Source organism: Chamaea fasciata, unplaced genomic scaffold (genome assembly GCF_029207755.1).
Source record: "Chamaea fasciata isolate MVZ Bird 193981 ecotype frontalis unplaced genomic scaffold, bChaFas1.0.hap1 SCAF_6, whole genome shotgun sequence".
Taxonomy (NCBI): domain Eukaryota; kingdom Metazoa; phylum Chordata; class Aves; order Passeriformes; family Sylviidae; genus Chamaea; species Chamaea fasciata.
The window spans coordinates 47,995,127-48,067,215 of NW_027094091.1; the positions used below are offsets into that span (position 1 = coordinate 47,995,127).

Here is a 72,089-nt window from a genome sequence, read left to right on the forward strand (position 1 = left end):
AGGCACCTGTGCTGCCTTTCTGGGGATGGGCAGCTTAGGGACATGAAGAGGGTTTCCCTGCCAGGGAAATCAGCCAGGGCAGGTTCAGCCGCAGGATGTTTTCTCTTTCCCAAGGTTAGTAAGACTTTTTGATGAGGCAGGACTAATATGCTTAATGTCTGAGATGGATTTTTTTTTAAATTACTCAGTTTAATTGACAGCTGGCTGGGATTTTTATTGTTTGTAGGACATGCTTTGCCCCCACTAAACCTCAAATCTTATCGGTTTAGTTTACAGTCTGAGCAAGAGTCACCCTCGATGATGCTAGCATAAGATTGTCAAGTAAAAGAGAGCTCAGGCCTTTTTCAGATGCTCTCCTTGTTATTTTGTGGAATCCAAAACAGGGGAATGGATGCTTCAATGCAAACTTGCTGCTGCTGCAAACACTGGTGTGAGCAGGGGCAGTGAGGATCACCAGGAGCTGTTGCAAGACATGCCATGCAGTAAAGTGTCACCGACATCACCATTAATGAGCTGCTGCAGGAAACTGTAATTGGACTAAAATTAACCTAGAGTGTTATTTAAACATTTTATCAGACTGATCTGATCTGCTTTTGCTGGTGTTTATAACATAACCATAGGTGGGTTATTTTTACATGCTACAACACTCTTTTAAACTCTGTGAACATGTTACATTAGAGATTGAGTTTTCTCTGTGTAAGCATCCCCCTGGAGCAGAGAGGGCTTACCTTGTCTTTCCTGTACAGAAGAGTGGAGGGGTTTTTTTTCTGATGAGGCCACTATAATACGTTCCAAGCTCATTGTGATTTTATGGTTCTCTGCAGCAGAGAACCTCATCCCTTAGCCCCACACTTTCAGGAGTGGCCTCTAACACGTGGTGCTGTGTGCATCAGGCAGGTTACTCTGGCGCTGGCTCACAGAGGTGTGGAGCTCTGGTTTCCCACAGGCCCTGGTGGGATCCTCTGCAGTTCTGAAACAAGCCCGTGGGCTGAGCACACCACAACCGATGTGTGAGAAAAATAGCAGCTGCTTTTGTAGATGTTTCAAACAAAAGGGAAGGAAAAGAGCCACATTCTCTGACACCTTTGCTGCAACGTGCTCACCATATTATTTCTCCTGGCCCACTGGAGGTCATGTTTTCTAAAGTGCACAAATAGCTCTCCCAGTAGCCAGGGCTATTTTGAAGATACTTTTCTGTTACATTTTTCTCTGCCATGGAGTGTTTTGAAAAGATTTAACTTTCTGCTAAATAGAAAGTAAATTTTCTTAAAGAAATTCGTGTTGTAGGAGTAGCACAGAAGGAAACCCTGCCATGCATTAAGAATATCTAACTGAACCATTTCAATTTGTATTAAAGTGTGTCATCAGTCCCATGAGCTGATTGGGCTGCATCTGGGCAAGGTCAGACATGCTGTCTTTTAACCAAACTTCAAGTCATGTGGTGGCAAAGTCCATCCAAGCAGAGAAACAGACCGTCAGAGGGACTCTTGTTGGCAGCCCTGGTGCCTCGTCCTGCTCTTCCTTCCCTTGCAGCCCCCAAAATCTTCCTCTACAGAGGGGGTGAGAGTGTCCTGCCAGAAATGCTGCATGGCAGGGTGGAGTAGAGTTATCATTTGCCCTGCCCTCCCAGGGCTAATTCCCACCATGTGTCCCTGGAGTGACGGTGGTGCATTCTAAAAAAACCTAAGGAGGCCAAAGGATGCCTATAGGATGGGTTGGGGGAGCTTGTCCAGCTGCATTTGTTGCTGCTTTGCCTCCCAAGGCAGTGGTGGATGAGAGGTGCAGGCCCTAACTTTTGTCCAGCTCTAAAGCCTTGTAAAACATGATAGACTAGATCAAAGACCTCTGCAGCTTAATAACCACTTCCCTCCTTCCTCCCTAGCTTTTTTGCTAAGGCAGTGCTGGGAGTACAAACCTGAACCAACAGGTTGAGGGGAAAAACCACCTGTTTTCACAGAGAATGACGTTTGTGCTTCAACAAGCAGGAATAAAAAGCCTGAGACCAACAATTTGCTGAGTGCCACAACCCACTAGTCATTAGGCATGTACAAACCTGAGGGAACCTGCTCCCACAGCCTCGTGCTCAGCTGGAAGTGGGCAGGGGGAGGTGGTGATGCTTTTGCTGCCCTTTGCATCGCTCATCAGCCTCAACCCTCCTTCCTCCAGCAGTGAAAACTGGTGGTACCCACTCCATTGGGATCCAGGAGCTGCCATTCCTGACAGCAAAGCACCACGGGTGCTGGTGGTGATGCGCTGAGGGAAAAGAGATGAAACTGCCCATTCTTGTCACTTGGATTATCTAGAAGAGTCTGTGCTGCTGGGAGGGAGGCAGGGGATCCCTAACAGGCATAGTTTTGGATAAAGTGCCATCTTTACCCCACGGCATGGCTCCTGGGAGGGAAATCTATTTCATGCCTTACTGTTTTCCCTGCTCCCATGCCCCAAAATGTTGTTTCTGAACAACTCAGCCTGTTTATTGGGGAAGTTGATCATACCAGCTGGTGCAGATGGTATTGGAAATTAGAAGGTGTAAACTTTGGAATGTCACCAGTATTTTCAGTTTTCTTGTCAGGCTGGGCTGCATTGAAAACAGTAAGTTTTCTTGAAAACAATAAGAAATTTCTAATAATTACCTGATTTTTCCTGAAAAAAAGGCTCAGGGCAACTTAGTCCTTGTCACCTGCAGTGGAAGGTGACAGATCATAATCAGAGGAATGAGATCAGGATTTATGGAATGGCTTGCTCTTTAGCAAGTGGGTGAATGTAGTGTGATGCTTCCCATGAATATTCATTCCCATTTTAAAAGTGACTTTACATCAGCCATTCTGGGGTAGTTGGTGTCTCTGGAGACAATTACGCACTTAGGGGTGCTGGCTAATTTGTTTGCCTTGAATTTTTTAAAAGCAAAGGTCCCGTGCAGAATGTTTTCTGAGTGAGATGTTGTTTTTTACAGAGATGGGAATAGTGAAGACTGCCCCGTGGGGTCCTCTCTCCCAGCCTGCTGCAAGAACAAATCTTCCAGATGCTGGGGGGGGGGGGGGGGGGAAGGTTTTTTACCATGGTAGTGAAGAGAACCGAAGGGGAGCCAAATTATGGCTGCCACTGTCTTTCTGAATTTGGAAGGAGATTATATTGACATCAGGTATTTCATAGCATGCCTCAAACGTCCTCTGATTTTTTTTCAAATTTTATGCAGCAAAGTCTTATTCCAAATACAGACATGAGAGTTTTGATTGGTAACAGTGCTGGGTTAGGGCTGTGTCCAAATGTTGTGCTGAAGCTGAGTAACAGCACTTTGCTAGGCAGCAGTTTTGCTCTTGATATCCAGGAGTGTGGCAGAAATGGCAACGCACAACACAGATGGAACGTCTGTCTCTGGAGGGGGCTGGTTGCCAGCTTGCAGCATGCAGGCTGACCAAGTCCAGCCCTCACGGGTTACAGGAAAAGCAACTCCATCACTCCAGAAAAGCTGCAGATCTTTAAAAGCTAGAGGTGCTGACCATCCTCGGGAGCCCCACCTGACTCCTTTCCCTGCTCCCCACAGCTGCCTGGCAGACAGCGACAGCTCTGCCAGCTGCTGGGAATGCATTTGCTCTAAACATTTCCGAGCTGCTGTTTATATCGTTAAGAGCCTGTTTGCATTAGAAGCGGGGAAAAGGGGCCATGCAACGAACAAAAGAGCTCCTGCAAATCTTCAAGTGTTCTCCAGCTTGGCTGCAGGTGAACTGGTTACAGAAAACACCTTTGTTGGACTTTGTGTGACTAAAATCGCGGGGCAGCCCCTGCTGTGGTGCCTTGGACGTGAAAGGGATCTGTAGGAGCTGCCAGCCCTGCCAGCGTCTCTCCATGAACTGCTCCTGCCCCAGGCTACGGCGAGGCCAAGTGCGGGACCCAGAGGGAAGGATGCATGGAGAGGCAGCCCAGCAACCCCCACCAGTGCATTTTTCTTGGGTATCACTGTAGGTTGGTTACTTGGGTTGCAAATCTTTTTTCTGTAAAACATTTACTGTGTTAATAAAGAATGTTTCACAGGGCTTTGCTTTTAAAAGAAAAGCTAAACTAAGTTTGCAGGGTGTTGCCAGCCCTACCCACTCAACTACTTTTAGCTTTAAAAGACCTTATCAAGTTGAACACAACTGACAGGTCATATTTCGAGGAAGCGAGCCAAAAATGTTTTCACTATTTATTTGGGTAAATTCAAGTGCTGAGCAATTTAACCCCAATGCACCCTTCTCATCTGCTCCCTACACACATTTTAAAATTGGTTTTTTAAAGGAAAAATGTAGCTTGGCTATTTACACACTGAAACATAAGTGTGTGTTTTCCACAGTGTTATAAATATGTGGATGATCATTTAGTAAAAGGTGACCAGCGGGGGAGAAGGGGAAGAAAACCCCCAAAGGTGATTTCCATCAGTGCTTCCAGGCTTCACTTCCACAGTTATGCAATTAAATCCAATTCAGTTGATGCATTAGTTATCCAAAATGGAAAGACAGAAGGTTTATATCTCTTTCCATTATTATGAGTATGATGAAAGTACCACAGGACCCCATCCCTGGTAGGGACCGCTATTGTCTGAGACACAAAGCTGAGTAAAAAACACAGTCCCCAGGGGAGATTCTCAGCTGGTATAAATTATCACAGCAATTAATGTGCTATTTTGAAGTATGACAATTTACAACAGATGATAATCTTCCTCCTGGCCAGGAAGAATTACTGATTTTAGCACACGATTCTATAAAACCAGCTACAGCTGGAAACGGCCCTGATTTACATGCTTGGCTAAAAACCACCTTTCCTGTCACGTTCCTCTGAATTAAGGGTATTAAGTGCAACATTTAGGTTCTCGCTCTTCTTTACAACAGACACCTGTTGAGCATCCACCTTCCAGGTGCAGACAGTCGTTTTTAGGCATTGCTCTTCTGGTGGAGAGCTGTCTCAGCCTCCTGAAGACAGCCTGGACTTGCCCTGTTAACCTCACCTTGCCTGTACTGTCTTCCTGCCTGGTGTTATCGAGGTTTGTTGCTCTAAAGGTGCGTGGTTTTGTAGTTGTTGCCTTAAGGAGTCTCTGAAATGATCTTTGGAAATGATATGGGAATGCAGGCTTTGAAAAGCAAAACAGCAGGCAAAGGTGGTATACTTCTGCAGCTGTGTTATGGCCTGAAGGATAAGGAATGATGAGATTAGTGAGAAACCCTTGCTAAGCCCCTTCCTTGCCACAGTAGCTACCAGCACTGGCTTCTATCTGCTTTACAGGCTATACTCACCTGGCAGCTTTGGGCACATGAGTATTTATCTACTATTGCTTTTGTTACCCTGTTTGGGCTTTGGTGTGTGTAGGACACCAACATCATGGAATAAGCTGAAGTGACCCACAGGGATCATTGATTCCAGCTCCTGGATCTGCACAGGAACATCCCCAAGAGTCACACTGTGGGCCTGAGTGTGTTGTCCAAACACTTCTTAAACTCAAACAGGCTCCATGCTGTAACCACCTTGGGGAGCCTGTTTTGGTGTCCAACCACCCTCTGAGTGAAGAACCTTTTTCTAATATCTAGCCATGATCTCTACTATGGCTGAAATATTTCTGTCTCTCCAGAAGATGCCTGAGGAGTACTGTATTTTTTAAAGAGATGCATACAGACTTCCACAACATCTAAAGCAGAAATTTCAGAGTCTGGTTGTGGGTTTAGGCACCTAAATTATCTAAACCCATCTTAAGCAAGGCTATTTTTAAATTTCCTTTTACTTTGTGGAGGTTGTATTGCTATTGTTTCTTTTGTACACAATTATTTTTAAACCTATGAATTACACTGAAAACTCACAAGAGTGAGGACCCCTCAGAAGTACTTTACACCTAGCACAAATACACACCAGATTGAATCCTGGCTTGATTTTTTTTTTTTTTTTTTTTTTTTTTTTAGCCTGGAAATGTTCCAGATGCCAGTGCTGTTACATGTGTGCAGTGAAAACAGGATTTCTTTATCTGGTTAAGCACTTTTGGATTCTGCCGGATGTAGACATTACTATTATAATAATGGTTATGGTAATTTCCAAGGTAGGAGATAAATCTATTGCTTAATCCATCTCTTCTAATTAGACAGCAAGCATAACATCACTCTCTGGGATAGAAGGAGTCTCAAGTGAGATCAGTGTTTAAAATCTAAAATTCAAATTATCCTTTCCTTTCTGAAGATGGGGTGGGGGGCACTGTTTAAAAATAACAAACTCCAGTGATTTATATGGTATCCTCTTGTCTTATCAAAAAAACGCAGATTCAAATTGAAAAAGCTTTAGTGGTCCTAATGGAGAAAAGTCTTGAGTTTAATCCTACCAGGCATTTTAAAACCATGAGATGATACAGAGCACAGATTTTAAGAGGCAAAATGAAATACTTAATCTTCATCAGTTAAAAAAAGGCCACTCCAATAACACAGAAGATTATGTAACTTTGAGGACAGGGTTTATTTAAGTGGTTACTATAGCCTAAGTAAACTGGGAGCTGGGAACAGGAGATGTGAGTGCAGGGGTTTGGGTTTGACTTAGTGTTGGGAGGTCAGTGCATGTGAATTCTAGACCTGTCTGTGTAAGTTGAGATCCTGGCTCACCCACGGCTCACCTTACACCAGAAAAGTCCAAAATGTTTGAATACCTCAAAGGAGCAGGACCAGCTGTGCATGTCCCTGTGATGCTGAAGCAAGGGCCAGAGTGGTGGCTTGCCTGGTACAGCTGGTATGGGAATGGATTGCTCGTCACAGTCTCTATTGCATTTTACTGCACTCAATTTAATCTGCTAAAAATAGTTCTTTTGGAAAGGTTTTGCAGCCAATTTTACTGGTTCAAGAAGCACTTCAGGTGCTGGCTTAGAAGTCTCCTGCCCATGAACTGGAGCTCTTGTAAATAGCTCTGCACCCCTGCCTATGGCTTCTGGATTGGGGCTGTTATTATTACAGTGCACTTGGCATCAAACATGCATGAGCTGCTTTCTCCAAAAAGCTTAGAAGTGAGAATAAATTTCAGCTTTTGCAGGAAGAAAAAGAAAAAAGGCAAGTCAATCAGGTGAAAATTTCACCCAGTGTGAGCTTGCAGGTGATCTGCTAGTGCTATGTAACTTTATTCCATGAACTTTTAATGGGATGCATTTGAAGCTCAGATGTGGCCGCAGTTCATCCTTTTCCCTCTTATTTTTTACTGTTCTAAACTTTTTCTTTCATTAGAAAAAAACAAGGTGCTTCCTACACACAAATCAGAGTGTTCTGAATGCTTCAGATGTAACAGGTGGTTTTGAGAAGAAAAATGTTTGCATTTAGGGTATTTTTAGCTGATTTGCAGCATAACAAGCGGCTTATGTCTGTGGCCCTAAACATGAGTGGCAGGGGCTTGTCTCTCTATAAAGCCTTATCTAATGCAGAAGTTTTCCTCCATCTGGAGCTTCTCTGTTCTGCCAACTTTTATCCTACTGTGGAGAAGCTATAAGGATTGGATCATTAATTAATAGTGGTATCCTAAGGATATTGTCTTAATCCAATGCAGTAAAATAGAGTACTGATTTATTGAGTTGTTTCTTTCCGCTGCCTTAAAAGACTGAAAAAACTTCCCCTCCCAAAAAAACATCCCTCAAAAAAACCATACCCCAGAAGTGGAGTTTTTTCTAGAGGCAAAATCTAGACATAGTGAAACTGTTGCATGGGCTGGAGGATGGGGGAAGAGAGAGGAAAACCCCATTTTGCTTCTGCCTCTGTCAGAAACACAGTGTCTATAAAACAGCTAAAGGAGCTTACAAAGCAAAGCTCTGCAAACAAGGCTGAAAGCAGCATTCCCCCTGCCTCAACAACAGCACCTGGGGATGTCCTGCGTGGTCTCACTGGTTGGGATGGACATGTCCACTCAAGGTCAGTCTCTGCAGAAGCACTGCTTTTGGAGGAGGTGTGCAGATTAATAGCAGCCATGGATCTTCCCTGAACAGCCATCCATTTCTTTTTTTTTTTTAAATTTTAATTTTTATCGGCTTAGCTCAGATCAAAATTGGGACCACTGTGCCAATAAACCCACGACCACTGTCCTGATGGGATATGAATTGGTGGCCTTTTCCTTAGACCTGCTTGCATTGGCTTCATATACCAACATAATCATCTGGCATTAGCATCCAGATGAGGGCCTTAAAAAAGGAAAATTAACATGATATATTGGAGGTGACATTCAAATACAAAGTCCCCATCATTTTCTTGACTAGAATTCTGCAATTATGAAAAAATGAGCCCATTACATGCTGGAGGTTGTTTCAGACTGCAGGACAGCCTTGCAGGCAGGGAGTGCAGCAATAACACAAACCACACTTTGTGTTCAAAGAGTATTTGACAGCATTAAATATAACACAGGCTCATCTAACCTTCACTTCTCCATTCAGATGCCTGACAATAGCAGCAGTGTTGTTTTATTATGGATTGAAGTGCATCTCGACTGGCTTTTCTTTGCCCTTCAGAGTATGCTGGAGAGATCTAGATATCCTCTTTTTTTTGGTGTATTGAGGGAGCTGAGGCTATTCTCTTAACTCACACATCTTTCCCATGGCATGGACAGCCAGCTGTGAGGGCTCAGCATGTTTATAGCCCTGTCAGGGGCCAAGCCTCGGGCTCCCAGTTCCAGGGCAGGACTGAATATTTGGTGAGTGGCAAGGAGCTGTGAGGAAGGGATGGGAAATGAAGGAGCAACAGATCGGCCACGCTGGTACTGTTTGACTTTTCACACAATCAGCAGCAGCATGGAGGGGATGTAGGGGTCTGTGGCTGTGGGTTAATCTATCCTGACAGCAGAGCTCTCAAGGTATCTTTGCATAATGGGACCTCGAGATAATTAGATTTAGCACTCAGGGCCAAGCCGTGAACTTCTGAAGTGAAGGGGCTGGTAATTGGGATTTTTCCCCGTGGTGGGGTCAGGGTGTCTTCCTGGCCAGGTGGCTGGGGTGAAATCTTTGCTAAAGCCCCCCTTGCTTTCTGCTGAGCTTGGGGCATCAAGCCAGAACCCACAGCTCCTTCTTCAGGGTAAAGTTTATTTTGCTCCCCCTCATCTCAGATGACTTTCCTTCCCCTCCAATAGTTCATCTCAAAGGAGTATTTTGAGGAAAAAAGATAAAAAATCGTTTCTTTCTTTTCTTTTTTTTTTTTTTGACTGTAGTCTTATACAGCATTTCAAACCATCCTTAGGAAATAATAAAAGTTACAGAAGTCAGAGTAAAAAGAAAAATGAAACACAATTTTGCCAAAACGTAATTTAAAATGCAAATTAGCCAGAGAAACTACAAACCCCTAATTGCGGTGCTTTCTCTTATCGTTGCTTCAAAAGCTCTGTTCTCCCTTCCTCCCTCCGGGAAGGGCCTCAGCCGCGGCTGTGCTGCCACACTCTGACCTCTCCAGCGAAATACGGGTGACCCAAAATAAAACCAAGAGGGGAAGAGGGTGGCTGGGAGCCTGCCCCACCCGGGACTCAGGGGTCTGCGGTGGGTGCCCTGGGAGAGGAGCCTGCACCAGGGATGGAGTGGGAGCGATGATTTACAGGGAATAGTCCATGAACATGTAGGTCTGGAGAACACCAACCTGCTGCCTGCACCTTCCAGTCTGTAATGCCAAAAAAACCCCATAACTGCTTAGCTGAGAAATTTGAAAATACTGCAGCTATTGAAATGCCTTTTCACAGAGCCTGGTAAGCGAAATCTAAAAAAAAAAAATATACTTAGTTGTTGAGCAAAATGTTTGTAGCTCTTCAGAGTTATCATTGGTGGGCGAAATCCCTGGTTGGACTATGTAGCAGACAGCCCGATGTGCTCCACACACTGCCATGGCCCCCAGGAGGGCACCTTTTGCCTCTGGTCGGGTGGCTGGAGGCAGAGGGGCCTCTCCAGTGTCCTCTCCCCTGCCCTCATGGGCTGCCACTGCCCCGTGTTATGGTAGAGGTCCCAGTGTTTGCACATGGACCTGTGGCCATGCTCTGGTCATCAAAGATGTCCTCAAGGACAACACAGAAGCAATTACACCCCATGGTCTTGGGCAGGCTGGCCTCCTGTGAATATCTCCAATCACTTTCTGAAGCTGTTTGTGTTTTAATCTTTGTGTTAAGTAGGCCCCGTGGTTTTACCCCATGGTTTTACCCTGGTTCCTTGTGTGGCATTGGAGGATCTTTGCCAGCATTTGTGCTCAGCCTCTCACAGTGAATTCAGAAGAACTGGGTATTCATAACCTGTTCAGCCTTCCTGTGGCTTTTTCTGCTTATAGTCTGTCTCACTTTCTCTTCAGTTATGCTTTATGTGAACTTGGGACCCTGAGACTGATCACTGAAAGGCAGTGGAGTAATTTTGGAAGCTCTGATCACTGTGGGAGTGGCTGATGCCTCCTTCTCCCTTGCACAGGCTGCCCAGAGTGGTGACAGGCACCGGGGTATCACACTGCCTGCCACAGGACTGCGAGGTTTATCTCAGCCCAAGGGGAAGCAGCAGTCAGAACTCCACTGAAAGGCACCAAGCAGTCGGGGCCTCACAGAGTCATAGATGGGATTTGCTGGCCGTGTACTCACCATGGTTGCAGGACATGTTCCCCTTTCCAGTCCCCGCTGTGCTCTAGAGCGCTGTCCTTTGCCTAATTTTTGGCAGTGTACTGAGCTGAAGCAGTTACTTTGTCTTTTCACTGGCAAGGTTTCTCAGTCTTACACACATCTGGGTTGCAGGTAGGATGTCTCTCTGGTGTTTGCCAGAGCCTGAAACTGTGGTAGGTCTGAAGGTGCTGGAGTGGGAGGATTTTCTTCTGCCTCTGACCCAGCAGGATACTAATGTGAGCAGAGGAAAATCCATTACCTTTTTAACAGTCCATGTTAACAGATGGCATTTGGGAAGGAATAGGTCAAAAGAGGATGAAGGCAGGCATATGACACTGTTTCTACTTGCACAGGGGGCTCAGGAAATAGTCAAATGGGTTGTGCTGCTTCAGTCAGAGTGCTGCTTTCAGTTTTCCCTTTTTCCCATTGCAGCATGAGGTAGGATCAGCTAATTTGGTGGCTCGTGTTTTAGATTAAATCCACTTCCATTGGCAATGTGGACTCAGATCCTTGCACTGAAGTGTCTGAGCTGCATCCTGCTGGGCTAGCATCCAGGGTAGGAGCTATGGGATGACAAGGGCTGGTGGGCCCAGCTTCTGGGTAGCCACATGTAGGACCTGCTGTGCAGTGGCTCTTCATTGCTGCTTAATTTTGCTTATCACTGCTCTGCCTTTTGCAGACTCTGGCCTGCTTTTTAGGATTGCATCCTGCACAGCTGCTCTTCAGCCATGAGGGCTGAGTTCCCTCTGTGATTCCCCATCAAAGGTGTATCTGAGCATGAGGATTTCACAGCCTCTATGCTGGCTCTTATGGGATAGAATGGTCATGGTAAGGCATTTGGGATGCTCCAAAACAGTGAGAAAGGGGTTTCTTGGCATGGCTGGCCTCTCCTCTGGGCTTGCACAGGGGGACACCTGTGCCACAGCCAGTCACACACTACTTTTGTCTGCCATGGAGAGGGGACAGGGCTTCGCAGGCAGGCTGGCGTGTGTTGCTATCCAAGCTGGTTTGTGTAAAATGACTATTTCTTGGCACATCCAGCACCATTTAACTGCATGAACAGCTTGCTGGCAGGTACAGCACCAGCCGGAAACACAGCTACAAATAAATGTAAGCACGAAGAAGAGGCATTCGTATCATCTGAGAATTAAACCCTGACTCTTTAAAGGCCAGTGTGTTGTTTTTCCTGAGCTGGGATCTTGAATTATTAATTCAGCTTTATGCTGAAGATACGTATTAGATGTGGAAAGTTTTGGCGTTACCACTTGTTGGTGACATTCCTGAGTCTGGTTTTGCCAATGTCTTTGGCTCAGTCGGAACTTTATTGAACAGTGTCCTGCATGTTCTCTGGAAATACTTGTACAGCGCTACTTACCTTGTGGCCTAATGACATGGTTTAATTTGGCACATCATTAATGCTGCTACTATTAGTGTGTCCTCAAAGCACCACAGTAATGTCTCAAGCCCTCAGCATGTCGTGGCTGGGCAGGAGGGTGGCAGCAGCAGTAGCTACCTTAAGGAGCCCAAAGCAGCAAATTAAGTTTCAAAATGAGCTTCCAAATGTTATTCCTGCCCCAAACCTGGATTGGATGCTGTGCCCATTCAAACATAGGCATCACCCCACTCCTGAAAGCTCCTAATGGCTCTCATTCCAGGAGTCTCAGAAATCTAACCACAGTGCATAAACACAAGTTGAAAAGATGTTTCTAAAGCCAAAATGTGGGTCATGCTTAGTTGGTGCAGATGGGTGAAGGCAACAGGCTCTTGCTCTCATGCTAACTGCAATATGACTTTCAAATTTTGGAGCTGGAGGTTGGTTGCTTACACACAGTCCAGGGAGCTGCAGCCAATAGTTGTGGCTTGGGAGCAGCAGGGGTGAGCAAAGATTATTTATTTCCACCTAGCAGAGCCATAATAAAAGACTTCTTGCCTCAGACAGGCGCGGTGCTCACCTGGCTCCTTCTGTGCTGATGGATGGGAAAGCAAATGAGGTTTTACTTGCCTGTGGAAAAAATATTCTCAAAGAAAGCCAGCCTGAGCTGAGCTTGTTGGAAGAGCTGCCAGGGACTTTTAAAGCCATTTTTGGGGGTAGGGGAGTAGTGAAGTAATTATTATCTGAACGGAGTAAAATGGGTATGTTTTCTAAATGGTCTCTTAAAGCAAAACTGAGTAGTAAGTAGGAATGCTTCCCTGCAGGCTGGCAGAAGGACACAGTTGGTATCACACATTTTAGCAGCTGGCATGTTAATGAGGCCATTTTTATTGAAATGAGATAAATACTATTAACATTTGTGGACTCCCAACTGATTTCTGAAGCATTTATTGAACTTCAAAAACTGCCTCAAGAATCAATTAAAAATAATTTTTTAGATTTGATAGGAAGAAGATGAAAGAAAATTGTGCTATCATGTTTGTGTTTATCGGAACAGATCTTACCTTTCTCTTGCTGACTTTAAAGAGTTTCCTCTCTTTTTTCCTTTTTGGTCCTTAAAATACCACTGAAAAATATCTCTTTGGAGAAAGTGGTAAGGTAGTTTGTAGTCAAGATGATTTTTGTTGGTGTGGGTTCTCTTCTGCACGGGAAGATGGTTGGTGTGTGGTTGAAAATGAACATGAGGCTCTGTTATACAGTGATTGCACTTGGTCACTTTTACCAATGAACTAAAAGTGTCTTTAAATTATTAATTAAAATACTAAGAAGTTTTAGAAAGGAAGAAAGCAATGAAGAGCTGCCTGGCCTAGCATTGTGGGGGACTGGATGACAAGCAGTGCTTCCCATTTATCCTTTCACCAACCAGATCTAGGGGAAACCCTTGAGCTTTGATATGTTTTGGGAAGCCTGAGCAGTCAAGTCTGGGAGCAGTGGTGAGGAGCTGCTGGTCCTCACCAGGGCATCTTGTTGTCCAGCACACCCAAATCCACCATGGCACAGGCAAGTGACGCCTTGTTGTCTCCTTTGCTGCTTTCCTTTGCTTTGGGAGAGCTGCAGCCCAATATTTAAAGCATTGTGACAAGCTCTAGTATCTTCAAGGCAGAGTCAATTATTTGGTGCTAAGGTGAGGGGCTTGTTGGTAAAGACAAATGTTAAAAAGAAAAATCAAGCCACATTCTTGAAAGCGACATTAATCTAAGCAGTGTGTCAGCCTGCAGATGCTGCTAGAGTCATTATCCCGAGCTGAAACAACAACCTATGCAATTTTATTTCCCTTGTTTTGTATTTTTTGTCACAGCAGGGATTCATTGCTTGAAAATACATGTGATGTTCAAAGACAGTCAAAGGTTGCCCTAGGCCTTGACAGTGCATTTAAGGTGGCAGGAACCAGGCACAGTGTGGTGGCTGAGGGCACCCCCCGAGCCATGGGCTTGGCATGTCCTGTGCAGCTGCTTCAGGTGGGGAAAAATCCACAAAAAGGGATGACTGTCTGATTTGTTGAAATAATCTGAGTAAGGGTGGCTGGGCCATCATTTGGCCTCCTCCCAGGGACTGCAGGGGTGTAGGTCATTCCTTGCTGTCAGATGTGCATTATGGCTGGGGCAGAAAACCTGCTCATCAACAAGGCTCCCAGAAAAGCAGTTTGTGCATTGAAGGCTGCAGGAAGGACTGACGTGAAAAACTGGAGTGGGAATTTGAGTCTTTATCCCAAGTGCATCTTGCCCATTTACTGATTAATCCAGCCAGTGGCAGAAAAATCCTCTGGACTCCATTTAACAGCCCTGGAGAGGAAGGCAGAGCACTAGAGTATCATTTACAGTTACGTACCAAAAAATAGAGGCTGTTAGGTCTGTGTGCAGTCTGAGAGACCACAGCCTGCCACAAATGCACAACTGTGCAGCAGCTGAAAGAAGTACTTCTGTCTCTGTACGCCCTCCAAAAAGTTGTATCATTGCTTCTAATTTTACCTCATATCTAACCTGAAAATTACTAGCCACTAGGATGATGATTTTTTCATTGGTTTCCTTTTAAAGAAAAAAAAAAAAAGACAACAAAACAAGCCCTCAAAACAAGAAAAAGATCCCATTATGGAAGCACAGCAAAAACAAACCAGTAGGCAAAAACCAAAAACAAACAACAACAAAAAAACAACAACAAAACAACCTACTTGTTTTATAAATATGCCTAGAAGTGGTTGGGGGTTTTTTTCTCATCTGACTTGAATCCTTTTCCAAACTTTAAAAATAACCTCATCTGAAGGAAGGATAATGAAACAAGAAGAAATAGCCTTTCATCCCAGTGCCTTTAATAGTAAACCTGTGCTTCCCCAAGCTGCCAGGCCATTGCCCAGCCCACACTTAGGTGGTGGGAGCATGACAGACACAAGTGAAGGAGACCAGAGGTCACCCTGAGGTGAAGGAAGGAGCTTCTCCCACCCTTTAGTGCTGGAGATGAGATGTAAGCCTGGTAGACCAGGATAGGGTGGAAGAGAGGAAGCGAGCATCTGTGGTGAAGGCTGGAACTGTGGCAGCAGCATGGGGACCTGCAGGCTCAACCCACCAGCGGAGTAGCATCCCTCACCTGCCTCCTTCACCCTTCCTTGCCAGTGGCACCCCTTGTGTGCTCATACTTCTGGCTGTCAGGGCAACAAGTTTGAAGCACTCTTCATGGAGGTTTCAGGGACTTAGATCATGGCTGACAAAGTCAGCACACTACAGTTGGAGAAATTACTCAGTGTAGATTTCTTCACTCTTCTGAGTTCAATTCTATCATGTGAAAAAAACAAAGGATGATTCTGATGCTTGCTAAGTTATTTACTAAACACTGATCTTCATTATTTAGCCCTGTGGCAAAATCTGCTTTAACTGCTAGTTGTCTCTGAGACTGCACAGTCACTTCAAGCCTCATCCAGGAAGGACTTTGTCCTTTTACCATTATGGAAATCGTGGACTGTTTCTCAGCATGTGAGACAGCCCCCTCAATGCTGTGGGGTGACTTTCCTTCTGTTGGGCACAAACACATGTGAGCATCCAAGATGATCTTCAACTTCTCACTCTGTAACTCCCTCTGTGATTGATTTCCATATTTTTATATTGTATTTATTTAGAATCCAGGGTTAGTGATCTGTTTGGCATAACCTTTTTAAAGACCATTTTCATTCTGCTGGTGTAGTACAGGTGTGAATCTTGTTCATTCTCTTAAAAATGCAGATTCAAAATACTCTTAAAATGCTTTCTGGTCACTTTTTGAGTGATCAGAAAGCCTCTTTCAACTCCTTTTTGCTGAAGTTCACATTACCCACTCTATTTCCAGGAGAGGGGCAGCATGCAGGTAAGCCTGCTAAATAGAGGCTGTGAGCATCAGTGTGGCAGAAATCCAAGATGAGCTTGTAGCTGTGCTGCAGTTACAACCTACAAGTAATTAACACATTTAAATAAAACCCCTGGCCAAGGTGTTTGATGATAAAGGCCAAGTTTAAAAGCTCCATCAATTAAAACATGGGAAGGGCTGGTATTCCCCAAGCCCAAGGGCTGCAATGGGGCTGGAGGTTGGGCAGGGGTAAGGGCTCCAGCCCTGCCATTTTCCAACCAGGCACAAATCCAGTGGGTTATTGTTGGTTGGCTTTAACATTGCTTAAACAATTTGCATAGGTCTCTTTAGATGCTGAACAGCTTTATGGCAGCTGCTGCCTGGAAAGCTTCATGTGCCAGGGCCCTAGTCCTGAAATAGTAATTTAGGTGCTAACTCTTACTAAGATTAGTAGCTCTGTTTTACTGGGATGGGATTGTTCCCAGTAGTTAACCATGTGAGAGTTTGGTGGAAGATGAGCAGCTGAAGATCAGAAGTCAGCAAGAGGATGTGATGACTGACAGGTGTTGAAGGAACTAGAAAGGTTAACTAAGATGATTGCATTAGTGAGACAGAATTTCAGTATAATTCTTCTCATTGCATACAGCTTCCGTTATATACTTTATCCTTGATCCTTGTTTTTGTTTGGGGTATTTGCTGATTGGTTGGGGGGCTGTTTGTTCGTTTGTTTTTTTCTTTTTGACAAGTCTCCATTTTCACCTGTTATTGTTCAGGGAAATCCACCTCATCCAGCTCCTGCCTGTCTCAGTGCCTTTGCTGTGGCAGGGATGTTCCTGCTCCCCTGCCCAATTTGGCCAATGAGGAGCACTGGCAATATGCCTCCTTGGGAAGCTTTGCAGTTTGGATGCTGTTGCACTTATATTTTCATATAAAAAAATCAAAAATGTACCAGCAGTGGGAATGTTGCCCACAAGACTCCAGTATGCCAAAATGAGTGGAGCCAAATGGCACTGGTTGCAGCTTCCTGTTCACAGTGTGCCGCTGGATCCAAACATCATTTGCTGAAGCTAGACAGGTTCTGGGTGAGATTGTTGGTTCTTCCATGACACAAGAAGAAGTGTTATAAAGCAGGGCTGGCTCTTGCCTACCTGAAAGTAGGTGGCTGCTGTACAGCAGCAAGAAAACCCCCCAAAACATAATGGCCGTTTATTGTCTGAGGGCAAATGGCAAATTTCCTTGCAAATGAGAGTTTAGAGTTGGCATGGGGGAAGTCTGTCATTCCCTCCTGCCTCCTGTGCATGAGTCTGTGCCTGAGTGAAAGTCTGGGAGGGAAGGGTTTGCTGAACAGGGAGTGACCTATACAGGCACTTGAGATGGGAAATCCCAAAACAAACACCATGGCTAAACCTCTGTCCTCTGGGCTTGGCTTTGCTTCCCTATTTGGTGGGGAGGTGTCTGCCTTTCTGGGACAGGCAGCCCTTACCCAGCATGTGTGACAAGCAAGAGCTGCAAAGAGTTACCGAGATGAGTAAGTTTCCTGAGTACCAGAATAAAAAATGAGTTCAGACAGGAGCTGGCATCTCCTTTATTACTCACTGAGTGACAGCACCAGCCTCAGCTGCTGTACACAACCCAGAGGCTTTAATTCGAGGTGACTCATTCAGGAAATAACATTTTCCCTCCCTCCCCATTCAACCATTCCAGTATTCCAAAGCAGTGATGCCCTCTTCGTCTGCTTGGCTGTTCCCCATCCCAGCACAAGGGGATACTGGCAGCCTGGAGCTCACCTCCCTGCCCATGCCTGCTGGTGGCTTGCCCAGGGCAGCAGCAAGGAGCTGGGGGCTCCCCTGCAGACATGCAAGGGACACGACAGTCATTTAGCAGACACTTGTCCAAAGCCAAGCAGAGTTCTCTGTATGATGCTGCCGGAATCAGCGTCACCCCACACCGGGACATGTGCACAGTGCTGAACTGAACCCCTGCTTTTTCCAACTGCACTTGGTCGTGTTCAGGAGGCATTTCTCTGCCTCCTTAAAAACAAACAAAAATCCAACAGAAAAAAACCCCCCAAAACAACCCCACTTTCCCCCCTTCCCACCCCCCTAACCCTGGCTCTGTGAGATAAAGGGTGTTACAATGAAATGAGACAGATGAAAATGTTTTCTTCTGAGCTCTGTTCTCTAACGTTGCCATGTGGTCAAAGCAAAGAAATGAAAGGTCAGATGTTTTTAAGGCTTAAATAATTATTTTTTTAGTGCAAACAAGGCATAAGGGCTGACATGGGACTAGACTTAATGATTCCTGAGTTGCAGTGGGTGCTGTTAGATGTGTAAAACCAGGGAAAATTGGACTATTTGAGGAGCTGGTACAGTCTGTTGATGGTAAAATTGGACACAAAATTGGCATTCAGACCAAAATCAGTGCAATTAGTAAAAACAACTCCTCTTGCAAGCTCAACATTTTTGCAAATACTCACTGCATCGTTGCCACCCACTCATCGTGACGAGTACAAGAGGCTGCCTTCTGAATTGTCTATTTCATTTATATATAATCACCTTGAAATCATGTGATGGTGCTGTAGTCTTCTCCAGAAAAATGCTGCTTTAAACAGAAATTTCTCTGCCTGTAGAACTATAAAAAATGTATGACTCTGTAAACACAAACTAAGAGGGCTGAATTTATCTTTCCTGTAACTTTGCTAAAGCTGATGCTATGATCTGTATCTGTATGAATGAAATCAGCCTGAACAGCAAGGGAACCAACTTTATACCAGATTATTGCAAATGTTTGCAGATATTCCACTTTGCTGCCAGAAGTTCGTCACTGTCACACAGATTTTAAGTACAATGTATCACATAAAACCGGAAATGGGAAGCTCTGTTTTGTTAAATGCCTGAATATCAAGTATTTGTTTTAAACATCCCACTTTGTGAGGCATTGGAAAACTGCTGTCACTTATGTTTTAAGAGCCCACTTGCAAAGCAGCAGTCACTAGGAAAACACAGAGTTTGAAGCTTGGTTTTGTAGTGGGGTGACTTAAATGGTTAGATTTGGTGAATTTTTGCTGTTCCAGATTGTAAGCAAAGTTATTGTTCTGCTGCTGTCTCTTCAGCAATCATGCTGGTTTTTTTTTCACTTCCCTGTGAATGGAAAAAACATCAAGCAAGCTGGCATCAAGGACTGTGCTTTATAAGAAAGGAACGAGGAAAGATAAAATGGCTACATATGGCAATATGGACAGTTTCCAACTTAATGGAAATAAAAGAGTCAGATTTTTGCAGCATGTAGTGAGAATTGAACTGTATTTTTATGCAAATGCCATAGAAAATGCAGCTCAGCAAAGGCTGTTTTCCGACTGTTGGCTGGAAAGCATTTTGAGTGCCTAAAGACTTATATTTTCCACAAGAACTTGGTGACAAAGAATATAAAGGGGTAATAGAGCACTTAAAGCCATTATACCTACCAGAAGTTTCTTTCTTTAAAAAATGTAAGAATCAGCTAAGAGGAGGAAATACTGCTGAACCTTTAAAAAGCCCAAACAGTGATTCTTCCTTGCTATTTTGGTTGTTTGTTTGTTGTTTTTAAATGCAGGTCAAACCCAAATTTGTTTATGGAGTTAAACACCAGGAAAAATGGTGTATATTCGCACAGCACAATCCAGCCCTGAGGGCTGCCGCAGGAGATACTTTAGGTGCAATGTAAGTTTGATAGGGTGGAGCTTTATGTGTCCTAGAGGAAAGCCAAAGTACAGCAGCACAGCAGCGCTGTGCAATGTGGACCCAGCCTCATCCAGCCCCTTCTGCACTGAATGATGCTGTGCACAGTGACTCAGAACTCATTGCATGTGATGAATAAGACGGTACACTATCAGAGGGAGCTCCACCATCTAGAAAACCTCTGGGAGAGGGTGGGTGGTACATGCCTTGGATGCGCATGGCTCAGAATGAGGATGTCCCTTAGAGTAAAAGCTGAAGGGCCTGAGCCCCTTTACTGGCATGAATGGGATGGGCTGACTTCCTATATATCCTGTTACTGTGAAAACAAACCATGTGGCATTAAGTCTGGGAGACTAGCAGGGAAAAATTTCTTGAGCGTGAAGGAAATTAACTCGTTGTTAAGGTGTCCCAGAAATGGGAGAGAAGGAGTTTTAAGCTGTGTGGGTGTCACAGTAACTTCTCTGTGTACCCTTACCTGGGGCTCAAGGAGATGGCCTCCTGCCGACAGGCAGAAAATGACAATGTATTTAAGTGTAAACCAGACCGAAGAGCAGCACTCTGGAGGCTCGCCTGGGAGGAGGAGCCAAGAGTTAAAATGTAGAGCCCTATGTGAGGCAGACATTTGTTTCGTAAGTGGCACAATAGGAAGGCTGGAGGAGCAGGCGGTGCCATTTCTCGGTTGCTGTGGGTGAGACTGGTGCCATTTGTGTAGGGCAGGGTGGCTGCGGAGAGGCGGTTGGATAGATCCGAGGAGCAGTGGGATGGATTGCAGAGGCTGGGCGTAGTTTCACCTGCAGATTCCAGGGCAGCAGCTACAGCAGCCATACGTGCTCCCAAGGCTGTGTAAGGATTTGTGGGAACTATAAAGTCACTGTAAATCCTCATTTACAAAGGGGTCAATACCCAATTCCTACACCGTAAGATTCATTCACAGCAGTTTTGAGAAGGGGGGAATTCACACCTCCCAGCTGGTCCTGGGTCTTCCAAAATGATTTGATGGTGAAGATACCCCAGGGGCCATTTACAAACATGTCAGGAACCCTCAGAGCGGCCAATCTGTATGCCACAGGATGAGGTGTGGGAGTTACCTGGGCTTTTTGGAAAGTGTTTTAATGAATGGGATAAGTTCAGAGGAACAGTCCTAAAAGCTGTAAGGAACAGTAAAGAGACTGCAAATATATGGCTGTGCTATTAAGAGAAGTAGGCTCATTTCATTTCACCAGAGTTATTTGCACTCTATAAGGGCAGGAGCAATCTGCCTATTAAAAGGGAAAACAAAAATAATTAAGAATGTACTGGTACTACAGAATACTGTTTCTGGTCACATTAAGCTGTTATAATTTAAAAGTTTTATTCAAATATATTAACCTTGATCAGCTTAATGTCTGGCTTGTTAAAAAAACTGAAAGAAAAGCTTCATTCAGAAGAGGAAAATTAGATTTTTTGGCAATCAAATAGCTTAAGCCTTTTGATGCATTTTGTTCTTTGGCATTAATATTAGTACCTGTACTGGAAGGACTGGTTCCTGAAATTTCAAATATCTATTAAGAGATGAGTAAAAAAACCCTGTATCATTTTCTTACTGGACATCTCAAAACTGGCCATCATTCATCTTAAATAATGCTGCTTTGCTGTGCTTCTTTCACTACAAAACTGTTTTGTCCATCATTTGCAGATAAATTGCTAGGATGACTTGTTGGGGTGAAGATACTGTCCTCATCACCAATCCAAAGCTACTGCTGGAAGCATTGAGGCTGAGAATATGCATTTTTCCACTGGTAGAGGCTGGATAGCAGACACTGAGTTTTGCTGGGTAAGCATTTTACCAAAATACCTTTTAAAATAGACCCTCAAAAATGTTTTCTTGTACTCATGGAGAAAAAAAAAAAATAAAGGCGGTTTAGTGTACGTTTTCTATTCTACAGACCTTTCTTAGCAGTGCTAAAGAAATTGTTCTGGAAACAAGAAATTACTTCATTTTTGTTATAGTTGTACACTCTGGACTTCAGGGATGGCCACATTACATCACTAGTGGCCAGCTTAAGCTAGAGTGCTTTTAGAAAATGGATGTTTTCCGTAGTTCTTTGCCAGGGGGAATACTAGGGACAATAAAAAAAGCTTACAAAGAGACACACTGGTATAATTACCTGAGTAGTACCAAGAGACTGTTAAATTGAAAAGGAGGAAAAACCTCATTTTGTGTGCCTGCTGCTTTGCTGCAGGGCAGACACAGGCAGCAGTTTGTGCCCTCACAGCAGACTATGGCACTTGCAGAGGCCAGGAGTGCTGTTACCTGGGAATGTGTGCTGTGCCACCATGTGTTAATTTTGCAGGAGGGAGAAAACCTGCTGCTTTCAGTGCTGGTTGGGGCACATTACTGGTGCCAGGACAGGATATGAGGGATGGGAACATGTGCTGTCAAACAGCCCAGGTACTTAATGAAACAAAATTTGCTGAAACCAGAGCCAGACAATCCCTGTGCTGCCCCCAGTCCTGGGATGCCCACCCTGCCAACCAGAACAAGTGCTTCATGAGGGAGTGGGAAAGACCTGCTTTGGTGCACTGCTACAGCCTCCTTTGGCTTGCACAGGTTGGCTGCACAGAAAGTGTCACCAGGTACCCCTGACATAAAGCATTCTCTCTGCTGAAGTCAAACAGACTTAAAACACCTGGCAATGGAAAATTCTCTGTTCCCTCTTCCCCCCATGTAATACCCTAAGTGTCTGCTCAGGGCAAATGGTGCCAGTATGCAATTGGATGGGACTGGGAAGTTTGGGAGAAGGCATGGTAAAACGGATTTTGTTGCAGTGACTTACAAAGTAGAGTTAAAGAGGGTTTGATGAAGAGATGTGCTGATTAATTGAAAAGCTTGCAGCAGTTGTAATATGTGGCTCCAGAAGTCAATAAAAATGGCATCAGTTTTACAGATTTTTTGTTGTTCCAGAAAATAATACCCAAGAAAAGGAAAGAATGAAAAGATGTGTGGGCTTGCAGAAGGAAAGGGCAAGAGAATAATTAGTCATTATGTTCCCTCCATGATGCCCTGCACTGACCATTGAATTCAGGCTGTTCCCCCAAGGTTAGGCTTGTGATTTATTTTTCTATTGGGAGTGTCATTGGGGTAATGTATGAAGGAGAAACGTGCTGTTTTGACAAGCTGTGCTTTAAAGCTTATGGGGCTGCTGATTTCTAGTTCACTGGGTAAAAAGCATCTAAGATTTTGTTCTGATTTATTCATGATTATTGCACAGTGGGATTTGATAGACCTTCTGTGTCCACTTCCTCTCAAGTTACTGGTTTTTAACTTCTTCAAGTATATCTGCCATCTGACTGGAAACAGCTTACAGAAATGAATATGAAAGATAACAGCAGCAATCTAAAAAAAAACTGTGGAGAAATTAATTGAAAAAGCAAATTGTAATAACCTCATTTAGATTTTTGCAGTGGGCAGCATAAATTACTTACAGCTGATAATGTTCTTCATCAGATAGACTGCACCTCACTCCCTTGGAAGACAAACACCCACAAGGTTTTGAGAGTCAGGTCCCTGAGAGACTGGGAAGACCCATCCTTCCCTGTGGTGTGACTGCTCGTTAGGGCATGAGCCAAGATTTGGCCCTGGTAAAGGGGTACTACCCAGGTGATGGCCCGGAAGGAACTTGGCCAGATACTGACATTGTTGGTTTGTTGACCCCCAGCAAAGGCAGGAGAGGAACTCCTCCTCTGCGCACCAGGTTTGGTGCATGAGCAGAAGGCTGAGTGTGGCCCTTCCCCAAAGACAGAAGGATGACCCTGGACAGCCCCTTGCCTCTTTCTTTAAGGGCTAAGCCTTACAAGATGTGTATACTCCACCTGCCTGCTTCTACAGTCTACCTCATTTTTCTACTACATGATTTGGAAAAAAAAAAAAAAAAGTTAGATTGTATTTCTCAGCTTGCTCTTCTTAGAGGGATGAAAATTTGCTTCTATGGAGCCCATTAGTGTTGCCAAAGGTTGCTTATTAAATGTTTACCTCTTATGGACTGTCCCTGTAAGTCTCAGAACTGTCTGGCTATAGCTTTAGCACTGCCGTAGCACAAACTGAAGGGGAAAGAACTTTCCTTGAAGCTTTAGCTATGACATTTGTGTGATTAAACTGGATTCTCATTTTCCATTGTAAAAAACCTAAATTTCCAGCTGTGATTGCAAAGAAAAGGTTGAAAGTCTAAGCCCAAAGTATGCAAAGCAAGAGAAGCAAATAAAAAGAATTTGAGGAGGTTTTTTCATTTAGTCCTATGTTTTGAACTACTCCTTTCTCCTGGAGGTTGGTTCATTCTTTTGAATGAATTGTGCTGGTTGTATGGTATTTTTTTGTTCCCATAAAGGATAACTTCCAAGCTTTTCTTCCAAAACTTCTCTGCCCAGTTTAGAGATCTCTTAGAAAAACTAAATGAGAAGGAATTTTAAAAAAAAAATTAATTATCTACTACATAAATTTTTCACAACTTTGCACATGGATGGAGTGGGTTTGTAGAGTTACAGAATTGCAGTGACTAATAATAGTAATAAAGTATCTGATTGTACTATGCAGTTAAAGATAGTCATAATAGTCTCATTGTCTTGTCTTCCCACTCTGTGCTGTGACATCAGCCCATCCCAGACCATCACATCCTGCTCATGGCTGTGTCTTTGTTGATAAATAGTGAGTCATTATATGCTCTGCTCTATGACTCGTACAGCTGTATTGCCCAATTTTCCTCTCTCCAGAATGAAATCCTCCTTTGCTAGGATTTAGTATGCCTTTAAAACAGCCAAGTTTGTCTTGTGACAAATGTGCACTTCAGCAGAAGTAGGAATGAATGAAATAAGGGCTTTTTTTGTGTGTGTGTGTCTGATACCTGAAGAAGGTTCACCTACTGTAAATGATGATACATCTTTATTAATGACAGAACTCCACCACCACTATGTACTGATGGCACAATCTACCACATGCTGAACACATCATTTCCATGCCTTGTCCCTGCAGGACACATTTGACCTGTAGAGCCCTGCTGCCACACGGGCATTAAACTCTGCTCAGAATATTTGGATGCTTACATGTAAACAGACACGTGGAAGTTACATGTTTTTACCACAAATACCAAACTGATGTAGTAATACTGAAATCAAAATTTCTTGCTCTCCAGCATGCTGCTACCTACACAACACAGTCAGGAAGTTCTTCTGAAATGGAAAGGATAACAAAAATCTTTCTTTTTAAAGTACAAGAAATAATCTGAATGCTTTCCAAAAAGAAAAAAAAATACTCTCTGACACTGAGAACATTGAGAAATACCATGATCATTCTGGCACTCTAAATAGCTGATTTGCATAGTTGGGAGATAGTTATTTTCTTTGAATTTGAATTGAAAAGTATGATCAAGCATGTGGCATAGCAAACTTCAAATTCTGCAGACCTACTGAATTAATATGTATTGCTTATCAAGAACCAATGAGCAGTTCAGTATGCCTACCTCCTACTGATGAGTTGAGGGGAAAGATCTAAAGGTGTAACAGATCCTCAGTGAGGCAAGATACATCATGTGCTTAACTTTGTGCATTTGTGCATTTTACTTGGTTATTTTGTAACTCACCTTTGCAAAGTCTGAGAGACCTAATGGCCCAAAGTGTTGCCATGAGAGTATTTATGGATAAAGGAGGGATAGTGAAAATCAGGACAAAACATGTGGTTTCTGGGGCGGACAGATGGATGGACGGATGGATGGATGGATGGATTGTCTTTAAGTCCTACTCTCATCGCTGTTGCCTTGCCCTCCCTTTGCTTTCCCTAAGCTGAAGTTCCCAAGCCCCAGCCTATCAGGGGCCAAAAAAAGTGCACATAGTCAGTGATTTGGGGTAGACTAAAGCTTTGGCCAAAACCTTGGCTGTAAATCTTGCTGTGCTGGTGGCCTCCCATGGGGCTGCACCTGTGTGCCTCAACAACCTTCCACCACCCTTTCCCTGTGTGGAAGGACAGAGCTGTAATGCCTGTGCCAGGAGCAGGGTGCGGTGGTCAGGTATTGCGTGGGTGTGCTGCTATGAAGCAGCATCTACACTGGGGGAGTGTTGCAAGCAAGTGTGTGTTCAGAGGTTGCTGTATGGAAAACCATCACCTCTCTGGCGGAGCCTGTGTGTTGCTCTGAGCCTGTGGAGCCTTCTTTAAGAGTATCTCTTTTCCACTAGACCTAAAGTGATCCAGGAAAGTCCTGTCCTGACTCTCTCCTAGAGGGATCCTGAGTGAAACTTTCTCGCCCCTGCCCATTTGCCATGAGCTGGCCTGGGGCAGGTGCCAGAATGCTGCTCTTACCTTGCCAACAACCCTCCTGCAGAAATGAAGATGTTTTCACTGCACAAAGCAGTGTATTTCATTGCAAAACAACTCTGTTGACTGCTTGCACATCTGTTCCTCTCTTCCCTGTATCACAGTCTCTTCCTTTGGGTTTCTGAGTGCTGGGGGCACCATAAAGTACTGCTTGTGATGCACCAGACCTGCACAAGGCATCCCCTGCTCCCTAGCCTCAATTAAAGAGCCATTCTTGTGCACAGGAGGGACTGACTCTGGATAAACAGAGAAGAACCCCTGTAGTCCTGCACGGGAGATTATTCAACTGCCCAGTTGCTGCCTCTTTCTTTCTTTTTCTGTTCCTTCTGATGTATTTTTGGGTGGAGGGATTGAAAATTTGATTTGTTAAATAGGTTTAAGAAAATGTAAATGATAATTATAAAATTCCCTGAGTATTTTTTTTACATGATAGATTTTATGTAGCTGGCAGTTAAAATAAGTGATTACCTCATAAATATAATTTTAATAGCCTAGTCAATGGTGTAGCCTCTGCTGTTCCGAGATTTTTATCTCGGATAAGGGAGGGAAAAAATCCTTTCCCATGGATTTATATTGCTGTAGCGGCTGCTGCTGCCTCTCATTACTTGCTGAGTAATTTGAGGGGAACATATTCATCTCATGCAGGTAGACACAGAGTGAGTGAGCCATGGATGCTGCTGGGGGCTGGCCAGCCTGTGCCCACACAGCCAGATGTGCCCTGGCCAAGGGTGGCCCTGGGCAGTGTGTCAAGTGCTCCAGCTCAAGCTTTTGGGTTAACAACCTCATATTTTCTAAGGCCAGTCATTCCTGCACACAAACACCATCCTCCTCCATCAGCAACAGGCAAGCAGGCCAGGACCTTGCCCACATCCTTGTTGTTAAATTGGAAAGAGGTTAATTTGGTGAGTGCACTATTAGTTGCACAAGGAATTGGCTGGATGGCTGCATCCCAGTAATTTTGCAGTCAATGGCTCAATGTCCAAATGGAGATTGGTTACAAGGATCTCAGGGGTCCGTATTGGAACTGTAATTGTCCAATATCTTTATTTATTATTGCTACAGACAGTGGTGGCCAGTGCTGCCTTGGCAGGTTTGCGGATGACAGCAAGCAGAGGGTGCACTGGATTTGTCTGGGGGAAGGGAAGGACCTGGATAGGCTGGAGGGGTGGCCCCGTGTGAACCTCATGGTGTTCAACAAGGCCACGGGACAGCTTTTCAGCTCTTTTCAATATATATGAAAGGACTTGGAAGAAGGATGGAGGAAGACTTAGTACCAAGACCAGCAGTGCCAGGGCAAAGGGCAACAGTTTTACACTGAAAGAGGATGGGTTTAGGTTAGACGTAAGTAAGAAATGCTTTGCTCCGCGGGTGCTGAGGCACTGGAACAGGTTGCCCAGAGAGGCTGCGGGTGCCCCATTGCAGAAACGTTCGAGGCCAGGCTGTATGTGCCTTTGACCAGCTTGATCTAGTGAAAGGTGCACTTTGCCCATAGCGGGAGCACAGATGGTCGTTAAGCTGCGTTCCCACCCAAGCCATTCCGTGAGGGGGGGCCATGGGTACCCTGAGATTCCAGTTTGAAAATCGCTAATCCCGAACCGAGTCCGCCCCCTCCCCTCCCCTCCCTCCCCGCGATTGTCCCCGCGGGAGCGCCGGGCGGCGGCAGGGGGCGCTGCGGCCCCGCCGTTGCGGCGGCGGCGCGGGGGCGGCGGGCGCGTTGATCCTAATTGGAGCCGACGCGCGGCTCCTCCATAATCCCCCGACATCCCCCCGCCGGCTCGTAATTCCTGGGCGGGCGCTGCCGCCGGCTCTGCGGGGGAGCCGCCGCCGCAGCCGGGCAGGTGTTGCCGCCGGGCGGGCCGTGCCGCGCCGCCCCCTGCCCGCCTCCCGCCGCGGGGGGCGCGGCGGCCATGTTGTCCCCCGGCGTGAGGGAGCGGGAGCGGCGCCCGCCGCCCCTGGGTTAATAATAGAGCGGTAAAAGCTCCTTTGTGGCGGTAATTGGCGCACGTAGCCCTGGCGCTGCCGCGTGCGAGCGCTGGCGTCATTCCCGCAGAGGCGAGGGATGCCTCGGCTCGCCGCGGTTCTCCGGGAGGGCAGGATGGGGATCCCTGGGATGCGGTCCCTCCGCCCGCGGTGGGCCAGCGGCCGGGCTCGGTGCACCGCCGGAGCCTGCCTTAAGTAAAGGCGAGGTCGGGCGTGTCTCGCCCGCCACCTCGCAGGGCATGTGTGTTGCTGTGCCGTGCTCAAGGCGGTGTTTTACTGCGGATGCTGCTTGCGGCCGGGTGATATTTGAGGGAAGAATTGGAGCAACTGTATCCAGCTCCAAGCCCGTGTATGCGTGGGTAATAGTGGTTCCAGTAACAATACCAGTGACTTTCCGGGTTGTATTAGCACTTTTGGCGTGGCTCAGGAGAAGAGTTGAGGTGTTCAGCATGCCTGCTGGTCAGCAGGAGAAGCTGCCGAGTGCTGTCTCCTCCCTCCCATAGCATCTACCCAGGTTCTGTCCGAGAGGCAGAGTTCCTTTGCTCTGTGCACTCTCTGAACAATGGGTACGCATTGATTTTGCTCCTGTGCAGGGTCCCTGGACCTCAAGTGCTAGAGTCATTGCAACGTGTGTATGTGTTTGAGACAACGGGACAGAGGTACCAGGGTTTGCCTGCTGGCTCCAAGCCCTGCTCTCAGTCTGGCTTTATCAGATCACCGCTATCTGTCTCTGTGTTCACGTAGGCACTCATTTTTTCCTCTCCCTGTGAGCACACAAATTCATCTTGTTAGGGATGGTGTGCTTCTGCAGGTTTGCCAGAAGTAGAAATATGAATTGTTCATCCTCAGCCTTAAAGGTTTGGACTCTATGGTTGTTTCCACATTCATTTTAAACAGATGTAAATCTAGAGTTAACTCTGCTGAAAGAAGAGTTGTGTGGCAGAAAACCATTGTGCATTTCTGTGAACAGATACATCTGACTGTCAGAGAAATGAAAATAATGAAGTGGTGGTGAATAAGCCAGGCACCTTGCTTTCAGCTGTAATACACAGAGTTTCTGAGGAGCAGCTGCTCTTCCCCTTCCAACTGCTGGTTTCTAGATGAACACAGCTGAGGAGGCAGCGAGTTCCCCCGAGCTTGTGTGAGGCGTGAATGTATGCACAGGTTTTAATGATGTCTTAGAGGCAGAGTCCCCGCAATCTGATCCTTGGATGTAGAATTACAATATTAGATGCACTGCCAGACATGCTATAGACACGGATTGGCTTTGCAGGGACCTACCTTTGCATGTCTCTTGATGTGTGCAATAAGCTATTGAAGCAAGATTAATGGATGTACTCTTTGGCAGTTCTGTGCTTTTGGGGCAGATTTATATCTCTAGTTGGGTCCTGTAAACACTGGTGCCATACATTACACCTTCTGCTGATTGCTTGTACCATAGTGTAATGTAAGGACTCTTTCAGGCCGTTACAACAGGTAGTAGTGCCATTTCTGACGGGACTGGGCAGCTCTTCCACTGTCTGGGCTCTTGTTGTGTGTTACTGGGATTGATAAAGGTTTCTTCCATCCATTCCTTTTAACGTGCTCCCTGATCCCAGCAAATAGCTGTGTACTGAACTGGGACAATGAATCTTTGACCTTTACGTGAGCCTAGAGCAGACATGAGGAGAAACTACACTAGTCTGCTCCTCTGTTTCTGCATTTAGACTTGAGGTTAACTTGTCATCCAAGAGTATTCCATTCTCAAATGCTTCTGTTTTTCTTCTAGTGGCCACCTCGAAAGGATTATTTATCATACACCTTAAGGAGGTTTGCTTTACAGAATTTTTCTGACTATTTTCTGTATTTAAATGGCTTTTCTCTTTCTGCGCATTGACCCTGCTATATTCAACAGCAGCTTAATAAAGTCTGGGGGACTGGACTGTATTGATTTGGGATTGACCTGGACACTTCTGAATCTTTCCTACTCCTGTCATTCTGAGCAAGTTTTGCCTCAGTTTTGGTGCATATCTACTTACATTTCTGTTTCCTCTAGTGACTGATATTGCTTCTTTTTACTGATGGCAGTTCTAGTACATATGTGCTGAATGCCAAAGTCTAAGGACTTAGGAACTTTTTTTTCTCTTTTGTCCTTCTGAACAAATTTAATTCTAATTTTGGTGTTTGTAGTAGAGGGTATCACTTGGTATTTATTGAAAACAGTTTGGCTGCAGAAGCACTGGAATCCAGTTTAGCTGATTCTGTGGAAGTGAAGGAGCCAGCTACCAACCCCACTAGTCCTCATAGAGCTGTAGGATAACTGAGACCCACAGAGGTTTCCAAGTGTGCTCTCTGCCAGCCGCACATGCAACAAGCTACTGAAACTTGTAAAAATGTGCCTGTGGTATCTGATGGACTTTACTGCCACCAGTGGAATCCGTCTGTACCTTTCATTTCACATAGGTACTGCAGCAGGAACTTACAGGAGAACTAAACAAAGGAGTAAACTTACAGTAAGTGAGGGTGCTTGTCTGTCCTTCAAAGGACGGTACTTGGTCCTCTATGGGAAAAAGATTCCATCCATCACATTTTTGATTCATACTGATGTAACTGATGAGTCTTCTTACTTGAAAACTTGATTCTTAGACAAAACTGTGGTCACTAGATCTCTGTAGTTCAGCCTCTACAATTCTTGTAGCTAGAACTCAGCAAAATGTTTTAAGCAGTAGATTTTCTCTCAGGGAGGAGAGATCTCCTTTGGGATGATATGAAATTTGGTGCTGTTTCTTACAAAAAATTCTCCCCCAATTCGAAGCAAATGATAAAAGGAAATATATATATATATATGAACAAAATTAGTTTTGTGGGCATTTTTTTTTCCTTTTCAGGTAAGGAATAAGGAGCAGAGTAAAGAATAGGGATCAGTAAATATTTACTGTTTTAAAGGTAAACATTTCCTCCTCTGTTGTATTTTTTTGTTTGGTGTGCTTTTTCTTTCCCTTAGCCAAACCACCTCCTTAGCTTTTATTTCAGGGAGATTCAACTGAAATTTTTTCTGCCCATGATTGTTTTTTGTTTGGCCATTGAACCAGATAATCCAATATTTGCACAGCACTCCCTGGAGCTGCATGAAGAGGTAATGTTGTCATTATGACAGGTAGACCTCAGGAGATTACGTGAAAGCACAGGGTCTCCTAGCAGAAGCTCCTTGGCCTTTAAATGTTCACTCTCAGATCCTTAGGATTTCCCTGCAGATCTCTGGACTGTGTTATTTTAGAGGAGGTCGAAGTGTTGAGGGGGTCCATGGTTTCCCAAAGGAAGAGCAATAATGGTATTCAGCAACAGGGCATGAAGTTTCTGGACTGTTCGTGAGTATTTTTCTCTTAAGGGAAAGAGAAGGCTTCTGGTGCTAAACGTTGGGATTTACTCCTATGTACGTTTGAAATTTATTTTCTTTTTAGTTCGTGGCTTTTTATACTTCTGAAAATATGGTTATATGTATCTTTTCTGCTATGGGTTCTTGCTTAGGTCAGTGTACCTTGTTCTGTTTGTACAAAAATATTTGTTCCTAATTAAACTCACCTTCTTCTGTTTGTACCAAAACGTCCTGGGCTCATGAAAACTGCCTGACCTGTGAAGCTGTCTGCTTGGACAAGGATTTTGCAGATCACTTTGCACACTGAAATTCGAAATTTCTCCTGCCTGGCTTAAATGGTTAGTAGTATAAATTTTTAAAGAAAATGCCCAGTGTTACAAGCAGCTTCAGGTTTTGTGACTGTGAAACCTATTTGCACAAATATTAAAAGCCACCCAAGTCTCCACCCAAATCTGCCACAGTTGCTCAGATCTCCAAACAATTACAATCTAATTAGAGCCGGCATTCAGAGTTCCCTCCAGCATCTGAAACAAAAGTAATTTAGCGGTAATAAAAGTGTAGATTGGCAGCTCTGGAGGGTGAACTCTGCTTATCCGAAAAATGTACCCGGGGTGGGAAAGAGCTACAAGAATCGCCACAATGACTGAAGGGCCTGACCCCCTGCCTTGAGATGACAACCCCCAAGGGATGAACAAATGGGCAATTTTCTACAGGTCTCTTTACTGCCACTGCCAAGAGTGCTGCAAATTACTGACAATAATTAGTATGTTGTCTGTGGCATGAACACTTTTCTGCTAGGAAAAACACCTGATTCATTGTATAACAATCAAATGCCCATCATGTAGTGATGGTGTTTATGAAGTTAAGGATTATTCTAAATTTGAACCACAGCCTTTGAGGTGAAAGGCTTTATCCTGTTACCAGTCTGCTGTGTGTGAGGCACAGGGCTGTGATTACCAATTCATTTCATAAAGGCCAACCGTTTAAAATTCTCTCAAACTAGCAGCTGCTGGAGGAATGAAAAGCAACTGCGTCTGGACAAATATCTTTTTTTCTCTCTGTGTTAATTTAAAAAGAAACCCTGCAATTCTTCCCCTTGATGAATGAGACTTTCAATCAGTGTTGAGCTATCACTGCTGAATGATAGCTTGTCTGTGCTTGCTTGACATAAGGAATTCTTCCAGTTCCAGAGGTGGAAGTTGTGTTAAAGCTGAAGAGCACCTGAGAAAATAAGCTGCTTCATGTTACCAGTCAGTAGGAGGAATCACTTGGATTTGATGTGGAGGTGGGCTCTAGATGCACCTGTTTCAGCAGGGGTGTTGTATTTGATGATCTTCAGAGGTGCTTTCCAACCACAACCATTCTGTGAAAAGAACTGGCTTGCCTCAGTTTCTTGTGGTGCTACTGGATTCTTTTAAGGCTGTCATTTATAACCAAAGGCAGAGGAAAGAAACCCCTTCCCATTCCCCTTCCCTAAATTTTGTACTCTAGAATACTGAATTATAAGATAGAAAGGATCAACCAGTGACTTCTGAAAACTGACAAGTCTTCGCTTTCCTCCAGCCAAGTTAGCATATGCCTTACTGCAGCAGGCAAACCTTAATTCAGTTGGCAGTAGGATTACAGCAGGTATATTTACCCTCGAGAACACTCACTTTCCATTTATAATTATCTTCTCTGCTGAGTCAGGAGGGAAATCAAAATTATCCTCTGTTTTAGATTACGTTTTCCTTGGACTGACGTGAAAGTTCTGGGTGACATTGTCAAAAGCATCCAATTTATGTAGGATCAAAAGACTGTGGCTTTCAAGATCATCTGCTCCTCAGATGTATAAGGGACATTAGAAAAACAGTACCTTTGGTTTCTAATGTTGAAGATGGAGACATAGATGGAAGGTTGCTGCTTCTATTGCTGTTAGTATTGGATAAGATCATAATTTATGTTTTCAGATGAAGCTTTGAATGCAATAATCTTATGTGATCTAACTAGAAACCAAGTTGCCCTTTGGGGCAGGTTTCAGAAGTGTATGAGTGTGCACTAATAGTTCCACTGTAATTTTTTTCTTTGTCCCTCTGCAATATGTATTTCTGGCAGCCACAATCCACTCCAGAGGATGAAGAAGAAGGTAGGAGGCTTTGTGGATGCATGTGAGAAAAAGATTTTTTTCTGGGAGAAGTTGTAGTTTGGGTTTTTTTTGTTGTTGTGTTGCAAGAGGACATGAAAGAACCACACTCACCTCTCAGGTTGAGAGATGAAAAGGAAAAGCAAAGTTAATTTGGGGGATCTCAACTTATATAGTTCTTGGGATTTGGTCAGGGATCGGGGGGACGAGAGGAACACCCCTCTGACCCCAGTGGTCAACTCAGAAATCCATCAATTTGTTCTTCCCCCTAGAAAGAATGCATGTTTACAAAACATCAGTCTTTGTTTATCTTACAATTCCTGAGAAAACTTCAGTAGAAATGAAAACAATCAGAAGGCTAAAAAACCAGGGCAACATTGTTGTTGTTGTGGTGGTGGTTTTTATTTTTTATTTTTTCTCTGTAACATTCTTCTCATCTGCAAATTACTCCTTCCTGTTTGAAAACTGTGTAAGCAAGATGCTTTTATGCCTCCTTCATCACTTCCACTTCCCCTCCAAGCAGATTCAGACAGAGGATGTCCCTCTGAGGATGTCATTCCAAGGAGTATGTATGCCAACAATATCCATGCCTCAGTGATCTAGAAATATTATGCTAACCCACTCAAAAGCCAAAGCTGTTTAGAGCAGTTGTACCTAGAGACTTGCAGTAGAGGTCCTTTTCTTTTCAAGTTCTGTTCCCTCATCCCTATTTAAGAAAAAGCAGAATTCTGTGAACAGCTATGACAGACAGCAACCTGTCTCCTCATCTGACTGCATGGAGCTATATCCGCAATTTGGCCCAGCATCTAACCCAACACCTCATGAATCTCACCAAAATACAAGATAACAATACAGATGGAGTAAGATAACAATACAGATGGAAGCATTTAAGTTAGTATATGTATGTAGAGTAATTTGGGTTGATAAATGCTGCAGAAGTTTAAAGCACTATTTTGTCTCACGCTCACATGAACTTACATTCCTTGGTTTTCTATTTTGTTGTGTGAATTAAGTTATAGCAGATCTGTCTGGAGCACCCATTGAGGCTAAACAGTGGTGCTTCATTGTTTAATATCATCTGCTTTACTATGGGAATTCAAATAAAATTTGACCTAAACAAGGCAGGCCTTCCTGCTATTTTTAGAATGTTATGCCATATCCTGTGTCCACGTTTCACAGGCTGGTGTGTAATTAATGATGTGTGTCCTTCCTTCTCTTGTTAATTGATGCACAAGCTTTTGGGAGGTTTAAAATCATGCAGAAATGTGAAAAGTGGAAAAGAGAAGAAAAGGAAAAAAAGAATCTGCATGCCTTGATACCACAGTTGAAGTGGGAGCAGGTGTGGGCTGCTCTAGGCAAGTTCAGAACTGCACTGCCTCACAGCATTGCTGGGATCCATGAGCTTTGAACATTGTCTGGCTCCAATGCCTCCATGATCCCGTTCAGAGAAGTTTTTTCAAATGTGTCTTTTCCTTCTGTTGCCCCTTGCCCTGGCATCTGGCAAGAGGGCAGAGGAGCCTCTCCTTCAATTTTCTCCTGAGTGATCTCCATCTCACCGTTGTTCGCTTTCAGGTTGGAGGCAGGTGTGCAGGAGACCATAGGTTCCTTTAATCCCTATTAAGAACAGCAGATCACAGTTGCCCCTCTGGCCTTGTTCCCTATGACTATGAAACTAGCTTTAGCAGCAGAGAGATTTAATCTTTCTAGTGGAAATGTAGTGCTGGTCAAAGGTCTGCACTGCATCTTTTAGGACAGTTTCTTAGCTGTGTGAAGTTAATTGTGAGGCAGTGTCCGTTCCAAGTCACAGATTTTGGCAGAAGGCTTGTGCTACACTCTTGCCTTTCTGCAGCTCCACTCCCTTCCCTGGGAGAGATCTCAAAGAGGAAAGCCACAAACTATGCCAGACGTGCAAAGAGGCCTCCAGCCCTTCTTAGAGGCTCCTGTATTTGCCTGTCTCCTCTTCCCATTACCTATCTGGTGACCAGAGGGAGGGAACAAGCAGTTCTGGGATGCACTGCAAGCTGCATGGAGATGATAAGCAGCTCTGTTTTCCTTTGTTACCTGTAAAACCTACCTGGTGCAGTCTGTCAGCTGTTTCAGGTGCTCTCTGAGAGCCCAGACGAGGATGAGCTAAGGTGTCTATACTACATAGTACTCTGGCTGTACCCTTGCCAGTGCCTGCAACAGATAGGACAGGCTGATAGGAAGCAGCCAGTCACTCCTTCGGCAGTTGCTGCCCAGTTTTATTCCTCCATCTTCAGTTAATTTAGATCATACCTTAAGTGCGTCCACAACTACGTTTAAGCAAAAGCTGTTACCATAGTAACACTGGAGATTTTCTAAATGCAGTCTATGATGTAAACAACTAAAATGACTGTCACCCCAAATAGTTTATTTCCTCTGTGTAGTTTATTGAGTATTTAAATATGTTTTGGCACACACAGGTTTATCACTTCTGAGTATAACTTGGAGGATAACACATCTTTTCTTACTGCTTCCATTTCAGCGGATCTGTTTCCATGTCAACAGCTCACATTGATAAAGAATTGACATTCTGACTGCATTTGGCAGTGTAGGATACAAGGTGACAATTAAAATAAATCAATGTTTCTAATGATGCTGATGTTAAAACCATGCCAAAATACTGGGATTCCTGTGAACAGAAGGCAGAGATTGCTTCTTCTAATCTGCAGACAGTGAGGCAGGAATTCTCATGGGAACAGACTTTCTTTGCAAGGTTTTTAAGCCTTCCTGCTTACAGATGCAGAAAGACTGGGAAAGCAAACTCGCTCACAGAAAAATGCACCTAGCACTCTATGTGTATGTGCACATGTGTGTTTGCTTTGGCTCATTCACTTCTAATCTAGGTGAGGTCTAGGAATGCATAAAGCATGTAATAAAAAATAGAATGCACTTCTTGGATTAGAAACTTGTTCTGAGCCAAGTTTCTCACAAAAACTGTGGAGCAGGTGCCCCCTCTTTCCACTCCTGATTTCCTTGTAGTGAATATATGTATTGAAATTACTGAGGCACAAGAAGCATCGAGAGCCAGGGGAGCGTTTTTTAAGCTTGCAAGCCTGTTCAACGGACTGGCCTTTCAAATTGTGTATTTTGGGGAGGCTTTTCTCTGTCTCTGTGGGCAGCATGTAGATACATAGTTGTCACTGTTGAGGTGTCATCACTGTGCTTGGTCTCCTTTAGTTCATAAGGGCTGAGATTAGTGTCCCAATGTATTAAGCACCCCAATTATACATGGTATGAGAGACAGAAACATGACCCCCATTTTACAGGGGCAGAGAGGGATTGAAAGAAGTTTTTCAAAGCTGCAGGTTGGATTGGGTGCTTCCAGGCGGTGCAAGCTCCCTACCTATGGCTGGGATACCAGAAAATCCTTTATCTGGTATTGGCTCAGAGTCATACTGAAGTCTCATGGCAGACGTGGAAATCCAGCTTAGCTCTCCCGACTTATAATGTACTCACCTTCAAGGGCGAGCAAAAATTTGGGAAAATATTTCCATGGAGGCATTCAACTTGTCTGAAGGTACTCTGTCAAGTTTGAAGTAGGTTTAAAATCTATAATTTCTGTTGTATCTGGGGACTATAAATGCCTTCTAATGTTAGGCATGTAGATGATGTGCCCAGTGATCTTAGTTACTGTGGATTCTCCTGCAATCCAGTGAAAAGAAGTAAGTTGTGTCCAAGCAACAGTTCATATCACCTTCAGCATATATCTAGCAGTGCCTGATACTGCTTTGTGAATGTGTAAATTCACTTGTTACATCTTTCATATTATGGACATACATAATTTTTGTGGGTTTGACAAGTGCACAAATTTACTTTGCCTAGTGCAGCTTCTATTTTTGAATGAAATTCTTAGGTGTTGTTTTAGAGAAATGAATATAAAAGCAGAAATACCAGTAAGAGTAATGTGGTTCCTGGTGCCACTGAGTATACCAAAATCTAGTGAGATTTGCTCTTGTACCCAGAATGAGTCATTTGTGTAATGGACAGTGGAGATGTATATAATAAATCCCTCACATGTACTGATGACAATTTTATTTTCAGATTGCATTCTTTGGAGCATCTCTGGGCACTTCAGAAGAATTAGTGGATTATGCTTCACAGGAGCCCATAAGATGCTAAGTATTATTATTATATTTTGTAAATGTGAAGGAATTGTGTTTTATTAATAAACAGAGAACTTGCAAAATTAGTCAAGTCCATGGCAAATAGCTTTTCCCTATAGAAAAATCCCACTTTTTCAAATACAAGACATGTGCAATGTTTATATTTCAGTAAATGAGCCATTGCTGAGTGACTTTAATTTGATTGCTCAGGAGTGAGACACTTTTAGGACATACCCTGCGAATGTCACTGAAGTGCTGTAGCATAAAAAATAGATTGCAGCTGAGACAGGATGTGCAATCTCTGTTCTTTGGTCTTGACTATTGGCTGTAGCTGACAGCAGAAGAGCAGCTGGTTAGATGGGGCTGCACAATAATTAGGTCTAAGAAGATTCAGCCCTCTCTGTTGAACTGCTGTTGGCCTTCCTTACTGTATTACCTCATCTCCTGGCTGCAGGGATTGGCAATCCTTCAAGGAGGCATGCACAATATTGTTTTCCCCCACCTTGAGTTAGAGGTATAAGAGTAGCAGGAACTGTCTGTGCTGCTTCTCAGAGATTGGGCTGAGTGAGGGGTCCTTTGAGGGGGTAACCTCTAGCACCTGTGGGTTTGGTTTTGAAGGGCACCAGGGTCAGGCAGGTGTCCCTTCTGGTGCCACAGCTTTCAGTACCTGGCTCTGCCTGAGTTCTGGTATCTCTACACACTAGAAGATTTTACCACACACTTGTGGATGTTCATTTTCAGGCTAAGTTTCAGTACCTATAGCCATTGTTGCACGGAGACATGACTAGCCATATGGTAGTGCTGCTTCTACCCATTTTATTACCTAAATTTAATTAACAGGCAATTATAATATCTAGACAGACAAATACAATAATGTACTGTTGTGCTTCATTGTAAATAATGTCTGTAGTAGCCAAAGCAATGTTATTTGACTTACACTTAGATGTGCTTGACATATGCCATCTAGAGTGAGATGAACATGATGCCTAAGTCAAACTCTGTAGTAACATGTGGTCCCTGTTGCTCAAAAGCTCTGGAAACCCGTCCATAATCAATAACAGTAAAGTTCTAAAGAATGAAAGGGTGGTCTTAATCATTTATATATGAGTTAATGCAATCCAGAAGAAATGCATAACCAAACACAGAAAGAAGCTGAAGAACAGCTATAACTTAGTCCAAGAAATTCTGTGCTAAAGACCCTGACTTTAGTAAGACCATAATGCCTAAGACACAGCTGAGAAACCTTTGTGCAAAACAGAAGGAATATATGAATTAAGGATGTTAAATGGTGTTTGTCTGTAATTGGATACAGCAGAAATGCCCTGAAAATGTTAACCTAAGTATGTCCAAATCTGAAAATAAAGTTTCTTCTTTCTGCCCAAAATTTCTTCTAATTTTGCGGAGGTGCACTTGTGGACCACTAATCGGAAAAAACCCTACAATTCTAATAGCTGAGCAAACCCTGTTCCAGTTCATCTCTAGAAAGTGGGGGAGGAAAGAAATTAGTTACAACCCCTGATGTAAGGGGAAAAAAAAAAGGATGGGAAATAATAAGTAAAATTAGTTTTCCTAATAAATCAAATATATTACACTTCTGACATCTGCCCTTCTGAAATAAAAGAAAGCAAGATGTTGTCAGGGGCAAAATACTACATTGTTGAATTTTAATAGAATTGTAAACCCCATTCCTCAGCCTTTGTGAGGATGTAGTGAAAATGCAAGATGCTACTCACAGTTCTGCTCGGTTTCATTCAGTGTCAGAGTTGCCTTTTGTTGTCAGTGGGGTGCAGTTCCTATGGAGTGAAACAGTGCATACAGCATGGACTAAAGTGCCTCAAAACAGCTGTGTGCTGCCTTAGGCAGTACCTCAGTGGTTAACAGGGATAATGAATGTGCACACTAACAACAGTGAACAGAGACAGTTTAAGGATCAAGACCAAAGGTTACTTTTGGGTAAAAGAGAGAAGAAGGTGAAAATATCAGGTGTGCAGGAATACAGTATTGTAAGCAGATTTAGGACCTTGGCAAAAAAGAAAGACTCTTCTTCCTCTGCTGTTACTTTGCAACAAAGGTTTTAACCTGAAACATAGGTAGCTAAAATACTGCTTCAAGCTGCCTTAAACTTCACAGAGACTCTCTTCTGCTGAGGGCTGGGCAGAGCAGAAGGGAAGAGTAGTAACTCGGGCTTACTGAGAACTAGTGGGGCTTTCTGCTGAGGCACACATTCCTGAGCAGTCACTTTGCTACCTTTTAAAAAGGATAGGGATGCTCCTCAACTCTTCGTGCTGCTGCGGGTAGTTGTGCAGGCACAGAAACCTCATACCAGAGAGAATGCTGCAGTTTCAGTAGTAATAGGGTTTTGGCCAAAAGGAGAGTGAAAGAGCATGCAATACCCCATCTTCTTCTGCTGTCCTGGGTGCGCCAGGTCTTCCTGCTCTTTTTCTAGTCCACAGCAGAGGAGCAATACAACAAATTGACTGCTTGCTCCATTCTCTCTCCTGTAGCTGTAAGATGATGAGCTGTTGCTACCACTGGAAGAGTGGCACTGAGTCTCTGGTGACAAAGTGAGCAGGTTCCAGTGACTGGCAAGTGCATACTGCAGCAAAAAGAATATTCCAGGGTGTCAGAAATATCTCACCTTGGTTCTGTGTCTGGATGTTTAAACGCTGAGTCAGCATCTCAATGCACTGTGTTATTCTGGAAGAAAGTTACTCCATTTACTCCTCAGGTTCCTAATTGCTGGGGTCAGAGACTGGCCTATAATTGCAGCTGTCAGCTCACTGTTAAATAGAGAGATGTAAAATACCTCCTTGCACATAATTTATTAACGTTTAAAACCCATCAGGGGACATATAAAACATTCCTTTTTTTGTAACATTTATAAACTACTGAGAAGCACAGAAATATTCCCCTATATTAATTACCGTAATTTAAGTGATGTCCATGGAGGGCTGGTGAGCACAGCAGCTATGATTCTGCCTCACAATTCTTTTATTTCCAGGCACTGAGGTTCCCCTGAGCCCCTTCCAGCTGCAAATTCTCCTGGCATGAAGCAGGGTAATGCTGGAGGGTGAATGTATTTTCAGACCATGTATACATGAGGGAATAGCACAAAGATTACTGGTAAGCCTGCTTAGTTAAACCACTGGAAAATGTGGCACAGACAGTCTTATTTCATCTGGTCACTTCTTTTAGATTTGGATTAGGTTTGAAATCAAGTAAACTCCCATTTAACATCTTTAAATAAAGATGTATGAAGGCATTCACATCAGTTTAACTTGAATTGTTTCAGTCAGATTTAAATGAAACTGGTGAAGCTTTCTTGTACTAAGGTGACCTCAGTAAATACAAATTTCTGTCTCTATTCTACAGACCAAAGGGGCTGCAGCTCTTCTGGGTTTTCTCAAGACATAATTTTAGTCACCTATGCCAAAAGCCAGTGGGAATTATAAACTTTGCTGGATGAGGGTAAATCAAGTGAGGGACCTATAGTAGTCAGGAAAGGAACATGAAAGAAGGCAGCTTTACTTGTCACTTGATGAAAATGAGCACAACAGCTTATTTCAACTGCTCCAGGCCTAGTGCTGTGAATGGTTGGGCCTGCCATAGGCCCTCAGTGTCTTGTTATTGTCAGAGTATCCAGTGGGGCTAGCACAAGCACACATGAGGTAGTCCAAATGATGCATCTGACAGGGGAAGGGTTAGCCTGCAACATGTATAGACAGCAAATTCCCTTTAGAGCATTCACTCCTCTGCTCGAACAATACAGAGCTCTTGGTACTTGTGTGTGAGAGCAGGAGAACGGGCAGGTACCTATTCCCATTGGGTTATTTCAGTCAGCTGATGCAAAGTAAGAAATGCAGCTACTTTCAGTCCATGAAACCTTGGTGGTGGGCATGTTCTCCTGCACCAGTGTGACATTTGGAGAATGGAGTATGTTACGCTGAATGTCGTCTTGAGTTTCCCCCATGAAATAATTTGAAGAATCTTCCCCAGCTGCACATGCTGAGCTGTGAGAATTGTTGCTGAAAGCACATAATGTGGCGTATTCTTAATTTTAAATTATTCAGTCATGGAGAAGTGCTATAGAATTGCTGTAGTTTTGAAGGGTGAAGATATGTGATTTTCTTCGTCAGAGGTGAAGCCATATAAACACTGCTTGTCACTTTCTTGTTATGCACTTGCTGTGTTACCTGTGTTTCAGTGGGTGTCCCAAAACAGTGATGGAAAAGCACTGGATTTAAGGTAGTAGGGTTCTTGAGCCAGAGGGGAGCTGATTAGATCCAGTGCCTGAAGGGGAATTCTTCTGCAGAGGTATTCTTCCCGTTACTGTGCTGCTAGGCCATATATCATTGGAGGGCTGAAATTTGTTTTTATCAATTCAGAAACAAGGTCTTACATCTGTTCCTAATTACAGGTAGGGGTCTCAGAGGAGGTCTGAGTTCCCGTGTATGTGGATATCAAAATGCCTAGCTCTCATTACTTGAATAGGTAAATAATTTTATTCATCATCTGTGCAGGGACATAGGAAGTGTAGCCCAGGAGATGTTAACAATTAACAGCAATCTCATCTGCGTTACTGGCTATCAATATCTTCCGCTCAGTAGTTTAATATTGACTGTGTAAACCCTCTGAAAAGGGATAATTTTATTTTTTCATGGGAATTGGACATTTACAAATATATTTCTGGCTTTGTTCAGATTGAATTTACATTGTATTTTTCTACAGAGGATAGGATCTATGTTTTTTGCTCTCTGTGGGGGAATGAGTATCTTCTGTAAAATGTGTGCTACCACAGCTTGTGACTGGCTTCCATTCAGATCAAAGTGCTAACCATTGTGCAGGACTGCTTCCTGTGCCTGAAATGAGTAATTTCTCCGGACCCAAAATTTTACTTTTGACAGAGCTGGTATTGTTGCTTTTCACTTTTAGGGCATCTGTACCCTAACTGTACAGTTACTCTAGTTCCTTGCAAAAAGGTCACATATAAGAAATGCACTAGCTTATATTGATACAATTTATTGCTATAGATTTAAGCAGACATGAGAGAAAAATAACAAAACAAGTGTAGCTACTTGAAAGCAAATGCACTACTATTAATATTTTTAACTTCAGCTGGCCTACCTGAGGCACACTGGTGCCTTTTACTGATGTTATCTGCCTAGCCAAAGAGTATGGGCAAGAAATAGTTAGCACCACATACCAGATGGTGATACCACTCCTCTGTATTGTTTAACCATAACACTACAAAGTGACTCTCCTCCCTGTAGAAACTGTAACTCAAGGGTTGTTAACTCAACCTCCTGTTAAACTGTAAACTGGGAAACTTTTTTTTTCTGTTAGAAATTCAACTGTATTCCAAGCAGTACAAAATACTGCTGACAGATTTATTCTGCCCACTGCTAATTGTGGTAGCGAAAGTGCTTTGATGGTGTCTATGTATGAGGCTGGGAAATCCCTCTGAGAAACTTAACACATGCAGTAATGTCAAATACACTGATGCTGTTCCTTGAATTTTTCAGTTTGTTGAGGTGAACAGGAGTTACCTGCCAATGGGAACAGGAGACAATCTGATGGTTTCAAATCAGTGCATTTAATTTGAATTCAGTACCAAGCACATTGCTAGAGTTATTAGTAAAGCAATCAGTTCGGAAGCAACTACAGCAGTTTGAGTGGTAAATAGATGGCAGCATGGATTTATTAAAAGTAAGTCATACAGACTAATTTCTTTCTCTGATAGGATAAAAAACTTAAATCCACCAGAATTGTGTATCTCCCTTTCATGGACATTTTTCTTACAGTTCCATACGACAGTCTTGTAAGAAAATTAGAAGCATGGGTAAGATATAATATTTTATAAAATATGATGGATTGTGAGTCACTTTGAGTGATAATAAATATACATGTCAAGGTATATCTGAAGTGCTTGTCACATTGCTACTTATATATTAATAACTCCGTTTTGAGAGAGGAGATTGCTATCTTCTAGGAATCAATTCTGGCTCAAATACTAAGTTGACGTGCTCTGTTTTCATTAATTGCTTTGATGGTAGGATTAAGACTTCATTGATTGTATGTGTGAATGATATTAGTCTTCTTGGGACTGGAAATACCATGCAGTGAGTAGTCATTAAAATATCCCCTTTTCTGTATGTGTTCCTGGCATATGCACTAGAATTTCGGACAGGGAATATGTGCATAGCTGTGCCACTTTAGAATTTTGTCTATAAAGAAAAACTCCTTCTGTCCTATCTGGGATCAAGAAACTGACTTTCTATCTGCAGTTACTCTAAAAAACCCAACCCCCAAAAAACCCCACATTGAAAAACTTACATTAAAAGAACATTGAGGTTGTAAAGCCAACCACTGAGTAATTAGGAAATAATAGAATTCAAGTGGCCTGTATAATTTTATTTCAGCTTCCTAATGCATATTTATTATGAAGTAGTCTTTAATTCCAGGAATTCACACTATTTTTAACTCAGGATTCTCCTTTGGTAGCTGTCTGCAAAGGGAAGAATTTCATCCAGCCAGCTTTTGGCTTCATGCAATTTCATGAAAAATTCCTCAGAACTTCATTGCAGGCCAGTTTGCAGCCCCCCATTCCTAATTATATTCTTGCAAAATGGAGCTGTGCAGGCAGAGGCATTGAAGCACTTCAGAAAAATGTTTCAGAAGCATTACAAAGAAACATGTGGTTCTGAAGTGCAACAGTGATTTAAGAAATTGGTGAAATCTGACTTAAAAAAATAAATAAAACTTCAAAAATCCTTCCAAATTAAAGTTTCAGTGCAGACATTTTGCAAGGTCTGTAATTAAAGTCATAATATGATCTCTACGTACACTGAATCTTTGTGTCTGAAGGTTTGCACTGTTGCCTTAGATGCATGACAAGTAGGCATTTTCTGTTGGATGCTCTGGATAATACCATTAGATGCACAATAATTAGGTGTTTTCATCTCATTAATATTCATTTTCATACATTTAAATGCCTCTCTTATAGCATTTGTTAATTAACATACATTTACAATGGTATATTCCTCTTCCCCATTCACCCATTCTGACTAATTTAATGAGCTGACATATCAGATGACTTCTCGTACAGGATTCCGCTGTTGTATCTTTGGTGGGAACAAAGGAGTGGTTATCATGCTGTTTGCAAGTGATATTAGCGCAGCTATTCTTTCTTATAAGGAATCTGGGCCATGGAGAGTTTGTTCTCAGTCATGCTGTTGCAAAATAGAGGGCTCCTTACTGTCTTATTTCCTTTTATTCATATTGTTAAAAATGGCATCGCCGAAGCAAAGTTTGTGCCCTAATGTGCCCTTGTGTTTTGTGCATCTCAGACAGTTAAGTGCAGCCCGTGAGACTGTAGTGAGGGACGCATCAACACTAACAGAAAAAAACCCTTTAAACATTCTTGTAAGTAGGGCTAATTTAAAAGGTAAACTCAAACATTCAGGGGAGTTGAAGGAAATCCCCATTTCCTGATAATGTCTGCAAGGAGGTGAAATAGTAACTGAAATGCTGCTGTATAATTACACCTGCTGGGGATATTCATTATGAGTCTTTGGTTTCTCTGGAGTCTGACTATTAGTAGTAAGACAGCTTGCCTGTGTATCGTACAAATATTTTAACAGACCATGCCCAGCACCTCCCACAATAAAGTCTGTGGTTTCAGCTCCTGTGTTGCTGCTGAAGGACAAAATAATAATAACAATAATAATAGCAGCAAAACACATACAGAAAATAAACATAGTTCCTTCTGTAGGTTTAGCAGATAAAGTTTCTGTGACACTACAGTTTCTTGAGTCTCATTTCACCAAAAATTAAGGTTAAAAACTCCTGCAAAATTCTTCATACTGATACATCAAAAAGCAATCTCAGCAGTTAACAGATTATTCAAATTCAAAGGGAGAAAACACACCTGGAGGGGAATTTTCAAAAAGGCTCAATGTCAACTTAATTCTGTTCCCAATGAAGTCAATGGGAGTTAAGTCAGTACAGAGCATTTTTCAAAATCTTAACCCTGGGATCTGCATACCCATCTAAGTTCAATGAGGTTTACTCTTTAGGAGATTCCAAGTTATTAAGGGAGAGATTTTCAGTAGCACCTGAGGGATTTAGAAGCACCGTTCAATTAGTCTTTCAGTGCAATTTGTGCTTCTAAATACCTGAGACAGGTTTGAAAATCTCATGCTAAAACCCTGTCTCAGCTGTTGGTTAAAGCCTCAGTGCACATGTCTATTCTGATATAAATAGGATTGCAGTGTGAGGCACATGCAGAATTTTGCGTGTGGTTGGATGGTACGCCAGGAGAATAGGCTGTCACATCCTCGTTAACTATAAATGAAGGGCACTGTCAAGTGAGGAGCGTTTGAACAACCCTGCAAACGCTGCTGCCGCCGTCCTGGGCTGGGCTCTGCTTAATACTGAAGAGTCACGTTCCGTGACCTGTGTTAAACTGAGAGGCATAGAACTCCCTGAAGATGCAAGGAGGGTAAGTTAGTTTTCATTTTGAGCACGGTGGAAAGATCTGGTGCCCCACTTTTTGGATTGGCATATCATTTAGGAGTGATGGATGCGGTTATACGTCAGTGAACATGATTTACATGGGTTTAAATGGCTCCTTTTGACGTGGTTTTTATACTGCAGCCACCCAACAAAACCTTGCCCTGCTAGTGCACTGAAGATGATCAGATTTAAGTGTCTTGACAGCCCTTGCTTTTTCTGCTGGCAAGAAGAGACATATCCCTCCTTTCCCAAATTTCATGGAAGAGAAAACACACTTCCTTTTAAATGTCTGAAAGAGAAAAGAGTAGACAATTCTGTCAGTGTGTTAGAAACTGGGAGATTCAGCTGTGGCTCTTAGGAGAAAGGTTTCAGAGTCCAGTGTTCATTTAAGGGCAGCTCGGCTGGCAATGCCAAGTTAACTCCCTCACTGTTTGGAAGCTCCAGGTATGAAATGCTCGTGGTTCAAAGGTTAGTCTGCCTTCTTTGCTCGTAGGATGTGGTGTATGTTTGACAGAGAAATGAGCAGTATGCCTCTTTCAGAGGTCAGATTCTCCCTGAGATACATCTAAGTGCTCCACTGATGGGAAGTAGTTGGATGGCTACTGAACAGCATTACTGCCAGAATGATGTTTCAAACCATACTAGTCCTTCTCAAGACCTCTTGTGAAGATGCCTTGCTTTACATTTTAAGTCTGCTGTGGTGTACTTTGAATGGGAATTTGGAGATCAGGAAGGAAGAAATGGGAGTAAGAAACTGATAAAGAACTTGTTTTCCTTTAAAAAGGATGGCTAAAAAAAGGATACTAAATTTGAATTAGTGTGCAGTACACCACACAAAAATGAAGAGGAAGCTTGTAATTTATTGCAGGGGCTGTCCTAGTCACTCTGAAATTAGGCCTAACAGAAAAATCACTCTTAGTCTTTCCTTGGGTAGGCAGATGGGTGAAAAAAAGTAAGTCTGTTTTTGTACCATCTCTTCTTCTCAGCAAGCCTTGTACTTATGTCACGGGAAGGAGCAGCAAACCTAGAGAAATGCCAGATGCTCTTCTGTGAGCAAAGGGGGATGAAGCAGCAGGAAATGAAAGGAACCTCATTCTGATGAAAGCAGAGAGGTAGCAAGCTCTGTAAAGCAGGGTGAAATAGCTGCCCACTCTGTGGAAGGAAGGAGTCTGGGAGGTGAAGTAGCAGTAATTCACACAACCCATGCCAGCCTATTCAAGGGACTACTGTGTAATTCAATACAGAGTGAAGAATTACCATCTTTATACACTATTGAACCTAAACCAAGCCCACAGCCAAACTGTTTCAAGGGAAAGCATTTGCACTTGTACTGGAAATAAGAGTTAATGAATGGCTCTAGAAGCTTCAGATTACATTAAGAGTTGAGATTTACTGTGTGAGTAGGATACCTCTTATGACAGTACTTTTGTTTAAAAACAGATTCCCCTTTGGAGCTGCTTGATAAAGGAAAATATGACCAACTATGTTATGGAGCTCACTTTTCAGAGAGAAGAACTCTGCAGAGAACTGCTGCTTCTGAGGCCTTCTGAGTGCACTAAAGTAGGAAAGCTCTGTGTCAGAAGGGTGGAAGAGGATTTGTAATAGGCAGTTCCTAAAATGAATAAGGCAAGGCAGTGTGTGGCTGGCTCATCATCAGGAAAAGAAAAGGTTGCATTATGGGGAGGCTAATGTCATGGAACCTAGGATAGGTCAGAAGGCAACTGAATCAGAGGTGAGAAAAATGAATCACAGAATAGTTTGGGTTGAAAGTGACCTTTGAAGACCGTATAGATCAACCCCCCTATAATAAGCAGGCGCATCTTCAACTATATCAAGTTGCTCAGAGCCCTGTCTAACCTGACCTTGAATGCTTCCTTGGATGAGGAATCTACAGCTTCTCTGGGCAACCTGTTACAGTGTTTCACCACCCTCCCAGTAAAACAATTCTTCTAATATATCTAGTCTGAATCTACCCTTTTTTTGGTTTAAACCTATTCCCCTTGGTCCTATCACTACAGGCTCTATTAAAAAGTCTGTCCCCCTCTTTCTTGTAAGATCCTTTCATACACTCTAAGATATAAGGTCTCCCCAGAGCCTTTTCTTTTCCAAGCTGAACAACCCCAAGTCTCTCAGCATGTATTCATAGGGGAGGTGCTCCAGCCCTCTGATCATTTTGGTGACCCTACTCCAGACTCGCAACATCAGGGATGTCTCTTTCCTGTACTCAGCTGGATGTAGCACTTCAACTGGGGTCTCACCAGAGAGAGTAGATGGGGAGAATCAGCCCTCTTGACCTGCTAGCCATACCTCGTTTGGTGCAGCCCAGGATATGGTTGTCTTCCTGGGCTGGCAGCACTCATTCCCATGTCAAGGTTCCCATCAACCAAAACTTTCAAGTCTTTCTACTCAGGACTGCTCTCAATCCATTCTCTGCCCAGTCTGTATTTGTTTTTGGCACCACTCGAAGGCATATGCAGGATCTTACACTAGGCTTTGTTAAATTGTATGAGATTCTTTTGGGCCCATTTCTTGAGCTTGTCCAGGTCCCTCTGGATGGCATCCCATCGCCTGGGTGTTTCAGCTGCACCACATAGCTTGGTGTCACATGCAAATTTGCTGAGGGTGCACTCAGTCCCTTTTTCTGTGTCATCGGTGAAGGTATTAAACAGTACTGGTCCCAGTACAGTGCCCCTGAGGACATGACTTTTCACCATTCTCCATTTGGACACCAAGTTGTTTACTGCAGCTCTTTGAATGTGACCCTTCCGCTAATTCCTTATCCATGGAATAGTCCACCCATCAAATCTGTATCTCTCCAATTTAGAGAGGAGGATGTTGTGGGGGACTGTCAAAGGTCTTGCAGAGTTCCAGATGGAAGACATCTGTAGCTCTTGCCTTGTCCACTGAATGGATGAGCTGTTGGAATAGTCAGAGGAAAATGTAGCATGAAGAGAAGGATGTAAAGGAGGAGAAGACAAACGTATCCCCTCGACCCAGATAAAAGACTGAAGAGCTCTGGGTAACTTTTCTGATTTGGGCTGCAAAAGTGTCTCATGAACAAAGACTCCTATGTTGTGGTCAGTCTCTGAACAGGCACTTAATGCAGTCTTATTTTAGTTTCAATTTTGTGAAAAACTGCAGCTCCTGATAATCAAACACTGGAACCCTTTTGATTCTGCATGGCTGGCCTGGAGGCTAGACCCAGAGTGATGGGTAATGGGAGCTTTGACAGGAGCACTGCACAGATTGGTGATTTGGAGAGTATCATTTTCTTCACTCATGGTCTAATCTTGGAGGAAGTGAGTCACTGGTATCTTTTTTCATTTGCTTGGAAGTTGTGCTGGTAGCAAGAACACAGTATAGAAGAGTCAAATTTGCTATCCTTCCTTCCTATACTTGTGTCTCTCTTGTTCTAACTTATCCCACTTAATGCAGAAGAAACCACTCATCTTGAAATGGGGTCCATAAACAAGTAGCTCTAAAAGGGACAGATGAGCTATTTAATCAATCGCTTCTGTTCATCCCTGCCACCCAGCCCAGCCTACTCCTGCCTTTACCTGGCTCGAGGGGAACAGTAGTGCTACAGTGTTTCCTTCCAGGCAGAGCCTGAGACCTGTTCAGCTTCCTGGGGAAACAGTGACCCTGCACCAGCAAACCCTCTGCAAGATGTTAATCCTGCTGTAAGGATGATAGTGGTGCAAAGCTGTCTTAATGTCACCATTAGCAGGATGGACAGGTGAGGTTTAGAAATAGTGGATAGAAGAATTTTGGGAGATTCCTTGGGGGCATCCACAAGACTGTGCAAATCCAAGTCCTCTAAAGATGCTCCTCCTCCCTAACCCTCAGATGAGCTGTTTTCACAATGCTGAGGCCAAAGGCTGGGACAGAGTGCATATCCCTAAGGTAAAGTAGAAATAGAAACATACCACAATTTGTGCTGTGCTCCTTCCTGACGTAATCAAGTACTGTAAATTTTACACACCAGTGCACAGATTACTGGCATTTACTAGGAAGAATGAGGAGCAAGCTGGCAACTGCTTGGAGGCACATGGAATATACAGGCAATTGCTCTGGAGCATAGGGAACACACAGGCAATTCAATTCCCAACTGGTTTCTAGGCAGGAGCTACCAATTAAAATTAAAAGAATAAAAGACCGCAAGCTTGGGACTGATGATACGCTCTGGAGAGAGGAGTTGCCAACAGCTTGTGCTACAAAGATGCCTCTCTTTCAATGGATTTCAAATGGTGAAAGAAACTCAGGTAACAGATCATTCTTTTCTTCTGGCTTCCCTGATTTTCATGTACTCAGTCGTACTCAGCCAAAATTCCTACAAAGACAGACAGGGCTGCTCCCCATGAATTCCAAACAGCGAACCAGCCATTTGAGAGCGGATGCAGTGAATATGCCAGCAGTCAGCTGTACCTACCTAGGAAGTGAGATTTTAAAACCGGGCATCAGGTACCTGAGCAGAGAATGTTGAATGATGTAGCTCAGATAATCCCTTAATGAGAGTGTGCTATTTATATACATATATATATATATGAAATTATTTAGGAATAAAAAAAAAGTTATCTGTCTGACATGTCTTTCACATTAATTGTTCATGAGTCTCTGAAGCATACCTCCCCTTCTGATGAAGAAAACTGAAGCCCGACTAGGTAAGAATATTAGACATATGTGGGATCTGCAAAGCTGGAATTTATGCTATGTCCATCACAGTGGTCTCTGTGGATCATCTGGAAAGTGTGTAAGTTTTAACTGTAATTACCAAACTGCAGCTGCCATGGGGCAGATGAAGTTGTGAATCATAGTCTGTAATTGGTTATGAAGTCAAAACATGCTTTCCTTACCTCTCTGAGAAATCGTGTGAATGTTGATTAACTAGTCAGCTAGAGGCTGCTGGATAGGAGAATCTTCACAAAAAGCAGTGAGTTTACTCAGTTTTTAAAATGTTTTTTATGAAAGAGGATAAAGACTGTTAGTGCTTCAGGATATGGAAGTCCTAATGGTGGTGCAAGGCAAGAATTGTGCTCTTACCTGAACTCCCTGCCAGCCAGAGAAAAAGCTGTGCCCACCAGCCATTGGTGGCACTAATCCAGTCAAAATGTCTGGAGGAAGTGTATGCTTTGTTTTAAGATGCATTTTGTCACAGATAGCCTTTGCTTGGGAATCAAAGAAAGTGAAAACCTTTCTGGCACTTCACCTCTGTTGGGTAACTTAGGAATGACCAGACTCCACACCACAGTACTTCAAAGTCATTGCAGTTCCTCATGTCAACACAATTCTGCTACAGAAGAGTTTGCTTTGTGAAGGATAAACTGTGTGGCTTTCGGATTTCTCTTTTGGAGAGCTTAACGCAGAAACTGATCCACCAGCAGGTGCAGGATGGAATCATTAATTATTGCTTAGCTTTACCAACTGCATCTTAAATTATGATATCGATTACAATGCTGAATGAAAAGGCTGAGCTGGCATTACAGTATTTGACACAAGCAGCATTTTAAAGTGTTCACACTGATTGCAAGATGCACTAGTATTGTTTTTGGGAAGTGATAGACTTAAAATATGGCATTGCATAAAGTGCAATGAATTGCTTCTGAATTCATTTACTTAAACTGTGATTAAAAAAATTTGTATGGCAAAAGGTGCTCACCTGGAGATTTTGTTCTCCTTTACAAGTACAAACCAATGTTTGCTGTATCAGTTCACCAAATAAGTGACATTAAAGCACAGCAAAAATACATTTGCAACATCCCTAGTAAGTTCTGTGGGATCTCCTGACAGGATAAACATGTCTTTTCTGCCCTCCTTTTTTTCCCTCCCCCCCAAACGAGCAATAAAAACATTTTGCATAAACAAATTCCAAATTACAACTAATCATAGGAAAGCTGACAAATGTATGCTGTGCTAGTCTATGAAAATACTAATCAAAGCAGTCTGTCAATTGTTAAAGTTAATGATTTAGATATGCAAAACTCTGACTAAATTTTTGTGGATAATTACATAATTACGCCTGGGTTAACACAATCAAAAATAGCAATTGCATGCTCCATCTTGAAACCAACACAGCAGTTCCCTACTATCTTTTAAAGGCCTCTTTACCCTTGTTTCCCCTTCACACAAAGTGCCGTAGGAAAATAAAAAACTGGGAATCACCCGGGAAGGAAAAGCGACTGTGGTGGGTGTCTCCTGCCTATTTCCAGTCATTTTTTGCCCTCTGCAAAAACAATCCCCTGGAGAACAAAGAACCTGCTAGCGTGGGTGGAGGTGTGGGAAAAGACAGGCAGATAATGGAGGACTGGAAACAGGAGAGTTATCTGCTGTAGCAAGCTGAAAGAGCAGTACCTCCACCCATGGATTAAAGTGTGTGTGACAGTGAGCTTTTCCTGTGGGAGGCATTGCAGATTGAAGGGGAGGGAGTTAAGACTTTGTTTTAAAGGTCTTGCTGTCATGCAGGAGCCTAGGACTGGCAAGGCTTACCTAGGTCATTCATTTTTTCATTTAATTATCAAGTCACTCAAAAGTTCCTTTTGCACCCAGACAGTCTCCTCACAGGTGTTTGCCCTAGAAGGTGCTATCAACCTCTTCCATCCACACTCGACCCCCCTGAGCTATGAAATGACCCCTCCACCTGAGCCCATGCTTAAACCCTTTGCTGAGGTGCTAGAGGAAGGGAGATTTTGGTGAAGGGGAAACAAAAGGGGGTAAGCAGACCAGATCCTGTTGGGCACTGGTCTTTTTTCATCTCCTTTGAAAACAGCTCTGAATCTGTTCTAGGCACCTTTGAAAAGCTTAGTCCTAGGAAATCTTGAAATTCTCTTGCACCACTGCTTCTTTTTCCTTCTTACGTTGGCTTCATGCTCTTTTTTTATACTAGATCTAACTAAGACTGTATAGAGATCCCAGTTGCCAGGCATCTCAGGCAGGTGACAGAGTATAAATAAAATGAATATTGGGCTCTTTGCTGAATGTCACATTGGCTGGGATGGGATAATGGTAGTGATGGGGATTTAAAAGGTAATATATCTCTTGTGTAATTTTTAATCATAATTTTTCTATAGAGTTTCCATTAAATAGATGAATGACCTAAATGAAAAAAAGAAATAAAGTGAAAATATAAAGTCAGTCCCTGTCAAGAGCTACATAAAAAGAGCCAGCCTTCTGAAACTGGCTACCTAAACTCCAGAATCTGCAAATAGATGTTCAGGTGAATTGACTGGCTTTACTAGTGGCTTATTACTAACAGAGGTCCAACATATAAGGGAAGCAAATGCTTATTGACAGATGTATTCAAAACAGCAGCCCTCTGCCCAGAATATGCTGTCAAAGTCAGATTTAGCTCATTGGTGTTATGGAGCGCAATATTGCTTTTGCTATATTTTCAATTGTAACTATTAGGAAAGCACTCAGTGAGTTGCTCAGTCTGGATTAAGGGTTTGAAATTAAAATAGTAGTGCAGTTGGATATCTGAATGAAACCCAAAATGTTGTTTTGGAAACCTCGCAAGCACCTGGAGCAATATCAGAACTCTGAGGCGCTATTCACCAGTCTTACACTGCTTACTTCTGCTGCACTGAGGAAGCAAAAATAAACTTCCTGTACTTAGATTTTAAACATTTTTCTACAAGACAGAAACCAGATGGAATATTTTCACAGCTGACGCCAAAATTCACAGTTTTCGTGACTTCTGTGATATTGTGATTTATACAGGGACTTTCTGTATCAGCAGCCCTGAGCAGACAGCATCTTGCCATTCAAGCTTTTAAACGTTAGTTGGATTGGTAGGTCAAAGGATTGTATTAGCTGTGTGAAACATGAAGTATCAGTGGATTTAAATGATAGTTCTGTGAGCTGTTCTGTTTTCACATCTTGACTATAAGTCATAATAATAAAATATGTTAAAAGTACACTGCTCCAAAATGGATAGCAAACCCTTAAGTCATTTCTAGAAGCAAACGAGAAATTCTTATGTCAGGGCACGAGCACAAGGCAGGCAATTGCTTTAAGCATTTGCGAGATCTTTTAAAGGGGGGACATGAGTGACAGAAGGCTTTCTGCATGGGGCTGCATGTTTCACAGGCAATATTTTCAGATAAACTTGACACAAAAGTACTGAATGTTGTTTTAGCATTTTGGGGAGATGGATTTTTTGATTGATTTGATTGTTTTCCCTGCTGGGAATAAGGAAGCCAAGTCAAAATTGCAGTTAGACCAGTTGGAAGGAACTGGTGGTTTATGTGGGACCTGGCAGAGCTTAATGCAGGCAGGGATTTTTCTCCACATCCTATTTCATTTGCTCTCCTTTCGTGTCTGGATTAGCTTGTGGTTCTTTGCAGTCGAGATTCTTCCCATCTTTGTGGGAATTCACGGTTTCATGGGAAACTTGTCTTGACCTGTACCTGAAAAAAAATTCAGAAATGCATTGGTTTCTCTAGTTTTACAAGACTTTCTTTACACATGAGAGCAATGTTTTGGCAACCCTGGAGGCTGCCTGCCTGTTTTGAGGTGCAGTTCCAGATTTTATGTTTTCCTTTCACAGTTGTAGCTGGTGTGACTTTTGGGTGTGTGGTATCCTTCTTAATCTGAAGCTGCATGTTGGTGGTTTTGGTTCTAATCATACTCAAGAGTTCAGACTGCTGAAGGAGGCAGTGCTGGAGGTATTCCTTATATGTGTGTATTTATAGGATCCTGTAATCTGAATATCCACTTACCCACTTTTCTCCCCATGCAAGAGAGCTGGTTTGCATAGGGCTCCAGAAATCAGAGAATTGTCTTTCCTTCAATCAGGTATTTGTTTAGGAAGGGTTGTGTTATTGCTAGGGAATGTAATTTCATAGATTCATAGAATGGCTTGGGTTGGAAGGGACCTTAAAGACCATCGTATTCCAAACCCTCACCATGGACAGGGACACCTTCAACTAGACCAGGTTACTCAAAGCCCCATCCAACCAGACCTTGAACGTTTCCAGGGATGAGGCATCCACAGCTTCTCTGGACAACCTGTTCCAGAGCCTCACCACCCTCACAGTGAAGAATTTCTTCCAAATATCTATACTCTAAACCTACTGTCCATCAGTTTAAGGCCATTCCCCCTTGTCCTATCACTACGTGGCTGGGAGCCCCAGAGCTGGATGCAGTGTTCCAGGTGGGATCTCATGAGAGTAGAAAGGCAGGACCCCCTCCCTTGCCTTGCTGGCTGCACTACTTTTGATGCAGTCCAGGACAGAGTTGGCTTTCTGGGCTGCAAGTGCACGTTGATTTTGAGCTTCTCATCAACCAATATCCTCAAGTCTTTCTCCTCAGGGATGGTCTCAATCCATTCTCCACTCAGCCTATATTGACATTAGGTGTTGCACTGACCCTGGTGCAGGACCTGGTACTTGGCCTTGTTGAACTTCATCAGGTTTGCACAGGCCACCTCTAAAGCCTGTCCAGGTCCCTCTGGATGTCATCCCTTCCCAGTGATTCAAACAACACTGGCGCCAATGAGGAGCACCATTCATCACTGCTCTCCACTTGGATATCAAATCACTGATCACAACTTTGAGTGTGACCATCCATCCAGTTCCTTATCCATTGAATGGTCCATCCATGGAATCCATGTCTTTAGAGTTTAGAGACAAAGATATCAAGCAGAACAGCACCAAGTTTTGTACTGATGTAAGTCCCTCTTCTGTCATCTACCAATGGTGTAACCCTATTATAGAAGGTCACCAAATTTGTCAGCCATAATTTGCCCTTAGTGAAGCCTGTTGGTTGTCACTAATCACCTCCTTATTTTCCATGTGCCTTAGCATAGTTTCCAGAAGGATCGGCTCCATGATGTTGTTGGGCCCACGTGTGAAACTGACCAACCTGTAGTTCCCTAGGCCTTTCTTTCCTTTTAAATAATGGGGGTTATGTTTCCCTTTTTCCATTTTCCAGTTTCTTGACAGCTCTGAGAAAGATGGAGGTATATATAATTGTAGGTGCTTCTAGTATGTGCACTTTATACAAGGATCTATTGTGTAAATCAAGGACAAAATAAATGGTTAACAGGTAATATGCAGCAAGGGCAAGGCTAAGGCTCAGTCTCCAATGTTTTTCCTGCCCAACCAGTTCTTAAGGCATGCCAAAGTATCCTTCAGTCTTCTGGAACATATGTTCCAGTCTCAACTCCAATGCAATGGTCAAATGAAGTAGCACTGAGCCACACTTACCTTTTGTGGTGAAATGGCACTTGATGTTGGTGGTCTCCTTCACTGTCCTCCCCCCTAAAATAAAAGGTAAAAATATAGTAGAGACAGAGGGGGAGGATGGTTAATAATTTACAGCAGATCTTACTGAATTTTGTGCAAAGTAAATATTGTTTCCGATCATATCTGCTGAAAATTGGCATACAATAAAACATTTGGTGATAACATATGGAAGGAGGTGTGAGAGACAGTTGAAGAAGCTTTCCTCTTTTCTGTACATGTTTATAATCTAGTGTCCTCAACATTATAGATATGACATATTGAAACTGTCTGTAGGCAACCTGGCTTACCAAAGGAAAAAAAAAAAAAAAGAAAAAGGTGCTATTATGAGCAGAAAATACTGGCATTCTCAACATGGCATTTCCCTATTTGGACCTCTTATGCCTGTTTCTTTCCTTTTCTTTTTTCACCACCAGCCGTCTTCAATGAATATAGACTCTGTTTTACAAGGTTCCTGCTAATGAACAATTGTTTAAAAGGTTGTAGCACAAATTCATGGTGTTCTTCTATAGACAATCTGTGAAATCCAGGAAACCACATTTTAAATATAATGCTGATAAATATCTAGGGCAGTTTAAACAAATGCACTCATTTTGCAAGATACTTCCTTTGGCTACACTGATCTGGCAAGTTATACATGTGTGTATGTGTATATATATATATATATATATATATATATATATATATGCGCTTAAATCCCATGTGTACTTGCTTTGAAGTCAATGGGATTACTTGTGTGTTTATATACTCTGGTGGTTTGAGGCTTTAAAACACAGGAGGACATTTGACATTTAGAAAAGTAGGGCTGGAAGGGGCCTCAAGAAATCCCCCTTCTGCAGGATTGGTTATATTTATATCATTCCTTAAAGAACTGGGTTTTTTTTCTAGGCTGTTCTTAAAAACATCTGGTGATAGAGATTCCAGATTCCGTGGTTTTCCCAGGCTCCATCCCAGTATTTCACTATCTTTGTTACTATAAATGTTTTTCTCTAATGTCTGACCTGCATCTGTCTTGCTGGAAATTAAAGCTGTTATTCGTCAAACTTTGTAACAAGAGCCCTGTGTGTGACAAACTCTTGCGCATTCAAAGTCTTAAAATTGCTTTCCCAAAAATTCTCTCCTCTGAAGACGGTAGAATTTTCAATTTTTTTCCCCTGGATGCATTTTCTGGACCTCTGGTTGCTTCCACTGCTTTTCTTCTGAGGCTCTCCAGATAGACCATCTCTGCTTTGCAGACTCTTCCTTTCCATCTTTCATTAAGTGTCATCACTTTTCTTGACACCACCATTATTCTTCAGCGTCTCTTCAAACTCTGAGCCTCTGTAGTTGTCCCGTGCATGACATTTGTATAGTCTGCAAGTGCAGTAAGTGTGCTGTGTCATGGCCAGATGATTTATGAAAGCACTAAACGCAATAATATCCACAGCAGAGTTTTTTTAATCCTCCTGTCCACCTAGATGGCTTTGACTATGGACAAACGATAACTTTCTCTACACCTTAAACTCATCTACTTTCGTACCTGTCTTGCAGTTTTGTTCAGACCACGTTTTGTTAGTGTGTGTGAGAGTGACATTTGAGACAGCACTGCAAGCTTTACTAAATCGGGAAACGTGACATCTCCTGCTTTGCTTCTGCCACAAGGCTTGTTCCCATATGGCAGAAGGAAATTGCATTGATTTGACAGGATTTATGCTCTAGAAATCCATACTAGCTGCTATTCGTTTCCATGTTGTCTTCTAGACACTTATAAGTAGTTTGAATACTTGTTCTGGTGTTTTTCTGATGGCTGAAGACAAATTGACTGGCTTGTAACTCCTTAGTTCTGCTTGCCCTGATTTGCAGAGCTGGATATTCTGTTTACTTTTTCCCAGTCTTTTAGTACCTCGTCTTCTATTCTTGCATTCCCAGAGGTGACTGTCCAGTGATTCAGGGAGCTCTTAAGTGGCTATGTAAGATTCCTGAGTTGAAATACATTGTGCCCTATCAATTTGAAGATCTCCAATTTATTTGAGGGCATATTAATTTGCTCTTTTTAGGCTGTTATCTTCCTGCTACTACGTCTTCTGTTCCTTGTCTTCATTAGCATCTATGTCCTGTAGAAGTTTCTCAGCAGCACTGTCAGTTCTCCTAAACTGTTTATTTTGCCTTGCATGAAATCTCTTGGGTTTAGATCGACTGCCAAGGTTAAATCCTGCTGATATCAATGATTGTGTTACTTTTGGATCAAGGCTTAATTGTAGACCACGGAAAGAACCTTGCTTTTTGGTTCCTTCCTGGACAGCAGTCTTGCTGAAGAGTGAATGGAACTAACTGCAATAATGGGACCTGAGGTGGACTGTGATTTGGGATCCTTGCTGCCCAACTTGTGTACAGTAGGGTTTGAGCTGTTGTGTTGATTTGTTTTCAACCAGAATGAATGGCTCAGCTGTCACTCTGGGAGCTTAATGTACACTTATGCCACAGCATCTGCTCTTCTAAGTTAGATCAGAGAAATTATTTAAGAAAATATGTAGTATGTTTAGAGAATAAATTGACCACATTGTATTTACCTCCTGAAGTTTCTTGTTTATGGTGGCACTTCCTCATTCGCTGGTTGTTGGTCAGGTACCAGAATGGTCACTTCATCCTTTATCTGCTTCCCTAAAAAAAGTAAAGTAGGGAGCACCTTTAGAAACTTGAGTACATTTTTGTACATAACAGTTTCTGTAATGTCAGTTTTTCCATAGTCAAAAGAGAAATGTTCAGTTGAGGTTGCTCTTGAGCTGGTAAGAATTCACTGTCTCTAAATTCAAACTTTCAGTGCTAATTATAATACATTTATGAGGGCTTCTGGTTTCCTTCCTATAGGAGAGTATTTTCATGCCTATTATACTTTGGCATAATCTATTTTTCTGAAAGGAAGAAATGTAAAAATTCAGTAGCTAAGGTTGTAATTTTAAGAGGTGCAATGAGAGACTAGACTAAAAGAAACTGCAGTATTCTATATAATTTCATGGAGTGTTCTAAGAAAATGTGTCAATTTTATGAGGGCTCTTATGGAAAAATTCTGATTTTGTGTGGATTCAGGTGAAAAGGTAAATTTCATGGGTTTCCTGAAAATGGCTGGATTTCATGGTTCCATGAAATCTATGACAGTCATGGAAAAATACGCAGTTCTTCTTGTCGTAGAGGAAATTTTTATTGCAGTTTGCAGAACTTTTATTTTCTGTGTACATCTGTTCCTCTGACACATATTATGCATTCTGGACCTCTTCCTCATCTTGTAGTCTCTTCCTGTGAATATTTTACCCTTCTTGATGGATGCATAGTGCTCTGATCCTCAGATGATAGAAATCCATGACTGCCTACAAAGGAAGTTCAGTGTACGAGTGTGTGTGGGGGAAGGGCATGAAAAGGAAAAAATACTACATACAGTCCTGGGGATTTTGTATTTTGTGGTAATGCCAGCTTATTTCATGCAATATAGGAGGGAAAATAATCAGGACTAAGGAATAGGAATGATTTATCATATTCAACATGAGATCTAAGCAATGTGGCATCAAAAGCCACCTACCTGCAATCTGCAAAATCTGGGCTTGTGTGGAGGGTCCAGCACAAGACCACCCGACGAGCATATAAAGCTTCAGAGGAGAACAAGTGTATTGCAGCATCTCAATTTATCCTCTAAGCAATGCCCTCGTTGGCTAGGACACAAGTGTGAGTCTAAGCATGCTCACGTTGTTCCCTGTCTTCATAGAGGCAGCAGAGCTGAAATAGATCTTGCTTTTCAAACAGAGAAATTAAGACACAGAGGAGAAAAGGAGTGCATCCTCAGACAGGGCTTGAAAATCAATGGTGAGATGAGGTGAAAACTTACAGGAATGCTGTGTCAGAAGGGCATGGGAAATGACAAAGAAAAAGCAATATTAGATAAGTAGAAGAATTGGAAAAGAAAGAGTTGTGAAGCAGATTAAGCCAAATCTATGCAGAGTTTTAAATGAAGAAGTCTGAACAGTGTCTTGAGACAAACAGGGAGCCATCTGATTAGCTTTGATTTAAGGATATTTTTTAACATCTTTGTGTGCCTGAGCAGCCAGAACTGAGAACATTCCTGAGAGAAGCCTCTTCTGGGGAATTGCCTTCCACTTTGCTGACGGAAGGTGTGGAGTGTCCTGGTTTTGGCTGGGATAGAGCTCATTTTCTTCTTAGTAGCTGTTGCAGTGCTGTGTTTTGGATTTAGTGTGAGAATATTTCATGTGGTGATAACACAGGCATGTTTTTGTTACTGCTGAGCAGTGCTTACATAAAGTCTACAGGCCTTTTCTGTGCCTCAACCTGCACCACCAAGGAGGAGGCTGAGGGTGCACAAGGAGTTGCGAGGGGACACAGCCAGAATACTGACCCAAGAGACATCCTACACCAAAGGGTGTCATCACGGTCAGCATGTAGAGCTGTGGGAAGAGGAGGAGGATACTGTCATTTGGAGTGATGATGTTTGTCTTCCCCAATAACTGCCATGTGTGAAGGAGCCCTGCTCTCCTGGGGTGGCTGAACACCTGACTGCACATTGGAAGTGATGAATGAATTCCTTTCTTTGCTTTCTGGCACACGGCTTTTGTTTTGGCTGTTAAACATCATCACCTTTTGCTACATTCTTTTGAAGGAGATTTTGTCTTGCTGAGACCTAGAACTGCTTTTCCCACTTCACCATCAAAAAACCTACAGTTCAGCTCTTCTTTGCATTTGTGCTGCATGTTCAAGGTCAGGTTGGATGGGGCTTTGAGCAACCTGGTCTAGTGAAAGGTGTCCTTGACCGTGGCAGGGGTGTTGGAACTAGGTGATACTTAAGGTTCCTTCCACCATAAAGAATTCATAACCAATATAAATTGGTCTACTCCATGAATTTTTTCACTTTTACATTTTGATTCTCTTCTCCCATTCTCATCGGTGGGAGAGAATGGCTGCATGGGGCTTAGTTGCCAGCTGGGGTTAAACCATGACAGGGAGAAACATCACAAAGCACAGCAGAGGTGATGGTACTATGGGTTATTTCTTATGCAGGAAATGGAGAGGACCTGAGCATCAGGGTCCTGGATGATGTCATGTACCAGTCCCACTGCCGTGAGAAATGGGAAGCAGAAAGCTGACACTAAGGCTGGCTGTTGATGCACACAAAGGCTTGTCTATATTTAGCAAAGTCGAAGGGAGGTTCTGAGGGTGAAAGGAACAAATGGAAAGCAATGGCTGAGGTATGAGGGGGCTGTTTGTATTAACTGCTGTGGACACAGGTATTTGTGCTGCATGTTACACTGTTGATGATTGACTGCTATCCACTCTCTTCACTGGACCTAATAAGTTCCTAGGACCTGTATTCCCTTTTGCTCAGTTTCTGTAAATGCTAAATAGATTTTTGTCATGTATAATTCTTTCCAGAGAAAACATCATCACCTTTTGTTATATTAGTTTGAAGGAGCTTTTGGTCTGCTGGGACCAAGAACTGCTTTTTCCAGTTCTCCATCAAACAACTTGCAATCCAGCTCTCCTTTGCATAATCCTATTTCAAATACGAATAATATGAATCCTCCAGTTTATACTAGCAAGGAAATTTGCATGGTTATATTTCATCATTGCCTTAGAGAAGAAGGGCAGGGTGGCTGCCAGGCTGTCTGTACAGATTTTCTCTGCTGAAATCTAGTGATGAAACTGTAGTTGTCTTGATAACATATTCAAGATTTTTTCTTCCCTCTTTTGCTAGCTCACAATACCAGGAAGTTGTGGCTGTGCACTTTTCACTTGCAGTAGATACCAGCCTGCCCAGCTCATCCTCAAAGTGTACAGGTCAGACCAGGTCCTACTGTCTCTTTCTCTGGCTGCAGAATCCTGATATATCTGGCTCTGTCTTGCTGACACTCAGATCTCTCTAGTGATGCCTAAGTCGTCTCTAGTTTTAGTGAACTTTTCAACATAGAAAGAAAGGGATGTTCAGCTCAAGGACAGCAAAGCCTGGAAGCAGATGTCTGTAATAGTATTAACCAAGTCAAGCCTGTAGTTCAGGGAGCCTGCACAAGGAGCTGTGGAAGGTTGGAGTAAGTGGTCTGCATCAGGCCTGTGTTGTGATGACTGCTCTTTTGCCAGGGAGCTAACACATGCTCTACAGGTCTGATTACCAGCAGAGCTTCTCCAGTCCCACTTTTCATGTATGGCAGGGCAGGGTTGGAGTTTGTATCTCACTGGGGCTCCTGTGCTACACCTGGTCCCTGTGGTGTAGGAGTCAAAGCCCAGCGTGATGTCTTGTGGGGTCAGAACAGGATGCATTGTTGGTACTTCTGTTCGGGAACATAAATCAGTGTTGTTCTCTGAAACCTCCCAGTTGCTCCTTTTTCTTACATCCAATGTATGCTTGCATGTTTAGTCAAGTCAGGTAGGAAGAAAATGTCTGCTTGGTGTAATACGTTTTGGCAGACTTTTTCCCCAAAAGGAACTTGTGCCAATATTCCATCTACTCTATCAACTAAATATACATGGCTAAGATCTACAAATTTATTCATGCTGATGGGCCCCACTTGTTGAAAGCGTGCTCTTCGCACCAGATGCTGCAACCTTGACCATACGTTTGTGGATTGGCACACTTGATTGATATGAGTACAGAGCTGGAGATCACAGTGCAAGGGCGTGGGCTATCTCAGCCTTTAATCTCAAATGTACTCCGTGGGTAAGGTAGATGGATTAGTACCATCACAGGTAATCATATAATTTCACTTCTCAACCTCATTGGTTGTCTCCCCCTCAGGCATCTCCAAAGATCCATGGAGAGATGTGACACCTGGGTTCACATAAGCAGAGATCCACGTTATCTGGGCTGGTGGTTTCTTTCCACCAAGGATGAACTAAGGGACAACCCAGGTATTTCCTTTTGAGTGTTCCCTTTCAAAACAATCAGAGGCAGTGGGACTTGGGAGTGCCTGACACCCTGCTTTTTGCCTGTATCTGACATCGTCATTTCTTCTCCAGAGTAAGCTGGCTAAATTGATTTGATTTTAAAGAAGTGAAGCACTGAGGCTGTGCCTGACATTTTCAGAATTTCAGGACGCTGTGTTCCCAAATCAATATGCTGATTTAGTAACATAACGTATGCTCAGGAAGGCCATGTGACACTCTCAGACCCATCTATCTTAGTTGAGCATTTCTATTAGAGCTGTGCAAATCCTTTCCAGGACTGCAAGTGAGATTTTACAAGTTTCCCAGTAGAAGGGGGTAGGGTGGAATTGCAAACACCCCACCATCCCCTGCACCAAATACCAGATTTGAATATACTCCTTTTCTTGTATGAGTCTCAAGCAGGCCCTGACATAGGACCATCTCTGTATTGCTAGCAGTCAAATAGACATGTGCACCATCCATAGATGTGCAGATATAGCAGTAGTAGCCTACTGCCCATAAAATATACACTTCCATATGCAGATAAAGATCCATTTTTAAGCAGGCACTTAAGAGAATCAAAAGATGCACTTGAAAAGGTAAAAGGGTACCTCAAGAGACATTTAAGTTTTTCACAGATTTAAATAGAATCAGAATAGTGCAGTAGTAGTCTGTGTCTGTCTCATGAAAACAAACCCAATACCGTTTGGCCATGTAGCTCATTTAATATATATCAAAAGCGTTTGGTCATTCATGTTTATGATACCCACGGAACATGTTGGGGGCAGCAGTGGCTGAGTCACTCAAACAAAGTGACTTTAGGACACAGACAGTGTGAGTGAGCTTCTTATTCTGACAAAAGTGTTGATAAAAGTATATTAGAAAAAATGCTACTTTCCTTTTCCTTGCTAAACATCTGATGGTGCAGCCTTCTTACATGACACAATGCTTTGAGTTTATATTTCCTTTTACTTACAAGGTACTGGCATCTGAGTCTCCTAATAGTGCTAGAAAAATCGTTGTGTGTTATTTCAAGGCGCTCAGAAACTCTGTGTTTTAAATAGTGAGATTGTAGCAGTGAAATTGCCTACCTTCTAAACTGATACCACTTGTTTCTGTGTAGGCCCAGCTTTGATTGAGAATACTTCAGTACCATCCTGTTTACCTGTAGGGACTACAGGTACTACAGGGACTACATTTGCCTGACTACAACTTTTAAGAACAGGCTTAAATTGATGCTTGAAAGTGTCTGCACCTTATTGAAGGACACAAATTTTTCTTCTCAGTGCCTTTCCTTACTCCAAGTAGCCCAAGTACTCCTGAAGGCATCACATCTTTTATGCCCTATGCAGTGACTGGCAGAGCCCAGCACATCAGAATCCTGTGTGCTTACCAGGGAACCAGGGTTTGAAGAATCACTAAACTTAGCCATTTTGTATATCAATCCACAAGGCAGCACTTTAATCATGTATTTTCAAGGTTAGAGTGTTCATTTTGGCCTCATACTAGCTAAGTGGCACAGAGATGTTATGCACAGTACATGGTAATGCTATAATTTATTGCTTTCTAAAAGCCACCCAAAGTACTGCCCTGTAATCAAATAGCACTTCTTGATGACATTGTGTGCTCCACATATAGCCTGAAACAGACTGACACAAATAAGTCATTTAAAGGTGCACAGCCAATCAGAAATTCATGCCAAATGGAAGATTTGTGAATGAGCAGTTTTCTGTTTTTAAATTATGGCTTTGTCTTAATGAGACATTTGCTAACAATGAAGCTATGTATGTGCATTTGGTCTGTCCCTGCTACTCTAAACGAGGTAACTGTCATGGCCATATTCTGATCTGCAAAGTGGGATCAAACTGAGCTTAGCTTGTTTCTATGAGAAGAAAATATTCCTGTTACTCCTACTCCTTACTTGACTTTGGTTACTGACCAAAGAACCACAGTTTTTATACTGGGGTAAAAACAATCAGAAGACTTACACAGAAAATGGAAGTTGCACTCAGAGTGATTGTTTCTAAGTAGGTGCTTTTAAAAAAAATTTATTACTTACTACTTATTACAGTAGAACTTTGAATCCCCCACAATCTAACTGCTTTCTGCCTCGGTTGGGTCTTACAAACATTATCAGGTAACTTTAGATAGTATGGAAGGCATTCGTTTTTATCAGGCTTGTATCATTTAAAATCTCTGTCTTTTGTTACACTTGGAAAGCCACTGTAGACAGTCTTCCTCCTGAATTTCCCTTTTTTTGTGAGGACCTGTCGGAGTCCAGGGCATCCCTCTGGACACCCTGGAAGGTCACAGACCTCAGCAGAGAGGTCTGGGACCCGAGCAAGAGGGTTTGGAATTTGTACAGGGGGGTCTGGAATTTGTACAAAGGGGTTGTAGTAGACCCTGGCACAGAGCCCAGAACGATACAGTCTTTGATTTTAGCCCATGGGAAAAACTTCCAACATTGAGAGAAGAATTACAAGTCACAAAGGTGTGATAGACAGTAGTGTAGTTTATCACCAGGTGGAAAATTTTGTAGTTTTGTGATTCTTAGAATGGAGGTGAATGGGGAACAAGATGGAGGATTTAGGGTGGTGCCCTAGGTTCTTCTTCTCCCTTGGCCTCCATCTCTTGCTGTGATGGTGGCACAAAGTAGTTCAAGGAGATTGGGTCAGAGTGGGGATGACTCCTTTAGTATAGTTGATAGGTATTGGCACATAATTGTAAATAAGAAATACGTAATTATCTGTATAAGAAGGTGGCAACCTCCCATCGAGGGGGGAGTCGCCTCATGTGTTAGCCACTGTTCATATCTTGTCTGGGCACGGAGAACATTGTGAGATAAGAAACAATCAACAACGCGAGAAACCTTGAAAAACAAGACCTTGAAGACTCTGTTTCATTCTTGTGTCTGGCTCAGTGCAGACAAAGAGGGCAAAAGACTCTAAACCACCTGAATCTTAGGTGAGAAAAAACCCAAGAAGGACCCTCCAGTGACCACTTCTTACCATGCCCCTTCCAGAAGCCTGGAGGAGCAAGCTCACATTTTATAATGCTTCACCTCTCGCCTTTGCCAAGGTGGCTCTGACTCCATGAGTGGCCAGGCTTCTGCCTGTGATACTTTCTTGGTTCTACCAGACATCTGTGCTCAGTGTCTGTGTGTTTACTGGGGTGTCGTACAGCCCAGTCCAGCCATCATTTCTGCCACACTGTGATGTCATTTGCCCACCAGTTACAGGAGCTGCACTTCCATGCCTCAGGGTACCTTGTCCAGCACCTTCAGGTACAGAAAACAGACTCAATTTCTCGTGACTAGGGGAGATGGGTAAATCCTAGCACACCTGTTTGCTGTATTTCTGAGACTATTGAAGAGGTATTTGTAGGATTAGGTCAGCCTCCACATCTGTGTGGGGCCAGATAACATTAACTAAGTATCTGCTGAATTTTTAGAGCTCTCAGGGACAGGCATCATTACTTCATTATCAATAATTATTGACAACAAGTAAACAAAGTTCATAGTATATTCAATATTACACCTAATTCTTGGTGTAATATTGCTCTGTGTCTTTGTGGAAAATGTAACCTGTATCCCAGGAAACAATGGACCACATTTGACATTGGGAATATGTACAACAACATAAATACAATTTTGGCACCTTAATTTGTAGAAATTTAATATTTAGCTACGTCTGGTATATTTTTAAATGCTTTTCAACACAATTCACCTGAAGATGATTTATTCTGCAAGACAACTTGGTCAACGCTATGGTTCTCAGAGTCCTGTGTTCTGTAGTAGAAAGAGAAGCTTGGTGTGTTTATGCCTTGTGAAGCCAATGGAAGTCTGTCTGTTGACTTTCATGGGGCTCTGGATTAGATCTTTAATGAACATCTCCTGATATCGTTATGGGAGCAAATATTGGAGCAGCATCATGAAAACTTCAGATTTAGTTGATACGAAGGATTTATTAAATTTTTTTTGAACATACAGTAGTTTGAAAATTGCTTCTTGAAAATTGCTTCTTCACCTGCTGCTCTGTTCATGCTTATCCCACAGTGACCTGAGCCACCCAAAAGATTATTTTGTCAGAAAGAAGCTGAGGCCAAGATTAGGGCAAATGAAGAAACCATGCAAAATTAAAGCAACTAGTTGTTTTGAAACAAATAGACAAGGTGCAAATCCAAAAATTAAATCTAAATGCACCCAGAGGTATGTGGGGAGAACTTCTTGAACCTGTAATTTCAGAAGTGTGGTGTGTTGGGTTGCAGAGAACCTAGTAGTTTTCAAATGTAAAACATAAACCACAGAATTAATGAATCATGTTAATTTCACACTGCCCCCGCTTTGGACTAATTAGTGCAAATTAAATGTTGCACTTGTCAAGCAGAGCAGTTTGTGCACCATGTATTGCATTAAGAATTATTTTTGGGTCCATTTGCACAATGTGAAAATAGTGTGAAAATATTTTATTTCAATTAGTGGTAGTTTTACAGTCATTAGAAGATTTCTTTAATAGGCTTAGACTCCCATGGCCTGCACAGCTGCATGAGGTCTGGTTTGCATTTAAAGGTGGGAAAAGATGTAGTGGGAAGGAGGACATTTAACTGACTGGATTTACTTAATTACCCCCCACCCCATTCTAAAATGCCAGACCAGGCTGGTCAATTATCTGTCCCTTCGTCAGAGGCCAATTGCTTAATTGCAAATTATCCATAATAATTACACAGCCAAATAACTACTGGATTTATTTTTAATGAATGTGAAAGCCCTTAACAAGGATTTAAATGTACCCACCAGGATTAGTCAAAATCGACAGCTATCAAAGGGCTGGAATCTGCCACTCTCATTTCTGTGGAGGAGAGCATCACTCTGCTTATTTTCTGTTCATTTTCAGTGAGAATCAAAGAAGTGAGGATGCTGTGTCCGTGCTCTGTAATGTTTTCAGGGTCTAATATTTCCATTGTTTCAGTGAGACAGACTGAAAAAGAGGGATTACTGAAAATGGAAAAGGCTGTTAGAACGTGGGATGCTGTGAAGCCAGGGCAGAATATAGGACAGAGTGGAAATACTGCCTTTGCTGAAATGAGATGGAGCTCTGCCAGGCAGCAAAAAAAAAAAGGATTGTCAAAACAGCAGCGCACTCCCCCTCGGAGGCATTCCTGGCGCGGGAGAGAAGGGTCTGCCCACTGCAGGGAGATGGAGGCCTTCCCTCTCGGTGGGATGCAGCACTTGGAACTGGCCAGCAGCAGCAGGGATGTAATTAGTGCTGACACAAAACACAAGGCAAGGCTTTTGACACTTGTTTTTCAGTTTTGACAGAGAGGAAAATCATAAGAAAGGTGGCTTTTGTTGTTGTTGTTTGTTTTACTTTGGGTTTTTGCCTTTTGCTTTTTCCTCTCTGTCTCTCCCATCTTAAATAGCTTTCTCTCTTCAAATTACCTGAAATCACTGGGTACATGGGCCACATTCCATGGTGCTGCCCACTCCTCCACACTTGTCAGCCTGGGAAAAGAAAAAAAAAAAAGTACTGTATTGAAATAGTAAACCAAATGAGAACAGGAATTTAAATATAATGCTCTGTCTGCTCACTGGCAGACGAAGAAGATTCAGTAGTTGAAGACGTAACAGAAAATTTGGAGTGTGAAGGAGGAAATAAACTGAATGCAAAAGAGTATGCAGAGGAGAACTAAACTATGTAACATGGTGCAGGTAAATTAAAGTGGCTAAACTGTTTTAGAAATGGAAACTTGGCAGCTGTCTGTTCTCTATATTGCCTATATTGGTGTCCAGAGGTCCAGTTCAGAATCTGTGTCTCACTGTGCTAACCTCAGTAAAAACATTGTAACTCAGTGTCTCCCACCACTATTGCTCAGCATCTAAGCAAAAGCATTCTCTCAGTTCTAATTTGCTTTTTCACTTTTATGTTGCCTGCTCTTTGTAGGTCATGTGTAAGCAATTTTTTCTGCTGCTTTTTCTAGGAGGTTAAGTAATTAACTTGGAGGAGAATGGGAAGCTGTGATCTCACCTCACTTTGAAAGGGCATTTCCTGAGATTTCTGCAGCATTCTTCGTCTTCCTCTGAAATCTCTTATACTGAATTCTTGCACGGGGAGTTGATATTCTTGACATAAAAGCCCCAGCTGAGATATTTTTTGATTGTGAAACATCCTATGGAATATTATACTCCTAAAGGGACTTTAACAATGATAGAGTGAGGCATGATGAAATATCGAACTGTTTTGTTTTGAGGCTTGTTTTTTCTAATGGCTGAGCCCTGTCTACTTGTACCCGGCTATGATGGGTGTCAAAGTTTGCTAATGCACACACAGCCTGAATATTTCAGATTGTACTTAATGGCTCAGTGGTTAGAGGATGCAGTCCTGAAGTTCCTGAAATGAGTCTGGATCTTCTGGATGTCACTACACGAAATAGTGACCCCATAACTGGCAGAAACTCGATTTGCCATCTAAAATCTGGATTTAAGATGTAGCTGATCCCCCAAATATGAATTCAGTACCATTCATCATTTTCATCCATGATTTTGAATATCTTCTCCAGTCCATCTCTGCAGTTGTCAGTCTGACAGGTTTGTTCTTTACAGGGTTAATTAAGAATACACTCTGGTTCCTACACGTGAAATCCACACATTAAAATCAATGTGGATTTCTACCTACACTCCTTCTTCACAGAAAGGAAATTAAGACCCTGCACTATTAAAAGAGTTGCTGGATTTATTCTTGGTACCAGATGCCAGTAATGAGGTGGGGAGGAAGAATCATCCATCCATTCTTTTAAATGAGCAGATATTTGCTTTCCTGTTTTTCTAACTGATATACCTTACCCTTCAATGTTTTTGTTGTAATTTTCTCATTCCTTCCTCCTTGGTTTCTTTTTCCCTTAGATATACATCCCAGTCTGCACTGCTGCTTGCTCTACTTAAGTCATGGTGTAGTTTTGACTCTTAGTCACATGGAGGATACCTGTTTCCAGTATTTCCAGCCCTGAAATAAATGCCTGTAATCATTAAGGGTGCCAGAAAATTCCAGAGCTGCTGTTTTTTCTTTTATTTTTATCTTTAATCTGGAACCAGTGCATCTTCCAGCTTCCTCAATTCCCTCGTAATTTGTTTAGCATGAACACTTTCCTGAGAGCAATACTAGGTACAGGCACCTTACCTTTTTTTTTTTTTTCTTTTTTTTTTTTTTTTTTTTTAGTTCTTGTTTCCGTCTCTAGTGTAGATTTTTATGCACCAGAAATGATTGCAAAGCAACCTTTTCCTCAGCCCATGTTTCCCAATCAGTCTTCCCTTCCCATGTTCTTTGTCTTGTCATAATAATCAACAGTTCCAGATAATGGTGTAATTAAAATTTCCTTAAGGAGTAGTTGTTAGGGATGCTGTTAAGTATACTGAGAAATGTCGGGGGGTTACTGGGAAAGAGGAAATAGAGGAATTCGAAGCAACAGAAGGGAGAAACCTGGCCCGCCGCCCCCGGGAGGGCCGGTCCTTGTGACGCGACCCGGCGGAGCACTGCCTTGGGCTCCGTCCGCAGCGTCCCCGGAGCGTCCCCGGAGCGTCCCTGGAGCAACGCAGCTCCCCGGGGCTCCCCTGTGTCGGGGACACCTGACCGCTCTCCCCGCCTCCATCGCTTCGTGCTCCGGGCCTGGCAGTGCCGGCCGGGCCGGGCTCCTTGGCTTGCCGTGTGGCAGTCTGTGTGTGCTGGGGTGTTCTCTGCTTGCTCTGGCTGGCAGCCTCAGAGGGGACTGGCACATCAGAGGGGAACTCCCCCTTCCCTTCCCCACAGCCTGAGCTTCAGCTGCTATTGCCTGCACTAAAGTAAGGCTCTGCAGGCTCTCCTAGCCGTATATACGAATAAATTTGCTTTATAGCATGTTTCTTTTGTAAAATAACTAATGAAAATTTGGTAAAAAAAATAACGTTTCTGCTCAGCCATTTAACTCCTTAACATGTCTGGTTTTTCTTTTTTTAAATTTTTTTAAAATTTTTTTTTTTAACATCATTTAATCCAACCCATCCACTTCATTAATTTCGCCTGGTACCCTGTGGTTTTTTGCTCCTCCTAAATGAAAAGTAAAGCATGGCAGAGCAGCAGTCTCTGTTGTGAGTATACACTCAGGGAATTCAGAGAATCTCTTTGGAAACTAATACTAGCTCACCTGAGATAGAAATTGTGGCTTTGTTTAAACCCCCTATTGCAACAATGTCAGTGCTGCTGGCATTGTCCACTGGGAAGGGCAGCGGTCTGCCCAATAGCTCTTTAAAATGCATAAAATCAGATTGGAGGGAAAAGAGGAAATTACTCTGGGTCATCTTGGAAAGTCCTACAAACAAAAGTAAGGAACATCTAGAATGAGGTAAAAGAAGGATGAAGCTTAAAAAAACATTTATAACAAGGAAAGCAGAGAATGGCCTCTCAAGTAATGTGAAGGCCTCTTGTATTTGAATACCTCGTTGGGAAGCTGCATGGGAATGAGGCATCTAAATATCTTAAAACCTGGTCCCAAACAACTAAGATTTTAAGATATCTGAAAAGGGAAGTGATCTTCTGTTCCAGGATAAGAAAATGTGGGACGAACAGTTACTTTCCACTCCATGTGTTTAAGATTTGTCTCATCAATCACAAACCTAGGAAATAATAGTAAAGATTTATATTCTGTATGGTTCTGTACTGGTTTATTCTGAGAAATATGGAACGAGAAGGGACATTAGAGGTCCTACTTTATGAATTAAATGTCTTGTAAGTGGAAGTTGTATGCTGTGAAGTGATTGGCTCTGAACACATGTAGTGCTCTATGGGACTATCCCAATGCTTGATTGGGTGGGTATGTGTGTGTCCCCTGTGAAACCAAGGCACATCCTAGTTTAGCCTGGAAAAGCTCAGAGGCTGGAGCAGAAGCATCCATCCAGTACAGAAATACTCTTTTCTGGTGCAGATATTTCAATATTTTCTTCCTTTAA

The 72,089-nt window shown here is 42.8% G+C and overlaps 1 long non-coding RNA gene across 1 annotated transcript; it reads left to right on the forward strand.

Annotated features, from left to right (window-relative positions):
- Positions 1-4,882: 4,882 nt before the first annotated feature.
- On the forward strand, positions 4,883-37,525 carry LOC136291323 (uncharacterized). The gene is made up of 4 exons (XR_010721490.1): positions 4,883-5,033; positions 5,925-6,058; positions 21,218-21,355; positions 37,405-37,525. It is a non-coding gene; the product is annotated as an uncharacterized lncRNA (long non-coding RNA).
- The last annotated feature ends 34,564 nt before the right edge of the window (positions 37,526-72,089 follow it).